At 39.8% G+C, this 72,089-nt stretch overlaps 3 protein-coding genes and 2 long non-coding RNA genes across 5 annotated transcripts; all 5 read left to right on the forward strand.

Moving 5' to 3' along the window:
• Nucleotides 1-2,431: 2,431 nt before the first annotated feature.
• filip1a (filamin A interacting protein 1a) lies at nt 2,432-20,166 on the forward strand. Its single transcript, XM_077238572.1, has 6 exons — nt 2,432-2,804; nt 10,321-10,594; nt 12,319-12,495; nt 12,929-13,107; nt 13,672-16,354; nt 18,256-20,166. The coding sequence occupies exons 2-6, from the start codon at nt 10,328-10,330 to the stop codon at nt 18,463-18,465; spliced, it is 3,516 nt and encodes a 1,171-aa protein (XP_077094687.1). The 5' UTR covers nt 2,432-2,804; nt 10,321-10,327; the 3' UTR covers nt 18,466-20,166.
• Nucleotides 20,167-20,418: 252 nt separating this feature from the next.
• tmem30aa (transmembrane protein 30Aa) lies at nt 20,419-27,938 on the forward strand. The gene is made up of 7 exons (XM_077238596.1): nt 20,419-20,879; nt 21,400-21,519; nt 22,287-22,394; nt 23,114-23,201; nt 23,538-23,684; nt 24,138-24,350; nt 26,691-27,938. The coding sequence occupies exons 1-7, from the start codon at nt 20,631-20,633 to the stop codon at nt 26,882-26,884; spliced, it is 1,119 nt and encodes a 372-aa protein (XP_077094711.1). The 5' UTR covers nt 20,419-20,630; the 3' UTR covers nt 26,885-27,938.
• Nucleotides 27,939-30,877: 2,939 nt separating this feature from the next.
• Nucleotides 30,878-37,336, forward strand: LOC143746336 (uncharacterized). Its single transcript, XR_013206501.1, has 4 exons — nt 30,878-31,064; nt 36,831-36,857; nt 37,130-37,198; nt 37,301-37,336. It is a non-coding gene; the product is annotated as an uncharacterized LOC143746336 (long non-coding RNA).
• Nucleotides 37,337-37,432: 96 nt separating this feature from the next.
• Nucleotides 37,433-37,896, forward strand: LOC143746337 (uncharacterized). The gene is made up of 3 exons (XR_013206502.1): nt 37,433-37,468; nt 37,544-37,675; nt 37,783-37,896. It is a non-coding gene; the product is annotated as an uncharacterized LOC143746337 (long non-coding RNA).
• A 9,316-nt stretch (nt 37,897-47,212) lies between these two features.
• cox7a2a (cytochrome c oxidase subunit 7A2a) lies at nt 47,213-52,108 on the forward strand. The gene is made up of 4 exons (XM_077238595.1): nt 47,213-47,382; nt 49,358-49,447; nt 50,113-50,197; nt 51,905-52,108. The coding sequence occupies exons 1-4, from the start codon at nt 47,248-47,250 to the stop codon at nt 51,961-51,963; spliced, it is 369 nt and encodes a 122-aa protein (XP_077094710.1). The 5' UTR covers nt 47,213-47,247; the 3' UTR covers nt 51,964-52,108.
• The last annotated feature ends 19,981 nt before the right edge of the window (nt 52,109-72,089 follow it).

Raw genomic sequence — 72,089 nt, forward strand, 5'->3', positions numbered from 1 at the left:
TGGGCCATGAGTCGAACATGCCCATTGAGTTTCGTTCCGATTGGCCTCCGTTAACCTCGTCTCACAGGTGCTCAAAATTCATTGGCCGATGGCGGCCATGTTTTTTTAGATACGCCAATATCCTTTTACACATACATGGGGCCTTGGACCAAGACACTGCATACCAATTTTCAGGTCAATCGGACTAACGGTCAGGTGGCCACACCCCCTTTTATGTTTTTTTAATGTTATAGCGCCACCTAGTGTTAGATCGACGCGGTTTTTTTACTGTGACCCCAGACTGTCCTCATACACATGTGTGTCAAGTTTGGTGAAGATATCTCATTTACTTCTCGAGTTATAGCCATTATAGTAAAATAGGCTCCTCCCACAACGTTCATTTTGCGCCCCCTAGCAACCGGATATAGAAAATTCTACTTTTTTTCAATAATTATTGATAGTCAGACTCCAGAGAACATTTCTACACTGGTTTGGTTCCGATCGGGCAAAAAACCAGGGACTAGTTCGCAAAAATCGTTTTTTAACAAAATTCAAAATGGCGGAAAATCTATCATGGCGGAAATGAAATCGGAGATATACGTTTTTTAAGTTAAGAGTCCAGCTTTCCAATGATATAAGACACTTGAGTCTACGCCTTACGGTTTAGGAGTTATGAGCAGTTACGCGCAATTGATTGCTGTAGCGCCACCTATAGGCCAATCGGGGTCATACTCTCTGAACCTCTCCTCGATTTTTGTACTACCATCTGACAAAGTTTCAGAGCTCCAGCACTTACGGTTTGGTCTGCACGATGCGTTTTAGGGGAATAATAATAATAATAATAATAATAATAATAATAATAATAAAAATCAGTACAATTACAATAGGTTTTCAGCACTTCGTGCTTGAACACCTAATAAAAATCAGTACAATTACAATAGGTTTTCAGCACTTCGTGCTTGAACACCTAATTAATCAAAAAGGATTTTTGTGAAGGCCTTTTAAACTTTAAGGCTTTTCAAACCTTTTTTAACTTTCTCTGTCATTTCAACATTAAAGGGACTATAAGTAACTTTTTAGGTAATTTATAATCTAAAATCAATATTTTTATTCATAAATTATTATGTCCCCAATGGTGTACAATACCTAAGCCAATTATCTGATTTATCCTCGTAAATGAAGAATTTATTTTATTTATATACATGGGACGGGTAAGTCCATGGAGGCTTCCATGTAATTCCGCCATCTTGAAAAACTATAATAGCAGAGAGGGACAAAAAGTACGCCAACGCGTTTCCACAACGCGTTTTCGTTCAGTGCCAGTGTCACGTAACTGAAAGCAGCAGAAACGGAGGAGCAGAGCAGTGAGAGCCGCTTGTCAGTTTTATTTTTAATAGCGGACCATACCTATGCCGAGCCACTGGATAAGAAATCCTCTTCGCCAAAACAGACCAAAAATGATCGTAAAAGGAAACGTGACCAGAGGATACAAAAAACACGAGTGAATGTTGGGATTGCTTTTTCCCGGTGGAAAGAGCTAATGAGGAGAAAGAATTCAAAAGAGACGCTGAAGTCCTGCTTTCTCCTCGACAGGTAAATCAATGTTATAGTCTAAATTACAAGTTTTTTTTTAATTGCTTGGTTGTTTACTTTATTATATAGACAGAATAACATTTACAGTTAAAAGTTAAACAGACGCATTGAATAATACAGACGCATAAATTCTGTATGTAGCTTTTGTAGTTGCCGGGCATCTTTGTCATCGTTGTATTGACTCTCACTCTCCTCCTCTTCCTCGTCGTCCACCTCCTTGCCTAGATCCCACTGATCCACTGCCTCTCTGTCCTCTTCCTATACTTCTTCCTCTTCCTACTGTTGAATCATCTGATGATGATATCTAACAATGCACATACTTCAAAAAAATATAACGAGTAAACAAGGCATAACTGCTAATTACAATAGTTCATGTTTTTGACAGTCATTACTTCATACTGTAACATTCGTTTGTTCGTTGTGTCAATTTGAAGTTTCTTTGAATTAACAAACCTGTTCACCCAAAGGAAAACTCGACGAAGTGCTATTAGAAGACATCCTGTCATAGCTTTTTGGTAAATAACAGCTACCATAGATGCAACACGCATTTGAAAACGCTAGGCGCTGCAGAGCACAATTCGTTTGAATGCGAAATACTATTTCACCGCTAGATGGGAGTAATTCTTACTTAATGTCCCTTTAAAGGTAAACTTTGATGTACTTTTCTTTACTAGTTATATATAATAATAATTATGTGATACTGCAAAGCTACAGGATAGTTGCTGCTCTCAGCTGAATCCATTAGGACAAATTCTACATTTGTTCAGAGCTCATGTCTTGTCGCAGCAGTTCCTGGACTGCATGTGGGTGGAGTAAAATGCCTGATCGTTCTCTGATGTGAGAATCTGAGGGCTCAGCTGTCACTTCTGAGAGCCTAAAGTCACTCTCACACCCTAATGGCTACAACTGAGTAAGCGGAGAGGTTATATATAGCTTAGCAGCACGGTGGAGCTGCACACAATCACTGATAGAGGAAGCATGTGCACCTCTTGTCCCTGGAATAGAATAACAGCTTCATTGTTTGTGACTCATTGATTTTACAGCCCTACTAACGACTTGCATTCAGTCATGCTTTCTTTCACTTGTTGCCTCATGGTTTGAAGCACCTGATTCTCAGTATAGCACTATCTTACAGAGGAAAGATCTTTGGATAATGGGTTTCACTTTTAGAAGAATCATCTAACCTGGAGAACATACTGTAGGAATGTACTTTGGCTTTGGGACTATTGTGGGTAAGTGTTTAATCCATGTTTTATTCAAAGAGCAGCGTGTTCTTGTTCTATTGGATGTTCTATGCACCAATTTCTATCCACCACTTTATTAATAATTTACTAAAGATTGCCACATGAGAGTGGCATATTGTGCAGTGTGTACTTTATCTTAGGCTTTCACACATTTCAGGCAAATGCAATATTTGCACGTTTGTTTTAAATTTGGAAAGTTGTAAAATGCAAGTTACGTCACCCACCTTTTTGAGAATGGACATTAAAATGCGCTATTCAAACTTAAATGGTTGTAATTTAAGAATGCTTTGGAACATAGACCTAAGTTTGGTCTTGTTTTAAATAAAAAAAGGAGCCCAATAAAAAAGCATACAGTACCGTTTCTATGGTAACGCAACGTCCAATTTCAAAACGGTTTTACAGGATGAATTGTGAGTTCGTAAGCTATCAAATGATACCTAATTTATGATAACTACTAAAATATGTGATGTTATAAATATAATATAAAAAAATATGAAATAATATTATTTTATATTTTTGTATTGACATATACTAGATTATATGTTTTATTATGAACTTTTAGCATGAAAATTAAAAGTGTGTGCATCGACTTTTTGTGACAAAGGTCAGAACTGTTATGATAGATAGTTTGAGGTGCACACTTGTCATAAATTCATCTATTACTGTTCCTACATAATTTGTAACAAAAAACAGTGCTAAAATATCTATTTAGGAGTCTTTGACCTTTCCAACGATATATAGTTTGTCATGATTAGATTAGGATTTAATTGTAATATAGTGAAGTAAACTTAGGCGTCCCGGTAGCGGGATGGTGACAGTTAATGTTAAAGCTATATATCATGTGTCTGCATGGAAGAATCACATTTCCAGATGAAATAGTTTAGGTATAAATTAACATATTGTGCACATTTGAAAAGCATGTCCTGCAGCTGTATAAACTGAAAAAAACTAAAAACAAAATGATACTTTGGTCTAACTTATTATAACATTCTAATTTGTTACATCCAAATTTATTAGTTTTTCTCAAATTACATCTTTTTATGATACATCATTATTTTATTAACCAGAAATATGAAAATTATTTATTATAAAGACCAGATCAATATATTTTCTTAAATATACACAAAAGCCAAAATGTTACTTAAAGGGATACTTCACCTAAAAAATTTAAATTCTGTTATCACTTCAAGTCCAAACTTGTATGAGTTTCTTTCTTCTGTTGAACACAAAAGAAGATATTTTAAAGAATATTGGTAATCAAACAGTTGATGGTAGCCATTGATTTCCATAATTGGAAAAAAATATGAATAAAATCAATGGGTGCCGTCACCTATCTGGTTAACAACATTCTTTAAAATATCTTCTTTGTGTTCAACAGAAGAAAGAAACGCATATCTACGCATACTATCCCTTTAATGTTGGTCAATATAATATGTTTTAAATTAATTTTACCATAAAAAAATAACTTTGGGTGACAGCATAAATTATTATTTTGAGGACCATTGTGGTGTCGGTTCTTGTGTGTGGGTTGCTGAGATTCTGGATGCATGTTTGTCTCTGGTCATGTTCATGGTGACACATTCACTATTGACTATGTAGGCTACTGTTTTTTATCCCCGCCTCATCCATGTGTCGTTTACGGCTCCTATTAATACTGCGGCTTGCAGTTGAACTTCAAAATCACCCCCTTGGAATGGCTTTTTAAAGAGCTATCCGATGATGTCACGTAACCAGAGGTCTTGGTTTTGATTTACTTATGATGTTACAGTAGAATGTAACCTGTTAGAAAGGTATTAATGGGTATCATGTGTTGCAATGTAGGCACATTAGCCGATTTAAATAAAAAAATTAAAATAACTGTTTTCTATGTGAATATATTTAAAAATGTAATTTATTCCTGTGATCAACGCTGAATATTCAGCATCATTACTCCAGTCTTGGTGTCACATGATCCTTCAGAAATCATTCTAATATGATGATTTGATGCTCAAGAAACATTTCTGATTATTACCAATGTTGAAAACGTTTTTTGCAGCTCAGTATTTTTGTGGACATTGTGATGCACCACCGTTCATCGTTTATTGAAATAGCACATCACATTTTATTATGTAGAGATTTTATTACTGACAAACACATTTTGAATGTAATGGGTGTTGAATAATCGTTGCACAAAATAAGAAGTGAGATTTCTTATAAGAATCTTATAAAAATAAGAAATTAAGATCAGTTCAGTAGCTGCATGACACAACCCTCATCAAAACTGCTGTGCACTTTTAAACGCTTTGCCTGTAGTCCGAGTATTTGTGAGTAACATACTACAAGCTGAAATCCAATAAGACGACTGCCCTGACTGAACATGAGTTATGGATGGCTGATATAAATAGAAGCTGATGACTGTATACAGTAAGATGAACTGGGTAATATTTACTCATGCGTAATAGATACAGATCGCAAATTATAAAAATATATCAAAGAGAATCATAAAACGTACATGGGATTGTGTGCTCGTAATGTTAAGCCAATGATAAAACTGCCTCTGAATACTGTTACAGACTTTGACCTTCTTTCCTCCTCTCTAAACAAGTGTCCATCAAACAGGTCATGTGTTTTGTTACCTGCAAAGTTCTTTTTCTTTTCTATTTAAATGGGTATTAGTTTGTTTATAGTGCTTACATGGACACCTTTCAAAGTGACCTGGAACTTCAGTGTGTGGCAGAGTTCTGCCTTTAGTGTGCAGACTTCATGTCTTGGCAAAGCCACAACTGCAAATGCCATGACTCTCCTAGCCCTTATTTAGAGACATTGGACCCATCATGTCCGCTAAAACCTTTCATTTCTTCATTGGCAGCACAGGAATGTGGATTTTGGACAGCTGCTGGTACCAGCTGTGTCTCTTGGTTATCTTCAAAAGCAGACCAAATTAGGAGCCAAGAACACGACCAGCTCAGCAAAACAACAGGGATGTTCCCGTGGGCACATTTGTCCCTTTAAAATCTGTAAACATCTGCAAACTATGTGGTTCCTCCCTAATGCTTGAAATTTTCCCCCCCACAAAATCTCACTTGATTCGCATCTACATGTCTGCGCATAAAACATAATAAGCATAATGCATAATATAAAGACATATCATCTTTATATTTTTTGTGTTACTTTTGATCAATTCATGCATTAATTATTACAGCCTCAGTCAGGATTGTTTTTGTGTGTTTTTATTGCTCTTTTCTTAGAGATTTTTCAGATGTCCACTTGAGAGGACAGTATGCAATTATGGTTTTAACGGAAGAGATACTGTATTAAACACAATACAGTAATAACACAGTAATACTGTGTGTATTTAACAAACCAATTAATAAAATTATATAAAATCACGTGGAAACCAAAAATATTATATGCTTCAATTATTGCAACCGCAATTGAGTTTATTCCAATTCAACCAGCAGACAAAAAACTTCATACAAGTTTAACATTGCATGTCTTTGATGTCAGAACATGAGGATGTGATTCCATCAAAGATTTGGTGGAGGTACAACTCTGTGGAAACCCAGCTCAGACTATGTAGAAAACACTCATGCTCCCTCCAGTCAACCAGAGTATGTCGATTTACCCTTATTAGCGGATAATTCTGATTATGTTCAAAATGGACACATGTAGCTCTCCTCTCTGAGAAAACCTCAGACTGAAATCTACATTGATCTATTGATGTTTTCAGATTGTGGAAAAGATAGCGATCACATGTTTTCAATCTCATCTGAAATGAGCAGTGTTGGGAGTAACATATTACAAGTACAGTAACATGCATAGAGTAATCAGATTACTTTTTGATGTTGAAACAAGAGAAGTAACGCATTACAAGTAACATATGCATAATGTAATTAGATTACTTTTTGATGTAATGAGTAAAGTAAGATTAATAAAGTAACACATTGCAAGTAACGTGTATTACGTAATCAGATTACTTTTTTGATGTAACTGCAAATTAAATTCTAATTACACAAAAAAAGTTACTGTAGATGAAGTATTTTCAAGAACAACAGTCACAGTAAATGATCAATCAGATTTTCCTCCCAATCTAAAATCAATACTTGGAAAATGTAACAACAATATGAATCTTTAGAGATGCTATTTGAAGCTACAACATTTTTTTAACCAGCAAGAGTCTCCTAGGATAGAAGGAATGGATGGATATTCCAGAGCAACTTGGCATTTCTGACTGACTTGGTTTGGAGAAAAGAAATCCACATACAACGGCTTGACACTTGGTGACAGTGTATGGGATGATGATCTAGAGTCCACTGTAGAGGTCGGTCTGCAACTTTGCCATCAAAACCCGAGCATACGCATGAAAATGCTTTTTGAATAGCTGTCCACTGCGTGACCTCTATGCATTAAAGTGTTAATGCATCCTTACTGAAAGCATTTATTAAAATATTTAAAAAAATCCTTCTTACCCCAAAGTCTGGAAATCTTATGAATGATCTATAAAAAAAAATATATTTTTTTAGAAATAATATATTTTTTTAGTACAGACTCAGAGTCCGAATGCTTTGCTTTTCATTATAGACCTACAAGGTTTAAACCATTTTGTTTTACATGGTGGGTTGCAATTACTTGTAAGAGTTTCTTAAAATGTATTATTAAATCATGTATAAATAATCCATCCTTTTTAAGGATTACATTATGTGTGTTATAACCCTCCCTTGTTTTAAACCCTGTCCGGTCTTGTGTATTAGAAGAAAACGCCCAACTACAAGTGTCTAAAGCAACTGTCAGACATGCTTTATAAATAGCACTTTACTATGAGTGCTGACACCTCACAAAGACATAAAATCATCTTTTCACATGCTAGTGACAGCTGAATATGATATTTTCCAGCTTATTGACCTCCATATTCTGGATAAATATGCAATTCCACATAAAGCCAGTACAAACACAGTATGCTGGCTTGAGCCTGATTTACCTTTTAGTGTCAGAAACATATCTGATGAGACTTTGTTATCTGAGCTGCATTAAACTGCAGGAGTCACGACAATCAACAAACTGCACTCCCTTTATAATCACTGGAGCTGTCAATCACTGCAATTCTGCGTTCTCGCCAAAAAAATATTATAATCAATGGTGCTGTCTACACTGCACTCAGTCTCTCATCTACAGCACTGTATTTGTTATGATAAAATGTGCAGAATTCAGTAGCCGCATTTCCATTACCCTTTAAATTGCGAAAATTGAAATTGCGAATTGAAAATACGCCCAATGGAAACAATTTTGTAAAACCCCCAATATATCGTAAAAAGGTTTTTATGCTCGCATGAGGTGCTTTTTCTGGCAATGTCAAAAAGGAACTGCAATGGAACAGTTTTTGCGCATTAAAGAAAACCTGACGTAAGTAAAAGTTGATCATTCATTAAAGATGGTACGGTATGTATGGACAGATGACGAGACAGAGTTCTTCTTTATACTCGTAAAAGACAAAAGTATTAAGGGAATACTGGATTCTAAACAACAAAAAAATGGCACAATTTATCAAGACCTTGAAGCAGATATGAGGAAGAAACACCTCATTTGTGCTGATCAGGAGTATAAAGATTTGTATGTGATCCCATGTAGGATTGTCCGCGGGTTCCATAATGGCCCCATGTCAATTGCCCCCAAGTGGGCAACATGCACAATACCCATCTCGGTCCCAGCTTAGGTTTTCTTTGCCATTAATGCTAGAATAACATGTCCACGTCTCCTTCGATTGATAATAATGGCTGAAAAATACGTAAACTTACCAACATCCGTTACCATGATTTTTGGAATGACGTTAACATGACGTTAACACTTAACATCGGTTAATGGAAACATCGAAAAAGTTTTGCGCAAATCTGTAATGCTTTAACCAACACCTTTCACGATTAGTTAATTGTGGCAGCTGTAGTCGTAAAAACATCATAAATTGTTCAAAAGAGTTCCACATATAATGCCATTTGATTATGCAAAACTGTTAGCCAATCACAGCAGTGGGCGTTTACACTGAAGTCTTAAAGGAGGCACGCCCCATTATACAGTGTGTGTTTAAAACAGAGGGCTGAATATCAGGGTAGAAATCAGAGGTGTAAAGTCCAGGTTCAGAAAATAAAAGTCCTCCTCAGTATTGTGTTCCAATCACCTGGATTTGCTAATTAAAACAGTTTTTCAGCCAGAAGATAGAACTAATTAGTGAAATCAGCAGGCTGAGTTCATGAGTGGAATAAATGGGTGGTTCTTTTCACTTAGACTTTTAGAAACACGAGCAGAGTGAATTTCTGAACCAATTGTTCATAAATCCATTATTTTTACATAATTTGTTCCACTGGATTGAATGCAACAACTTTCACAAGAGACGTTTTACAAGCCATTTAGACAGACATTCGTTCTGCTTGTGCTTTGTGAATACGCCACATTGTGGATTAAAAACTATGGAAATCAAAAACAGCTTGAATCGTTGCATTTAAGACATTCTTTAAATACATTTCCACACTCAAAATGACATGAACACTGGTTTGAAAACTATTTTGCTAGTCCTCTCATGACTTTGGAGGTTGATCCAGATATTTAATACACCAGCCTTGTCTATATTTCTCAAATGGATCTAAACAAATTCATGGACAAGAGCACCAAATCAGCATTTCTTACAACACCATTAAATTATCTTTTTTGTTGTTGTTGTTGCTGGTATGTTCCTCTTGGATAGAATTTTAGTGTTCAGCTTAGATTGTTTTTTTCACTTACAATTCAGAACATTTATCAACAGGGGAGATATATGGACTATAATTGTCACATGGTTTCTCACAAGGATTATATATCCACTATAAGTATTTAAGTCAAAAGTTCAATTGCACCCATGTTGACATTTTGAACAGTTCAAAATACAGCCAACTTACAGTATACATTCAAGGCAAGAGTCAACTAAAAATAAAACAGGAATTTTTTTGGTTTTCATATTATGTTTGTCACGGTGTGGTGCAGGCACACAAACAAACATTTATATGCATTTTATGTAAGTTTTGTATATCAGTTATACTGTTATAAAGATCTCATTGATTTACTCTACAAGCATCAGAATTTCATCTTACATTTTGACCTATATATATCAGCATCTGCACCAAATTGCATAGCCTATTTTTGCTCAGTTTATTTTCCTATATATTCTTACTATATCAGACTATATATGAGCCATAAAAGCATTGTATCAAATGTATGATACTCAACAAAAAACACACAAGTAACTGTTTGGGGGAATTTTTTGAAAAATATATATATTTTGTCTAAAGGTTCAATAAACTGGTCCATTAAAAAAAACTTTTTCTGATTATTTCATATGTCAGACTTTAAAGGGTTTAAATATAATATAGGCTGCTAAACAATTCTTTTCTTTTTTCATATTTTGATATTTCAAAATGATCTTCATGCACTAGAGTTGCTTTGGAACGTTGTATATACAGAATCTAAACTGGCAAGTAATAAAATCGGTTTCTTCCCTCAGGAGGAAAATGAGGTCCAAAGACAATACAGAGGATGGCACAGTTAATGAAGGTCAGTTTGTCACGAAAACTTCACATGATGTCCAAGAAGAAGACAAGGGGAAAATACTGGAGACAGAAAAGACTATCAAGGTTAAACACGTGGATGATGACGAGAAAATTGGGCCTGATAATGATGATAAATCAGAACAGAATGACGACCAAATGTTTGGGCTGAGAGATCTGTCCAAAGACAACCTACTGAAACTGCTCGGGGTCATGGAAGGAGAGATTCAGGTGAAACGTTCATTCATGAAATGTGAAAATTAAAGATGATCATATCATCACAACCTGTCTGTGCAACTTTGGTCTCTGAACTTTGGTTCAAATGAGGGTAGATGTTTTTTATGTAAATGTTTTAATGTGTTAATACATGTAACATTGTTGCATAAATGTTCTTCCTCATCCCACAATACCCCTGCCAATGATCAAGTCATGTGTAACATCATTTTCATAGATATACAGTTTTTCCCGTTGTTTCTACTCTAAACAGAGAAGGGGATTATATTGGTCATTTGGTTTTTTTCAGGTTGCAGTTTAGCAAACTTCCTGAATTTCATGTGCTTTTTCAAAATACAACATAGAATCGTTTAACAGCAAGCCATTTATACCTCAATGAAAATGTTTAATACGTGTTTAATATAACGTAACGTAAGCGAAACATTCTTAGAACATTTTTGTTAGCCGTGTTAGAGGTAAAAGGAGAAGTTAGAGTGAAATAACTTTGTTTTTAGTAAAAGAGAATCACCTAAGATTTAGCCGCATTCTTATTTCAGCATTGTTGTAAATGTTGTAAATATTTCAGTGAACAGTTATTCCTACATTGTGTTTAACATTAAAGCTCTAGTTCGTAACTTTTTTGGGTTAAAAATTATCCAAAATAATTTTTTTTAGCAAGTACATTATCAGGCAGTGTTCAAAACTATCTGCTTGCCTTAGGAGAGCTAAACGGTAAATTTGTAATAATGTTTAATTCCAGTGGTACTGTTGGATTTCCGCAGGAAATTCGAGCATGTCTTTGCATCATTACGTCACATCTGTGCACATAAAGAAGGATTCTCATCTATTAGGCTATATTGCGTGTGAGGATGTTGGAGGTGGAGATTTATAGCCTTTTCTCACAGCACTTGATATGATTAAACTTATCAAAATTTGACCCAGAAAGGTTCAAACGACAATCACCAGTGACAACTGGAGATTCACCCGTTGTAAAATGCAAAAGACTTCGGACTTCAGAGTGGCTACATAAAAAAAAAAAAAACATTGGATTCATCCACGCTGTGCTGAGGCACAACCCACGTTAAGTTGATAATTCCGGCAATAACTGCAATTGCAGATTTCGAACAGAGATGGCGACAAAGATGAAAAACTACGGACTACAGCTTTAAGTCAAAGAGGAAACTTTATCATTCAGCTGAACTGAATAAAAAATATTTAGGCCTAAATTTTATTTAGTCCCCTCCCTGAAGGACGTCAAAACAAGATGTATGTGGGTCGAGAAAGTAATGTAGTAAACTACTCGTAAAATGAAAAGTATAGCGTTTTAACAAACAAACTAAACTTAATATTAAAATTATGCATATTTGTCAGTCACACAGTACATAAATTAAACGATTTATGTAATGGTCCTTATAAAATGAATGTTTTTTTTAATGCACAATAACTAGGTTTATGTATATTTATTTTTAAACAAAATTACCGTAAGTTTGTTTCAATCTCATACATCAAGTCAATATTGCTTGTTCCACAGCTAGCCATATGTTAATTATGTTCATACTTTTTTAAAACTAAATACATGTAATTGTTTTCACAGTGATCAGATTTATGCTGATTCGCAACCATTTGAATAAATGCATTTTGAGAATATGATAAATAAAGGAATTTTAGGCAGGTCAGACCCTCCTGTAATTTGCACCCTGAGTAATATCCTAACACATTTATGATTTTTACTTGCTACACAGGCACGAGAAGATGTGATCCATCTCCTGAGGTCTGCGCTGTTGAGTCGACCAGAGGAGCTGGAGTCCCGTTATGGCTCTTCGGGTCCGACCAGACCCCTGCAAGCCCTGCAGAGAGACCGGACACTCAGCTACAACCACGCACAACACGAGAATGTGTATGATAAGACAATTGCAGAGGTATACACACAGACAAAAGAATAACAGTGACTAGTTTACCCAATAAGGAAAATTCTGTCATGGTTTGGAACAAGGGTATGAAGCTGGTTTCTGCCACAGAATAACAAATACAAGTGGTAATTGCGACTTTTTAAGTCACAATTCTGACTTTTTATTCTCACAATTGCGAGTTTACATCTCACAATTTTGACTTTTTTTTTTAATCTCAGAATTGCGTGATATAAAGTCGCAATTGCGAGTTATAGGCTAAAGTCAGAATTGAGTGATATAAACTCGCAATTGCAAGCTTCCAATATGGTGAGTAAATGATGACAGAATATTCTTTTTTGGATGATCTATCTCTTTAAATGCATCAAATTAGAAGGGTTTACATGCTTTTAACTCTGTGTTGGCCAGTCTTAAAGTAATTGTGTTTTTACTCTCTGTGTCTCAGCTGGACAGATTGCGGGATAAGCACAAGGACTCATACCGCCGTATGCTGGAACAGCTCTTGCTGGCAGAGAAAAGCCACCGGCACACTGTCTACGAGCTGGATAGTGAGAAACGCAAACATGTGGATTATATGAACAAGAGCGATGACTTCACCAACCTCCTGGAGCAGGAACGAGAGAGGTGAGAGAGGAGAGATATATGGCAGGGAACAAAACTGATGGTTGAATTGCACATGTAAAATAATAATGCAAAATAAAATAAAAAATGATCAACCTACTTCGATGTGTGTACTATGAAGTTCAAAGTAATTAATTTGCAGAATAATTATTTGTAGAATAAAATTTCAACAAAAAAGTTGCAATGAAGTGGTAACCCTTTACAATAAGGTTCGTTAGTTAACATTAGTTAACTACCGGTACATTAGTTAGCATGAAATAATAATGAACTGCACTTATACAGCATTTATTAATCTTTGTTGATGTTAATTTCAACATTTATTAATACTTTATTAAAATCTTGTTAACATATCCACTGTGAACTAACATGAACAAACAATGAACAGTTGTATTTTTATTATACTAACGTTAACAAAAACAGTAACAAATGTATTGCTAATGGTTAGTTCATGTTAGTTAATACATTACAATACTAATGTTAACTAATGAACCTTATTGTAAAGTGTTACCAATGAAGTAATTGATATTGCAATGAAGTCAGTCATACTTATTGTTTATTTATCACTAGGTTAAAGCGGTTGCTGAAACAAGAAAAAGCATACCAAATACGGAAGGAAAAAGAATTTTCTAAACGTATGCAAAGAATATCTGGAGAGCTGGTAAAGCTGAAGTCCTTTGCACTGATGATGGTTGATGAGCGAGAACTTCATTTGGAGAAAATTGACAAACAGAGCCACAAAATACAAGATCTTCTTCGAAAACTCCTTGAAAAGGAGAAGAATCTAAATGAGGCAGAGAGAAAAGCAAAGGAAGACAACCAAAAGATCATGGATCTTGAGGTTGAGCTGGAGCTAAGAACTTCTAAGTTCACAAAAGAGCAAGAAGAGATGTCTGTGAAACTGTCCGATCAAGAATCTCAACATCAGCAGCTTTCCCAGAAACAAATGGAATTGTTACACAAACTCAAGGAGCTTGAAGAGATGAATGAAGGTCTTCAGAAATCAGCAGAGGAGCTCCAGGCATTGAGGGACAAGATCAGAAAGGGAGAGTGTGGCAACTCGAATTTGATTGCAGAACTTGAGACTCTACGCAGAAGAATTCTAGAAATGGAGGGTAAAGATGAAGAGATCACGAGAACTGAGAACAAGTGCAATGAGTTGAAGAAGATGCTTCTGGCTGAGGAGACTCACAATAAAGACTTGAGTCTAGAGGTGGAAAAACTGCAACAGAGAATGACACAGTTAGAAAAACTAGAGATGACCTTCAATATGGGCAGGACAGAATGTGGCCAGTTGCAGGCAGCTTTGGAAAAAGAGAAAAGCCTGACGAAAGAGCTAACAGATGAACTAGTGAGCGTTAAAATCCGTATGAAGGAGCTTGAGTCGTCTGAGCTGAAACTGGAAAAGGATGAATTGGATTTAAAAGAGGATCTTTTGAAACTCAAATCAGTTACTGTAATAATGGTTAATGAGCACAAGAGCATGGCAGACAGAATTAGGTCAGAGGAAAAGCTGAAAGATGAATTGAACCAACTCTATAAGGCAGAGCAGGAGAAAGTCATGGAGGTTACTGAGAGGTTAATAGAAGAGAGCAAGAAGCGTCTGAAACTAAAATCAGAGATGGAGTTGAAAATAGCAGCTCTTGTAAAGGAGAGAGATGAAATAAAGGGAAAACTTTCCAAAGCAGAAGAAAAATGTAAAGGTCTGCATGGTATTATGAAGCACGGTACCATGAACGAAGAAGAAATGGAATCTGCTCAAAAGTTGAAAGAACTGCAGAGTGTCTCAAACGCACAGGGAAAAGATGAGAATAAAGTTAAGGAGCTGACTTTGGAGATTGACCGGTTGAAGAACCGTCTTCAGCAGCTTGAAGCTATTGAGGGAGACCTGATCAAACCAGAGTACGATTTGTTAGCAACTGAGAAAGAAAGAGTGCAATTTCTCCCACAGCAGTTACATGAAATAAGAAGTCAAACTGCGTTGAGTAAGGCAATAGAGCGAGGAGAGGTTTGCTGTCAAGAGGCTGAACTGAGACATCGGTTCATGATGGAGGAGGCCAAATCCAGAGACCTTCAAGTAGATGTGCAAGCCCTGAAGGAGAAAATTCATGAGCTCATGAACAAAGAAGATGAGCTTTCCCGACTACAAGTCGATTACTCTGTTCTGCAACAGAGGTTTCTGGAAGAGGAGGACAAGAAAAAGAGCATAAGCACTGAAGTTTTAAACCTCACCAAAGAATTAGAAGTCACCAAGCGCTTCAGCCGAACTCTGCGGCCCATTACCAAAGGAAGCCGAATGATGGATGTTCCAATGACATCGACTGGAATACAAACCGATTCGGTGGAAAATAGGACAGCTGACATTGATACTCCTGCTGCATTCATCAAGAAGTCTGTCCAAGAAGAAAACCGGATCATGAGTAGTCTTCAGCAGAGGAGCTTAAAGAAGCCGGCGCAGAGACCGACCGTGCGTGAACTCTACCCTCCAACAGTCAGTGACTTTACTGTGAAGAAGTCCTGGATTCCTTGGATGAGGAAGAAGGACAGCAGTGCTTCCGAAATATCTTCGGATACCAGTGGGGAGGTTGCATCTTCTGAAGTCAACATGTCCCAAAAGCATAACCATTCATTGCAAGCTCAGGTGATCCCGGATATTCACAACAACGAGGCAACTTTACAGATTTGCATTGCCAACTCAGAGGACTTGACCAAACAAGCTTCTGCCAAACCACAAGAAAATCAGACAACCATCATTCCTACAAATGAACGAACCAAAGAGACAAAGAACCAAGAAAGAGTTCGATCTCCAATGACCTTTGCAACCATCTCAAGAGTAAAGAGTGCAGAGATCATGAGGTCTCCTTCTATGGACAAATCACCTGTATCCACTGCACCCAACAGCAGCTCCCAGGAGCATGTGGACATGATAACAGGCCGAGCTGTGTTTAAGGAGACTCCTGAGAAACGGATGGTCCCCACACCAATCAAGAAGTCAAATGCTAATGTCATTTCCACAGAAGACAGTAAGATTCACATTCACTCAGGAGCACAGTTTAAGAAGACCAACGATCATGGCTCAGCTGTCATGGTCAAATCTATTTCCGTATCATCTGAGAGTAAGGAGGTTTCTACTGGAACTGTGCTACGCTCGCCACACAATGTGACTGCCAGTAAATCGTCATCCAACAAAGCGATAAGTAGCATCACCATCACACAGGTCACTAAAGCACCAGCCAGACCTACACTCTCAGTGGTAAGGGTCTAATATAATATATGCAGGTATATGGCAAAACAATAAGCCTAGAAAGACCCTATTCAAGGTTGACATATATGTTGTACGTGCTAAAAGAAAAATCGGTCTGTGCGATGAAAATATTTACCACTGTAGCACGCGTGCAATATAGTTTAACATGCAAGACAGAGCTTGTTTGTGTGAAGAGATAATTCGTTTTGTGCATTTGTGAGGTTAAAGCTGCAGTAGGGAGTTTTGAGAAAATGTTGACTTAGCCTGAAAATTTGAACAAGCACAACTTACAGGTCCAACCCACTCTCTCTCTGCTGCGCTACAGCCCTCCCTCCACAGCTCCTCCCCCACAGCGGAGCCTGCCGTGAACGCGCAGGCTAGTAAGCAGGACCACCGATGACGGCGGATTATAAACAGTTATGGAACATTCACTAATAGGGATGAAACATCAACAATATGCTTTACATTGACTATGGCCTGCCCATACTTTGACTACAAACTTGGTCCTCAAATTATGTATTTTGCAATACATGTAACTTTATAACGTTGCACTCTTTCTATAAGTTATAAGTAGCTAGTAAGATAACGTTAAAGGATTAGTTCACTTTTAAAAAAACTTTTGCTGATAATTTACTCACCCCCATGTCATCCAAGATGTCCATGTCTTTCTTTCTTCAGTCGAAAAGAAATTAAGGTTTTTGATGAAACATTACAGGCTTTTTCTCCATATAATGGACTTCAATAGGACACAAACGTTTCAAGGACCAAATGACAGTTTCAGTGCAGCTTCAAATGGCTTTAAACGGTACCAGACGATGAATAAGGGTCTTATCTAGCGAAACGATCGGTCATTCCAAAAATAAATAAAAAACTTTAAGTTTTATAAGCACAAATGCTCGCCTTGCTCTGTTCTGTGATGCACGTTCGTGATCCTGTTCGAACTCGTTCATCCAAATGAACAAATCTTTTTTCGAGTCATTTCGTTCGTTGAATGAACGAAATGACTCGAAAAAAGATTTGTTCATTTGGATGAACGAGTTCGAACAGGAGAGTCACGAACGACGGTCGCGCTGCGCAAGAGAGGGGTGATCAGCGCGTACACGAGCGTGATTGACACTGCTAAGACATTCCTCCTGGCTCTGATTGGTTGTTTCTGACCGGGAGCGGTGTATTTCTGCAAATGGCAATAGGACCACAGGGAGGAGCCAGAGGAGCTTGATTTTTTCACAGATTATCTGTCTCATATTCTACTGTCAGGACATAATGACAGTTTTAACAAATATTTGGTTACAAAAGTTACCTACTGGAGCTTTAAGTTAGGACTGCATGATTGACTGAAATTAAACCAAAATCGCAATTTGGCTTAGTGAGATTATGAAATTGCAGAGTCTTTTTAAATAAATAGATATATGTGCAGATGAAGCACAGCACTGTTCATAGTTCACAGAATGAGGCAGAAATTATATTACTTTATAATATTCTGTATAGTGATAAAGGCTATGTCGATTAGAATTGCATTATAAATATACTTTAATGTTTCATAAGTCAAAACGTCTCTATTAGTTACAGCACAAGCTGGATGCTTTAGTTTGTCCACATAAGAGATTTCCTGGAACATCATAAGATTTATTACTCCTATGAGGCTCACTTGTGGACTTTCTGCACGAGGGCGCCCTCTGGCTACGAGTGTGAATGAAACAGACATTACATAATGTGTTTACTCACTAATGCTCTGAAAACCCTATTTTGGATTGAAAAATTGTAAAGAAAAGATTTTTTCTCCAGTGTAGAGAAGTGTATAGTAGTTTTTGTCTCTCTCAGTGGATGCATCTGATTTCCTGACAAAAATTAAGAAATTAAGTCACAGATATTTTCATTAAATCATTTTTTTCTGTCTCTATACTCAACAGCAGCCTGTCATGGATGCCCCATCAGTGCGGTCAGGGTTCAGTCGTATCCCAATGTCCCGGGGGATGAAAACGGGAAAAGCTGTGCTTGGAGCTTTGGGAATCACCACAGGAGTTAAAGTGGAAGCAAATACAGAGAACCAGTCCATGAACATTGACCTTAAAAAATCCATTGTCAGTAATGGAGCGTTACAGGGTGGAGGGAAAGGCTGAGGGCACTGAACAAATAATAAACATGTTTAATTTTTAAGTCTATTGCCAAAAAAAGGGAATTATTTTCAATTACCACTTTCTGCAATTGGTACATGTTGCAGAGATGCAAAGGAGGACACTGATTTTCTTGCCTTCCATCTGGGGAAGGAGCCATGTTTGCCAAAATGTTAGCCTTTACTGCAGGACAATGGAGTACTGCAGTGATGATACATAGGCCAACCTGGAAGTTAGTATCAGCACCCTACAAAAAACACAATAGGACTCAAATGGCTTTTGGATTACTACAGAAAATAAGCTCTGTGACCAACAAAAGTTTATGATAACTGCATGTTTTTTGTAGTGACCAGATGAGTTCACCTGTTTGGCGTGATATTATTTAATGTGCCTGACAACCTCCATAGTCCCATTTAGCCACTTTTTAGCAACCGCCTATTAAAGTAAAAGTACAAGCTTGAAAGAAAAAAATCACAAGGAGGTATTACTGATGTATTTTATATTGTAGATCATATCTTGAGCTTGTGTTCACCACAGACCTTATTTCAGGCATTTAACAAAAAACCCATTGACTTTAGGACGATGGATTCGGAAGTGCTATAATGCTAACTTGTTTTTGGGTTGTGCCCACAAAAATGTATCATCCCTGCAGCACTCTATATCCTGTAGGGGAAGTCAGTGGGTCAGTGTTTGGTATGTTGATTAAAATCATCTTTTGCAAGCTACTAACTTGTTAAAAAATGCAAATGCAATATTATAATACTAGTTTTACTAGTGTCTTTTTTTTTTTTGGAGGCTCATAAATGCATTGACAGGACAGTCACTAGTGAATTTTTTGGGACTTTACACAGTCAGCCAATAAGTGCGGGAAGTTCATATTTTCGAGTTTGGAAGCCGTGTTTATGAAATCAGATGCGTTCAAGTAACTTTCATCAGAGCAATGTGGCAGTGTACTTTCTTTTAATTGACTACACAAAATTACAGCAAGGTTTTTTTTTTTACCTCTACTTCAGGAAATGAAGAACAAATGTGCATCAGGTGTGTTTTGCTTTTTGGTGTTTTTAATTAATTGATTTATGCCACTGTAGATTTTATTGTTTCATATAATGTTGTTATATTACAATGCTATCATATTTTGTGCAGGCAATTATCTTATTTTGCTGTAAATAAAAAAAGCCTGACAATATCCCTGCTAAATAAGTATTGTGATATTCTGCCATCGTAAACTCAGGGTTTAAAGATAATCCTGAGTTTTCCACTGGTATTTATGACTTTGTGGTGGCGATCTTACCGACATGACTTGATCAAACCATGAGTGCCCATCATCATGAGCAAAGATGGCAGCATGGAGGTCATGTATGCTAACACACAAGCTATCGGTTCTCTTCAGGCATTAGACCTCTTTGCTCGCAACAGATTGAACGAATATTTATCCAATGAAAAATACATGTAAAATGAAATAAAACTGTTATCAAATGAAAATGTGTGATATCTGCTAAACCATGTATTTTAATAGTGTTGTTTATGATTTTAATAGTGTATACTTTTAGCATTCTCTGGAATGTTTATATCAAACCAAGCACTTTCTGCCTGTAATGTTGTTGTGAATTGAAATGCATTGATAAGAGTTTCACCAAAAAGCTCATCTGTAATGGAAGAGATTTTTTATTATTGTTTCTAAGTAAAAATGTTTTGATATGATTTCAATATGGTATTTCTTTCTTTCCACTTACTAGAAGTGAATAAAACACTTTGAATAAGAAAAAAAAGCATAGGCTATATTAAAAAAAAAATCAATTCTTATTATTAGAATGTTAATGCTGATTAAAATGTTGTATCTGGATAAGACGACTGTTATTACTGTATGTCAGTAATGAGAAAGATAATATTTTGATTCAGAAACGATAAACTGAGGGGAGGGGTGTGGTTTGATGACGTAAAGACGAAACTATCCGTCTATTGGCTGCTGCACTTCCTTATTTACCGTCTTGTACGTGTTCAATAAGCGCTAACGGAAATAATCATCATTGTTGTGTAATGGCGCGTTCACTGTGCGATCAACACAAGTGACAGCAGCGATATAATACACACAACTGTCCATCAAGGCAACATATTTGAGGTTGTCGTGTAGTGTGCACGTTATCCGCTCGTCTTTATCGGATTATAGAGCGATGATGGCGTCCAGCTATAACGCAAAAGATGAGGATGGTCTCCATCCGGGATCGGTGGGCTCCGAGGGGCCGGGATCCGTCAAGAGCAAGAAGCCCGATAACACAGCCTTTAAACAGCAGCGTTTGCCCGCCTGGCAGCCCATCCTGACCGCGGGCACCGTCCTGCCAGCCTTCTTCATGATCGGACTCATCTTCATCCCCATCGGCATCGGACTCTTCGTCACATCTAACAACATCAAAGAGTTCGAGGTGCGTAACGTCACCATAGCAACATATTGATTAAAGAGGTTTATTAATGATTTTACGAGTTGAATGCCACCACAATGTCGTAAATAGGAGTGGGGGCGGTGAAATAGGCTACTACAATACTATATTGCCAGGCTTTTCTATTTACAGCAAAGTAAGGTAATTGCTTGCACAAAATATGATGCCATTATAACATAACAATGTATTATGTAACGATGAAGTTTGCAGTGGCTTCATAAATTAATCAAACACATAAAAAAAAAACACACCTGATGCACATTTCTTTGTTCTTCATTTTATAGAACTAGAGTTTAAGAACCTTACTATTTTTGTTTAATTAATTGAGAGAAAGTACACCGCCATCTTACTCGCGTGAAAGTGACTGCACAGATCTGTCGTCGTAAACACGACTTCCCACCTAGTCAGTACGAACTTCCCAGGAGGCCTTGAACGTACCATTTTAAGGCTCTGTATATTTGATGTTGTCAGGTATAACAGTTGTTTTGTGTTGGTTCTGTTGTAGATCGACTACACTGGTGTCGACATGTCCAGTCCGTGTTATAACTGCGCTCAGAACTACAGCTGGAACAGCACTAGTGTGTGTACCTGCTCGGTGCCCTTCACCCTGGACCAGCACTTCGACGTAAATACCTTCTCCATCTCTCATCCTAACACTTAGTAGAAAGTTAGCAAAGCCTTAAAAGGGATAGTTCACCCCAAAAGGAAAATGATCCCGTGATTTACTCACCCTCAAGCCATCCCAGGTGTATATGACTTTCTTTCAGCTGAACACAATCAGAGTTATCTTAAAAAATATCTGGGCTCTTCCAAGCTTTAGAATGGGAGTGAATGGTACCTTGTTTTTTATAGCCCAAAAAAGCGCTTCCATCCATCATAAAAGCAATCCATACTATACCAGGGGGTCAACGCAGCCTTTATATTTCCACCACTGTGCTTTACAGTTCATGTGAGGTTCTCTTATGCTCACCAAGGCTGCATTTATTTAAAAGTATTATTAGAAAATATTTTATATATATCAAACCAAATTTGCTGCATACCTAAAATCCATACTATTGGAACAGAGGCAGTTCATTTATAGTTGGATATATTTATCTGTAGCTAGGTCCATTAAGTACAATATTTACTCAGTGAGTGTCTGTGAACTGTATAGTGGTGAAATAAATCACCTAAAGTACCATTAGTTCTCATGTATTATGCATTTTAGATGACATTTTATTGATCGTACCTTTGAATAGTTTAAAATAGAATAGTTTCCCGCTCCTAAAACAACAAGTTTCAGATCAATTACGTATAAAATGCCTGTGAATAACATTAAAATAACCCTCGGACAAAAGATTTTGTGGTTTGCCACTGGACGTTTTATATTCTCTGACATCTTTTCTTTTGTAGAGTAATGTTTTCATGTACTATGGACTCTCCAACTTCTATCAAAACCATAGACGTTATGTGAAGTCAAGAGACGACAGTCAGCTGAACGGAGATAAAAGCTCTTTACTGGTAAGTGATTCGACAATCTTTTTGATGACTGATAAAACAGGAGAAAAGTATTTTCCTGGCATTTAGACTAGTTTTAAATGCACTTAATTTTGTTGTTTGTAAAGTAGTGCTGGGCAACGATTAATCTCATCCAAAATAAAAGTGTGTGTTTACACAATATATGTGTGTACTGTGCATAATTATTTTGTATATATAAATACATACATATGTATGTATATTTAAGAAATATTTGCATTTATATACTGTATATAATATTTATACATCATTTATATTATATATAAATATAGGCTAAATATTTTAATTTTTCTCAATTATATACATGCATATGTGTGTATTTGTACAAAATAATTATTCATTAATAATTAGGTCATGGGTTCGATTCCCAGGGAAAGCAAGAACTGATAAGAATGTAAATGTGTACCCTGAAATGCAATGTAAGTCGCTTTGGATGAAAGTGTAAAGTGTAAGCCAAATGCATAAGTAAATTATACGCAGCACACACTCATATATAAACTTTTATTTTGGATGCGATTAATCTCAATTAATCGTTGCCCAGCACTATTATAAAGATACAGTTCTGGTAAACGTCATGAATGTGCTTTTTATGAAAGGTCCAATAAGTTATGTCTTTATATGAAAGCACAGTATGTTAGATAGGTTTATGCTATACTTCACATTTCAAGACATTGTTTTTAAGTGTTCAAGTCTTTGTTCTGCAGAACCCAAGTAAAGAGTGTGAACCGTATCGAACAAGCGAGAAGAAGCCCATTGCTCCCTGCGGTGCCGTTGCTAACAGTCTCTTCAATGGTAAGACAAATATGTGTGAGGTCAGTGACCAGTGATAAGCTTATGGCTCAAACAAATACACTTGTGTTTATTTTAAAACATGTACTTATAACACACATGATGCACTGTGTACAAATGTGCAAGTTGTTGATATTAAAAAGATATTTAGCCAGAGATTTGATATGTATTGCATTCATTTTGGCTCTTTTTGCCCATGATGCTGATTTCTGTTTAAAATATTTGATCTCTGCAGCCTTGCAGTATGTGAATATGAGCCTTAAAATAAATATTCACTGCTTACAGAAGCTGCGTGAAAGTCTTTCTGACTGCTTTCTGTAATTCGTTTGATATTTGTAGATACTTTGGAGCTGTTTTACATCCATCCAAACGGAAGCCGAATAGCTATTCATCTGGTGAAGACAGGCATTGCTTGGTGGACTGACAAACATGTGAAGTTCAGAAACCCAGGAGGAAGCAACAGCAACCTCTCCGTTGTGTTCCAAGGTACATAAAGCCCAACCCTATAAAGCCTACAACATTATCAAAACTTTGCTGAAAAACCTGTCGCACACAATCTACTACAGTCCTTCTGTTATCTGAAGGATAGTTTAGACTTTTTCAGCAAGTAAAAGGTCTTTTAGTATAATTGTACAAACTTCAGCTCATGCTTCACGTGTCTTTATGCAGTGAAATCTGCACTGATTTCTTCATAAAGTAAACATAACTTTTATATTGTTAGTAATCAAGACGAACACTTACTGGACTATTTCAATATATACTACAGCAGCAGGGAAAAAACACATTACAGGGATCAGAGCAATATGACTGACTATAATTCTATATCAGTGCATGTTTTTAATGTTGGTTTAAGTGGTACAAAGTTATTGCATTGTAAAATGGCCTCTGTTTTTAAAGTTTGGCTGTACTATTGCTAACCAGTGTTATTTGTCCTCACAGATACAAGCAAACCCGTAAACTGGCGCAAACACGTTTATGAGCTGGACCCGACTGACATTGAGAACAACGGTTTCATCAATGAGGATTTCATCGTGTGGATGAGAACCGCTGCTCTCCCCACCTTCAGAAAACTGTACCGCATCATTCAGAAGAAGAAGGACAACATGACCCCGACATTACCGCCTGGAAACTACAGCCTGGAAGTCACCTACAGTATCCTTCAGAACTGGACAAGAAAATACTATTTCAGTCTTTCAATGTCCAATTTGTTTTCATTGTACAAGGTGTAAACAGGGTGTGTGAGATTTGCATTCACCTCTAAATCAGCATTCATAATTTGAAGGGAGCGAAGGCAATTTCAGAGAGCTTAGCAATAGCTATTTAGCTTTGAAAGCATGAGATCCCGCCCCCCCTTCAGAGCAGAGCCCGTCTCCTCCGAAACACATGAGCACACACAGCAGATTCTGCAAAGCATCACGAGAGAGAGCGTTAAATTACCTCATGTCTCAAAGCACATAACATTACATTAATAATGGACATAAACAACTTACAAAGCTCTTACTTGTACCACCTGACTGCTGCAGATTCATTTCGGCGTTGATAGTGAAACGCATATATCCGAGGCCTCGTTTACACTGTCAGTGAAATGTGACCCAATTCTGATTTTTTGCACATATGTGACACAGATTGGATGTGTTCTTTGACAGTGTAAACAGGAAAAATGTATTCGGATATTTCGAAATCAGTTTCAGGCCTCGTTCATATGTGGAAATAAATCAGATATGTGCCAATGCGACTGTCATGTAAACAGGCAGATCGGATTTTCTGAGGCATTAGGCTACGTCTGCGCGGTTTAATGACGAGAGCAACCTCGACGCGCATCTGCAAAGGGACGGATGGTGTCGTCGTAGGAGAAGAATGTGGACACACGTTTACACAACATATCAAAGGTTGGATTGCTCATTATGCCATCGCTTATCTATAAAACAAATTTAATTTCTCGTGCCATTTACGCCAAAACTAGTTTTTGTGTGCATATGATACGCAGTTTTCGCATGATACGCACTTTATGCTGTGTAATACACACGCACTCCACACCCCTAATCCTACCCCAGGGGTTTACAGTGCGTATCATATGCACTCAAAAACTATTTTTTCCGTATAAATGTCATGAGAAATGAAATGGTATAGATGCACTTAATGAGATCGTGTTGTATGTTCCCACCAGTCCTGAGATCTCTCTCGCACACAATAACCGAAGCACATGCTTAACTGCAATGATGGCCCTTTTCGTCCTCCTCCGCCTCAAAATCATTGTGATAGACGGGAAGTTCGCCAAACATCACAAAGCTAGCACCAAGCATATTTTGCGTTCATCAATCTGTGCAAGAACCCCCATTAAGCATGCGCGATGTTTCAGATAGTATTTCAAGTGTAAACGCATGAATTGGATACGGGTCACAATTGAAAGAACGTGTAAACGGACAGTCAAAAAAATCGGATATAGGCAACAAATCAGATTTGGGCATCAAGACCTGCAGTGTAAACGAAGCCAGAGTCTGAGGACATTAACGGCACCGGGTGGAACATCACGGGTTTCGTAACGGTTGCTACAAGGCATGAACGAAGCATCAGTAAAAAGGTGGCTGTTTGTTTTAGACCGAATGCAATGATTGGACGAATATATTTTGGTCCTGAGACGTCCACAGAAGAGATATGTTTTAATATTTAGACCACTTCCATTATTGATTGCTATCAGGATGTGAAGAGAGTTACATACTGCATAACAAAGTGTTTATAAAACAAATTTCCTACCTTTAAGTCATTTATAACTTCATCATAAGAAATGTAAAAATGCAGTAACTGTTGAGGCTAATGTTGATATACCTAAAGAGAAATCGAAGAATGAACTGGTGTGATGTCATTCAGAACTAAATCAGGCCAAAACACAGTTCTTTTGGAGTGTGTTTCACTTCGAATTCAGTTTGAGTTCAAAAACAGCTTGCCAAAGTGAACTTTTCTGGTAAACAGGCTGGTGAACAGCTTCGAACTACCATTGGTCCATGGCGATGATGTAATAGGTGGGTGTGGCTCTGTGGCTCCTCCATCTTTGACGTAGAAATCTTCTCCAGTTCATTTCTTCTGTTCAGTCCGTCGAGGTCATGAACTAGTAGAAACTGAGTTTGAAATTTTTATTCTTAAGCACATATTTAAGGGTGTGTTCACACTTTTAGTTCGGTTTGCTTGGTTCATTTGGTCCGTACCAAAAAAAAAAAACATCTAACACCGGCATTTTTAACACCAAACTCTCAAGATACAGAACCTAAAGGCATTGGGATATGTTCACAACCTGATTGGTCGGCTTTTATTACGTATATTTACCGTCTGAACTTACGGAACATCCAAACAATCTTACATATTGTAGCCACATATGATTTGTATTTTTTATTTTGACCAGCTGAGAACTCGGCTTAAGAAGAGCTTATAAAATGTGTAAAGGAGTCAAAACTGTATGATGAAATACGGTAACATTCTTTAATAACGTGAACCCAGATTACCCAGTGCGCAGCTTTGACGGCCGCAAGCGTATGATCCTCAGCACCATTTCCTGGATGGGTGGGAAAAACCCTTTCCTAGGAATCGCCTACATCACAGTGGGATCCGTGTGTTTCTTCCTGGGAGTGGTCCTGCTGATCATCCACCATAAATATGGCAACCGCAACAACAGCGCTGACATTCCCAATTAATCGCGGATCAGCACACTGACGTGAGGCGCGTGAGGTATGGGTCATATCTCATGCAGGAAGATGCTCCTGTACACACAGGTGCCAGAAGGACTGCTTACAATGTTATTGTGTATGCACTGGCAGTTTTTAATGATCTGTTTAAGCCTTTCTTTCATCCACACCAAAGCTTTATATTGGAAATCTTGATTCTGCCACAGTTGATCTTTCTGCATTAAGTATTTTGTGGTGAGGACAGTATGAAGGCACTATGGAGTAACTGAATGATGGGTAGTCGTACAGTAGGACTGTATTTGAGCGAATCCCACACAAACATGTCCAGGTCATATTTTGCCCAAAAATTCACCATGACATTTTACTTTTTAGTTTGTTTGTAATTGTTGTGTCATGATTTTAATTATTAATCTTTACAATAATACAGTGATTTTATTAAGATCAGCATAACTACAGGCAAATACAACAAATTCTACCATGGTGCAGTATTTTATTTATTTATATTTTTTGTATGACTTTTTGCTTTACAATAATGAGAATTTGGGGAATTGTGCTTATTTGTCATGAATATACTAAATTGTCACAATGTACAAAAAAACAACAACAAAAACAAAAAACAAATCTATCGGCCTAAAAGTATATATTTCCTTTTTTTTTCTTTCGATTTTGAGGTTAAATATGACCAATCTTGACTGGCTTTGTGAGATTCATCCATTTGGATAGTAATATAATATACTACAATGATAATAAGGTACAATCAAAACAGTAATGGATTTTAATCAGTTATTTTTTACAAATTCAATATTCATATTAAGATAGTTTGTCATGGAAATCAGCAAGAATTGTTGCACTGTGTTATTTGAAATGCTAAACTGTAATGCTCAAAGCTAATGTGTTCTTCTCTGAAAAGCTTGTTCTGTACAATCTGTATTTAAAAAGGAAATGTGTGTTTAGCAGCTGCTATGAAATCCTGTATCCAGCTCAGTTCTGTGTCTGTTGTTGGGCCAAAGTCATTTCATTTACTGAAAAGAGTTGTGTGATAATAAACGACAAATGCATGAGAGATGTGCTGTGTTGCTTTTCTTGCCTTGGTCCTGAAAGTGAAGTATACTGAGTAACTGATTACATGTAATCTGGATTACGTAATCAGATTCAAAAAATGAAGTAGATTATTTTAGTAGATATTTTTTTTAAATACTCACCAGACTACAGTTCCTTTTTTATTGATTCAATGAATACATATTCACACAATGGCAGTACATCATTCATAATTGATTGATTCTCCCTAATTATTCTTTTTCATGTTTCATATTGCTTATATGCATTCAGAAAGTCTTCTAGTTTTACACACACCCACACACCAGCCACTAGTCAGGTGGCTATAATTACATGGAAAACTGAGAGGCCACACAGCATTTGACCACTGGATTTACAGAAATCATTTCACTTAAGGAGTGTTTTCTCACTGCATATCAAATAAACTCTTGACAAACCCATTCATTTGTATTACTCAGTAAGCCATTTAACCATGTGTTGCTATGTCTTGGAAACAGTTATTATAATTTTTATTTTAAAATGATTTATTTAACATTAGTTTTGGAAATCCTGACATAATGCAATGTTTAATACACTTCATGTTGCTGATGACATAGCATTTAATATATTTTCTTTCCCTTTCTATTTGTGTAATATGGTACAGTACTATCCTGATTCAATTCAATGTGATAAAGAAGTTAGATCAAAACAAGTAATCTAAAAGTGGTCAGATTACATTACCTAAAATGTGCAATGTAATGTAATACGTTACTAACTACAATTTTTTGTCATTTAATTTGGAATCAGTAACTGACTACGATTAGTAAGTTATTTACCTAGCACTGTAAATGGGTTGTCAAATGTTTGGTGTCTGGCCAGATTTCAGTTAGCTGGATAATTGTTTTCTTTTTTTCCTCCTGGAACAGTCTGGCAGTGAAATGTAGGCCTACTTTACACCTGTGACTACTACTATACACTCAATTATTATTATTTTTTTTAAATGCTGGGTTGTTTCAAACTAAATTTGGGTCAAATATGGACAAACCCAACCGTTGGGTTAAATTTTAATAACATGTTGAACCCAACGGTTGGGTTCGTCCGTATTTAACCCCCTTTTGAGTTTAAACAGCCAAGCATTATTCTCCTAAACTTGTATAAGTATACTGACTGAAGTGGACGGAATAATGACAAAAAACGGCTTTTATTCAAGCCAAAGTGTAACAAACATACTTATGAATAATGGCAATAACTGTATTTAAAGGGTTAGTTCACCCAAAAATGAAAATTAAGTCATTAATTACTCACCCCCATGCTGTACCAACCCCGTAAGACCTTCGTTCATCTTCGGAACACAAATGAAGATATTTTTGATTAAATCTGAGAGGTGGATCACTGCTACATAGGCTGCCAGAGGGAATGAAACTTGACGGCCCAGAAAGTCATTAAAGAACATGTTTAAATATTCCATGTGCCTACAGTGGCTCAACTATAAGTTTATCAAGCGACGAGACTACTTTTTTCCCGAAAAAAACCCCATAAATAACGACTTTATTCGACTATTCCTTTTCTTCCTTGTGGGCCTGAGACGAGAGTTCAAGAGATTTCCACGACGCATGCGCGAGAACTGAGAAGAGGACGTTCTTCTTCTAATACTTCTTGTTCAGTTCTCGCGCATGCGTCGTGGAAATCTCTTGAACTCTCGTCTAAGGCCCACAAGGAAGAAAAGGAGTAGTCGAATAAAGTCGTTATTTATGTTTTTTTTTTTCGGAAAAAAAGTATTCTCGTCGCTTGATAAACTTATAGTTGAGCCACTGTAGGCACATGGAATATTTAAACATGTTCTTTAATGACTTTCTGGGCCGTCAAGTTTCATTCCCTCTGGCAGCCTATGTAGCAGTGATCCACCTCTCAGATTTAATAAAAAATATCTTCATTTATGTTTCGAAGATGAACGAAGGTCTTACGGGGTTGGTACAGCATGGGGGTGAGTAATTAATGACTTAATTTTCATTTTTGGGTGAACTAACCCTTTAACCAGAGCCCGTTTACGTAGAGCCTGTTCACTCCCTATTACCGAATTTGGGTTATAGTTCCACCAGAGTTCCACTGGGGGGCGATCGCCCTGAGTGCAAAATGAATTGCTGCGTCCCAATTCGCATACTATCCGTCCTAAATAGTATTCGAAATTAGAATTAGTACGTCCCAAATCGTAGTATGTTGAAATTAGTGTTCCAAAGATACCCGGATGGTCTACTTTTTCCGGTCAGAATCCGAAGTGCAGATCGATGCGCACTCTAACGGCTGATATTGCCCTCAACCCATCGCGCGTTGGACGAGGATTCGATTAGAACTATAAACACGAGTGAAATGTGTTAAAAAAAACTACAGACATGGAGGACGCGCGAGTCCGGTGGTTATGTAGAAAGGTTTAGATAAAGGGGGTTGAGTGGGTAATTATCAGTATCTAACATGACGAAAAATTATTTATTCAATGTTGTCTACATTATATTGCATCTGCAGCAGCATTGTGAACTTTTGTAAAGATACGTTTAGCCATTAACTTTTAAATGCATCATTACATTCAAATTGCAAACACATGAGGAAAGTCACCGCATTAATGACCCACGGGTGCAGACCAAGGTGCCACAACATTTCTCTCCGAAACGGTAGGAAATTAAATTAGATTGAATGGAGGATTTTAACTGTGACAAGATGATTGACAGGGCAGTTTACGGTGGCTGGACGCACGCGACAGAGCTGTCCGTTAAAGATGACGAAGTAGTATGTCCCAAAGCTTGCCTACTCTTTTGCTACACACTCAAAATTATGTACTTTTTCTTCACAAAAAGAGTACATACTTTTAGGTCGTAGTATAAGTAGGCGAATTGGGACGCAGCCCATGAGTTGGGTATAAAAGAGGGTGAGCCAGCTGCAAATGGGTGGGTTAGCAGCAAGTGGGTGGAGCTTTAGCCGCAAGTGGGCTGTATAAACTTCCAGAGGATTTTGATTGGTTTATTTAGTATCACCTGTGTTGTAGTAGCTATTGGTTTATGCTCCACAGTTGGTGGCGGTAATGTGTAAGTTTTGTTGCGATCCATCAGAAAACAAAGAAGAAAACCGTTTTCACATGTCAGCGTGCCGTTGAGATGAAGGGGTAAGGTTGTGGGAGGTGGCGCAAGATGGCGACCTGAACGGTTGTGTTGGTTCGAGCTCTGAGGCGCTTTTGAGGAGTCGTATCTTCTGGCCGAAATTGTAAAGCTTCATTACACGTCATGTAACTCTTTTAATGGAAGAATGCAATAATTAGACTTTATAAAAATTTCACCTGACTGTGACGCAGCCTATATTGACTGAGCACACTGCAAGACCACGTGCGAATTATCCATCATGCCAAAGAACAAGGACAGAAAGTTACTTTCTTCGCTTTTCGAAGCATCAGCTGGAGCTGATTCATCCCCAAATACTCCAACAGGTAGCCCTCTTTCAAAAAAAGCATGTCAGGAAGAAGACCTCAATGTATCTAATGCTGACATACTTCGTGCTGTCAATGCTCTTAATGAGCGCTTTTCGTCGGTGGAACAACAGATTGCCCAGAACTCGGTCGCTATAGTTAATCTTTCAAAGACTACTGATTTTGTGGCCGAGGGGATGAAGTCTCTATCTGCAAGAGTCAAGACTAACGAGAACAAGGTATTGCAAATTGAGCAGGTGGTCCGGATGGTTCAAGGCAAGTGCGATCAGGCCGAGATCTACAGTAGGAGATGGAATTTGAGGCTAAATAATTTGAGAGAAACAGATGGAGAAAATATAAGAAGGAAAGTGCTTGAAATCCTAAAAATGCTGACTCCGGACGATGTAGATGACATCCTTTTTTCTGTCGACACAATCCACAGGATTGGACGTCTTGAATCTGGAAGTAACCGTCCTAGGCCGGTCATCATTCAGTTCGCGCTCAGATCCTACAGAGAGAAAGTCTGGAAAGCTGCACGGGACCATCCTGCTCTCAAGGAAAGAGGGGTTCGCCTGGCAGAGGACCTGACATTTGCTGAAAGACAACGGAGGAAGCTGCTATGGCCAAGGGTAAATGCGGCGAGAGAAGAGGGGAAAAGAGCCTACTTTCGTGGAGCAGATGCATTTATCGATGGAAAAAAACTGTCTGTTGACGACTTTCAAGATGAGTATTGACTGAGTTTTTAACTTCGCTGGGTAAACAGTCGAACTGAAATCTTGTGCTCTGTCTTCAGGCCATTTGTGTTCGTCCAGGTGATGCGATTCCTTGAATTTTTGGAGTGGATCAATACCGACTGGTTTGTGAATTTTCGTTGTTTCAGGGTTCTTTGTTTGACATTGTTCTGACATCCAAATAAGATTATTCCATGTCTGATTTTGTTTTTAGTTGTTTAAAGGTTGTTTCTCTGAATGTTAGGGGTTTACGAGACTCCACTAAAAGGAAGTCTATGTTCATTTTTGTTAGGCGTACAAATGCAAATATAATTTTTTTACAAGAGACTCATTCGTGTGATTCTGACGTTAAATGGTGGCGTTCTCAGTGGGGCGATCAAATTTTCTTTTGCCATGGTTCTCATCATTTGGCTGGTGTCGTTATTCTTCTAAATAAATTTAAAGGCAACGTATTGGAATCGGTTAGCTCCAAAGAAGGTAGATGGTTACTGGTAGTTGTTAAATTGGATAACACTTTATTTGTTTTAGGGAATTTTTATGGTCATAATTCTTCAGCTCAAGCCAAAAATATGTCTACGGAGGTCATTCATTCTATATCAGTACTGATGGGGAAATATCAAGGTGCCTTTTTGATATTGGGTGGTGATTTTAACGATGCCCCAGATGATTTTTTAGATCGTTTCCCACCCCACACGTTTTCTAACGCGAAATTTAAATTTACTACTGCTTTAAGTGTCCATCTTTCCTTAGTGGATATTTGGAGATTCTTGAATTTTAACGAAAAATGTTATTCTTGGAGTAACTCCTCTAGGTCTTTACAATCAAGGATTGATTTATGGTTAATTAACCCAGGGTCTGTCCAATATGTCATGGATGTTACATACAGTCATGCACCTCTTTCGGATCATAAAATTGCTGTTTTGACACGTTCTGGAACTGAAGTTAAAAATAATAGTATACGAGGTTATTGGAAATTAAACAACAATTTGCTTAGTAATGAAGGGTTTGTATCCCAGGTTCGAGAAGTAGCTCAATACATTTTTGGAAATAAGCAAATGTCATATGTTAAGAAATGGGAATTGTTTAAGTTTAAAGTTAGGCAGTCGGCTGTTTATTTTAGTAAGCAAGTAAAATAAAATAATTTGAATAAGGAAAAGGCACTTATGACAGAGTTAGACTTTCTTTTGAAAAAAGTCAATCTTACAGAAGATGAAAAAGTCAGATTGGAGACAATAAAAACACAAATTGATCAGATTTATATTAATATAGCAAAAGGTGCATTTATCCGTTCTAGAGCCAAATGGTTAGAAAAAGGGGAAAAGAATACAAGTTATTTTTTTTCACTAGAAAAACGAAATTATAAAAGACAAACGATCTCCTCTCTTAAAATCAATGATGTTATCACCTCAAATCCAAAATTGATTGCAAATTATGTGGAATCATTCTACTCTAAGTTATATGAATCTATATTTGAAAGTGATAAATGTTCTGACTTTTTTGAGTCAGTTAAACAATCTGTCACATCTGTTTCTAATCAATTTCGAGATCTTTGTGATGAAGAACTAAGGAAACAAGAGATGGTTACAGCTATTCGTTCAATGAAAAAAAAAAAAATCGCCAGGAACAGATGGTCTTTCAGTTGAATTTTATCTCTGCTTCTGGGATATTATTGAAAACCCATTATTTGAAATGTATAAGGAGTGTATTGAATTGAATGAATTATCGACTTCGATGAAACAGGGTTTAATAACCCTCCTTCCAAAACCCGATAAAGATCATTTGATCTTGGATAACTGGCGTCCTATAACATTATTAAATGTAGATTATAAATTGCTATCTCTTGTTTATGCAGTTCGATTGAAAAAAGGTCTAGACGAAATTATTAATGAGTGTCAAACTGGATTTATGGCTGGCCGACACATAAGTTGGAACATTAGACTAATTTTGGACTTGTTAGACTATTCAAATTTAGTAGAATCAGAGGCCTTAATTGTTTTCTTAGACTTCCACAAAGCGTTTGATACGATTGAGCATAAGTTTGTGTATAGGGCTTTTAAATCCTTTGGTTTTGGGGAAAGATTTATTTCTATAATTGAAATGTTTCATAAAGGTATTAATAGCTCTATTAATTTATATCCAAACACTTCTAAACGATTTCCCATCTGTAGAGGAGTGCGCCAAGGTTGTCCTATAGCCCCTTTCGTATTCCTCGTTGTAGTTGAGTTTCTTTCCATTAAAGTCTTGAATTCTCCATATATTCAAGGACTTACCATCTTCAACAAACAGCTTAGATTAACTCAGCTTGCGGATGATACTGTTCTTTTTTTGGAAAATAAGGAACAGTTGCCCGCAGCACTGCAGTTAGTAAGTACATTTTCTGATGCCTCGGGGTTAATGCTGAATGTAAATAAATGTGAGATAATGTGCCTTTATGATTCGAAGGAAAAACGTTTATGTAATATTCCTGTAAAAAATAAGATTAAGTATCTAGGATTAACTGTAACAAAAGATATAGCGGAGAGACAAGAGTTAAATTTTCCCCCCAAACTTAAAAAAACTCAAAACATCTTTAATAACTGGCTTCAAAGAGACTTGACTATGATAGGCAGAGTCCTATTAACCAAAGCAGAAGGGGTATCTAGATTTGTTTATCCGGCTTTATCTCTTTCTGTTCAAGACTCGATTTGTAAGAAAATAAATGACTTATTTACTAGATTTTTTTGGAAGAATAAACATCATCATTTAAGAAAGGAGATTCTTCATGGTCCAAGAAATGAGGGTGGTTTTGAACTTTTGGATTTCTTTGATTTAAATTATACCTTTAAAGTCAAATGGCTCAGAAACTGTCTTCTGAAATCAGACTCGATATGGTTTTTTATTCCATATAATATTTTTAAAAAGATTGGAGGTTTAAATTTTTTGTTATTATGTGATTACTCCATTAGTAAACTGCCTGTGACATTATCCAATTTCTACCAGCAAGCTCTCAAGGCCTGGAAGTTATGTTATGTACATAAGTTTTCCCCACATAAAGCAATCTTGTGGAATAATGCTTATATTACAGTAAATCGGAAATCCCTTTATTTACAGAGTTGGAAAGACAAAGGAATTTACCTTTTATCTGACCTTTTAGATCAGTCAGCTCAGTTTCTTTCTTATGAAAGTTTTATGAATAAGTGGGCATTTCCTATTAAATATAGAGAATATTATTCTGTGATAAAAGCCATTCCCACAGGTCTAATGATGTTAATGAGGAGCCATATGTTGTCCCTTAACATATGTGTGACAATCGGCGGCTGGAGTGCCCGCATGAGCCACTGGAGGGCACTCTCTTCCTGCGTTATGTTCCACCATGGACTCATTATGTTTGATTATGGTTTCATCAGTTTCACCTGTGCACCCTCAGCAACCCTTTATCTGGACTGTTCTGTTCTGTGCCCATTTGTGAAGTATTGTTTTACCCAAACTCTGTCTTAGTTTGTACCTCTTGTTTCTCCGTGCTTGGACTCGATCTTTTGTGTTCCTTTAATAAATATCTGCGAATGGATCCGACCGCCTCAGCCTCTACGTGACAATATGTAGAAGTGATCCTGTACTTTATTTAAATGGTGTGGACCTTAATAGTAAAAAGTGCTCCAATAAATTTATTAGAAATATATTTTATAAAAATAGGTCTTTTCAGCCTAGAGGGAAATTTTTCTGGAATATTTGCTTCCCAGAGATTATCTGGAAAAAAGCTTGGTTGCTTCCATTTCGGTTTTGCATACCTAACAAATATAGAGAAATACATTTAAAAATACTTCATAACATTTATGTTAGTAATTACACTTTATCGAAATTTATGGAGATTGATGAGAATTGTTCATTTTGTCTGAATCAGCCAGAAAAAACTCTACATCTTTTTTTTGAATGTCATCATTCTAAAAAATTTTGGGAAAATTTAACTATATATTTTCAACGGAAATCAGGTCATAATTTTGTATTAACACCCAAAGATGTTATCATATATTTTGAGTCAAAAACTAGGTCTGTAAATTTTATGATTAATCTTATGATTTTATTAGGTAAATTTCACATTCATAAGAGTAAATTCAATAATTCTAAGCCTTGTTTGAAGGTTTTTTTGATTGATTTTATGTTGTATATTGAGTCTCTTAAATGTATAGATAATAAGAAATGCACTGATACAATTGTATTTGCCAAAGAATTGAAGATAATTGAACAGTGAAGATTTATATGATGTTTCTCTTTTTCTTCAATACTGATTACTGGTTTGTAACTTTCTCGTAGCTATTATATTATACAAATAGTTAAACCTAGCCCCTTTATTTAAATTTTATTTTTTATATATTTCTTTTCATTGTTTCTTTATATTTTAGTTTAGTTTCTTACTTATGTTAAACTAACTTTGGAAATTCTTGGATTGTTGTCTTTTTGGATGTCATGTTATTGTTTGTATGTTATGTCTAATAAAAAAAAAGAAAATAAAAAAAGAAAAAAAAAAGGGGTAAGGTTGTTGTACAGTTTTTATTTTTGTAAAAAAGCATTATAAGTTCTGAAAAATACCATTTCATAATAGCGTTTGACACTGTTTTTACTCTTAATGTATTAAAAAAGAATAAGGGTAAAGTGTATCCAAATACATTTCTGTAGTTTTTTAGTAGCACACAAATTACAAAATCTGTAACGTGCATGACAAGATCTTTTCTGCATTCCATTTCTACAATTTGCTCTCCAGATTATGGATTCTGAAGACCATAATAAGGTATTGTGGCAGTGTAATTTTTGTACGTTTTAGGACTGCATTGATTTTCAAATTGTAAATGTCTTAAACGTTTTGTAAATGGATTTGATATTAGAATACAACTCCTAACTAAATTGTACAATGCATGCAATTCTTTTAAAACTTGTTTTCATTGTAGTTGTTTTTTTTCTGCGTAATCCACAATGTAATGTAATTGAAATATTTGTTAAAATTAATTAAATTAAAAATTAATGGATAATTTATCACTTTTTTAAATTCTAATCCTCTTTCAGAAGAAGAAGAATGCTCTGCACTCCCTGAAACCTATGGGAAGAAAAAAAAAACTGAACTTGGATATGAAAGTAAGAACTTTGATATGAAACAAAATACATATACTATGCTGGGTTTCAAATTAACTAACTATAATATTGGTCAGGTAATTTTAAATTACTTAATTTTTGCAGACCAAACCCCAGTTTTGCCCTCTGTTTTTAGCATGGTATGCATAATCAATTTTAATGATGATTTAAAATGTGTATCATGGAGCAATTTTAATCCACTTATATTTTTCTTTAAGGATGAGCAATGGATGTTAAAAAAACGATGACGCTCCATCATGCTTCATCTTCAAGGTAGTTGAATAATGTCATATAATGTGCTTTTTAAAAAATTTTAAGGGCCTGTGCTAACTGTTGCTATCTTTTCAGTTATCAGGAGCTTTGCTGAAGAACATACTTCTTGAAGTTGTTCTTCAAGAAGGAGATGCTGCCTACATGCCCCTGTCATTGGCTTGCTCAAGGTTCAGGGACATAGTTGGGGATGACAATTTCAAGAATCTGGTACACTTCTTATGGCTAGAAAGTAAATATTGACATTAAAAAATAAAATGCATAACAAGAACATCATTGATAATGTTAAATGTTATGTTCATTTTTTTTCACCTCAGGTGTTGCATGCTAGAAAAATAAGTCGTCTCACTACAAACAGCTCTTCTGGAGGATGTACTCAATCTCCACTTGTTTGGAGTGTGGGTTTGAGTACAAATGCTGCACACCTGGTATGTTTTGTGTAAATTGGTGATGAATAAACTAGTTGTTAGTCTAAAGGAAAACTAAAAATCTCATTTACTTATGTCATCCCTTGGAGTTTAAAAGTTCTGGACACCATTCACTTGGCATGGACCTACAGAGCTGAGAAATTATTCTTAATGTTTGTAAATGTTCAATGTCAACTATAAACCCTAATTCTTATTGTGCTTCTTGTGTATCCACCAGGTTATGCTGGAAAGAGAAAACGTGGCGAGCTCCAGGGCATTTAATCAGAAACCTTCCACCCTGGATTTTGCCGTTTTCACTGCATGCAGATCATTTCTAATGAGCTGATAGTGTCCTTACAAATAACAAAAAAAGACTAAAAATAATAAAATAAAATAAACACTTTTGCAATCAATTCTGAGTAACTTGTACATGATTTTATTCATTGAAAAAATAATTTATCCACCCTGAGATTTAAATGTAATATGTGTAACACATATATTTGTAAATAACACATTTAATTAGAAAATGAGTCTACTATATAAAAAAATTGTTTTTCATGTATTTACACTTCCGCCACTTACACTTACACTTACACTTCACTTACACTTTACACTTACACTTACACTTCACTGAGTCCAATTGTATCATTAATATGTTCATTTACTTGATATTGTAGAATATTCTTGAATAAGGCCTACAGCCTGATGAATTTAAAACGCCATCACCTTAAGTATGGTAAAAGGTGTTAAAGACGTGACGTCATCATTGGCAGTGAGTGCTATTGCACACACAATAAAAACAAAGCTGTAAGAAATCAGACCATGATGAGGAACGTAATATTTGATCGTTTATTTTCATTACTGTCGCTACTTCCTGCCATACTCTTTCACCGCCGTCGGCAATGAATGACAGCTTGGGGATTTCCGCATAAGCTCCTCCCACTTGCGGCATAAACTCCTCCTACTTGCACATATGTGAAATTCCTACTACTTGCGGCATAAGCTCCTCCCACTTGCGGGGTAAGCTCCTCCCATCTGCAGGTCTCCGGGCTGCAGCGATACATACATGAAATGAATGGGAGTCTATGGAGCTAGACGGCTAAATTTGTCTCTTTCACCCGATTGCCATTGAGAAACCTCAGATTTGATTGTAGATTTTGCAAGTTCAACATGGGTTATAGGTCGAAAGTTGAATGAACGAGTAGGCTACTTACGTCCTTTCGATTTCTTACAGGTTGAGTTGTTGTTGCCCATTACACGCTAGCATTCTACTAATTAACGCTGATTGGTCATTGAAGGACTGATTACGAGCAGAGATACTAGGCTTGTTTGAGATGAGCAAAATCTGCGCAGAACCGATCACCGGTGATCAGCGCGTAATGCATGCCGGTTAGAAATGTGTCCGAGTGCGGTCCGCCTTGCTCTGATGTCATGCTGATGTGTGTCAAAAAGCTCTCGCGAGCGCAAGGCGCACTCGTCGGATTCTGCAGTCGCGCGCAGTTGCTCTCCACCGACTGGGCTGATCAAAAGCCTGATGGGAAACGACTTGCTGACGACACAGCTTAATGTTGATTGGTTTAAACAACCGTGATGTATTGTTCTCTTTTAAAATGTTTGATTTTAAAACTCGGATATCTTGTTTTATGTGTAGGCTGTTATATGTGAATATTCCCAAACTCTCAGACAGTGCGATCTCTATGGGTTATGCAATGTCATTTTATTATATATATAAAAAACACATAGCCTATGTCTGTATTAAAGATAAAATAATTGATAAACACTTATTTGGAATGGAATTAAATAACAAGTACTTTGGGTGTCTTGCTCATTATATTTATTTTCATATAAAAGCAACAGAACTTAAATTACATCCAGTTTATTAGCAACACTGGGCACGAGCGTGAATCCCGGGAATCCCGCGATATCCATCATTGATCTCGCAGGTGTCAGATCCACTGCGAGAAGCGAGAACTGTCCGGCTTGCCTGCGCTTTTCTCACTCCTCCTCTCACTGCAGCCGCCTACTCTCGCCTTCATTCAAGGCGAGGCAAGGCGCATCTCAAACAAGCCTAATGCTTGATGAGATCGTGGCATCCGAAGCGGGACCAGAATGTGTGTGTGTGTATTTTCGGCGTGTTTTTTTAAAACAATAAAACTAAAACTCTTCTAGCATGTGTATTTACCATAGACTGTAAAAAAGGTACCCGTGTCAGCTGTGTTGTCCATATCTCGAGAGAAAAGAAAGTGCAGAGCGCGAAAGCACCAAGGTGACTGAAGGATTGCCGTAAAGCAGTTTTTATTTTTATTAATAACAAGTAATACAAGAACCGGAACAAACACCAGAGGAGGAAAAAAATGAAAAAGAAACATACCAAAATACAAAATGTACAATAATAATACATGAAAAAAGAAAAGAAAAAAGGCGATACTGTGGAAATTGTAGTAAATCGCAAGAGACAACTTCTCACATTGAGCACACGAATGCGTGTGTCGTTTATTATTGAAAACAAAAACACTCAACTCCAAAATGGCGCTGACTAGCGTCTCACGTCATCACGCATACAGAACATTTAAAGGGACCACGATCCCTGAACAACAGTGAGGAACAATGCCAAGAACAAAGGTGAATTATGTATGTCAAAGTCACTACACACGTCCCCCCAGAATTCACCATATCAGGAGAACCAAACAGTCAACGGGGAGGTGGGCGTATCAACCTGCCACAACGGCTGCGCTGCACGGAAGGAGGAGGAGACCGCACTGCAGCCGGCAACCCGCCCTGGCACGGGTGTGGGACATGGAGTGTGGGAGGCTTGGGAGGGAGGGGAGCAAGGGGTGGGGGCAGAGCAGGAGGCCGTCCGCGCCGTGGGACCTGGGCCAGGTCAATAGGCCTGGCCACGTCCAAGTGAGCCAGTTTGAGGCGGTCAATAGAGAGTCGCTCCGGTTTCCCGCCCCTGTCCACCACAAAATGTTTGTCCCCCTTCTCCAAAACCTGAAATGGGCCCTCGTAGGCCGGACGTAGAGGTCCCCTGTGGGCATCGTGGCGAGTGAAAACGTAGTCAGCCGTCTGAAGTCCAGGGGGTATGTGTGACTGAGGAAGGCCGTGATGGGAAGTAGGGACAGGTGCAAAAAGCCTCGCATTGTCCAGTAGAGTGGACCGCTGAAAAGTAGCAGACCACGGAACCGTGGTGCTAGGGACAAAATCCCCTGGTACCCGCAGTGGCTGTCCATAAACCAACTCCGCGGATGAGGACTGAAGGTCCTCCTTTGGCGCGGTCCTGATGCCCAGCATCACCCACGGGAGCTTGTCGACCCAGTTGCTGTCTTTGAGGCCAGCGCGCAGGGCAGCCTTCATTGACCTATGAAAACGTTCACAGAGTCCGTTAGCTTGCGGGTGATATGCGGTCGTACGTGGAGTTTCACTCCGAGGCTCTGTGCGACAGCGGCCCACAGCTTAGAAGTAAACTGTGCGCCTCGGTCAGAGGAAATGTCCGAAGGAGTGCCCGAAACGTGCAACCCAGGTGCCAATAAATGCCCGTTTCATTTCGGAAGACGTCACTGACGTCAAAGGCACAGCCTCGGGCCAGCGGGTGGTCCTGTCAACCATGGTGAACAAATATGTGAAACCGTGAGAGGAGGGCAGAGGACCAACCAGGTCCACGTTTACATGGTCAAAACGTCTTTCCGGAACCGAGAAAGACCCTAACGGGGCTTTAGTGTGGCGATGGACTTTGGCCCGTTGGCATTCAACACAGGTGTTAGACCAATCCCTAACGTCCTTCTTGAGGCCGTGCCAAACAAACTTCCCTGCCACCAGTCTCTGTGACGCTTTCGTACCCGGGTGGGAGAGACCATGGACGGCATCAAAAACTTGTCGCCTCCATCCCGAGGGAACTACCGGCCGAGGACTACCAGTGGAGATGTCACACAGGAGCTTGGTGCCGGCATCGCCAAAAACCACGTCCTCGAGCTGCAACCCTGTAGCAGACATCTGGGTCTGTGGCCTGAGTCGCTGCCATGCGGTCGTAATCCAAACCCAGGTGGACTGCCCCAGCCACAGCCTGTGATAGGCAGTCCGCCACCCGGTTGGTATTACCGGCGACGTGCTGCAAGTCCGTGGTGAACTCAGAAATGTAGGACAGATGACGTTGCTGGCGGGCAGACCACGGTTCAGCCACCTTGGCCATGGCAAAAGTCAACGGCTTGTGATCCACAAAAGCGGTGAAATGTCGGCCCTCCAGCAGGGAACGAAAGTGTCGGATAGCGAGGTAGAGACCCAGCAACTCCCGGTCGAATGTGCTGTACTTCCGCTCACAGGGGCGCAGCTGACGGCTAAAGAAAGCCAGCGGCTGCCAGGCCCCGTCTACCCACTGCTCATATACAGCACCAACAGCATAGTCCGAGGCATCCGAGGAGATGGAGATGGGGGCTGTTGGAGAAGGATGTGCCAACATGGCGGCGTTAGCTAGGGCTGTCTTAGTGGCAGCAAAAGCCCTGTCTCTACTCTCATTCCAGGATACAGCGTGCTTGGGTTTACCCTTCAAGGCCTCATGCAAAGGCTGCATGAGCTGAGCGGCTCGAGGGATGAAACGGTGGTAAAAATTTACCATGCCGAGGAACTCCTGCAGGGATTTGACAGTGAGAGGGCGCGGGAACTGTGCAACCGCCTCCACCTTTGACGGGAGGGGGACTGCCCCGTCCTTAGTGACTCTGTGTCCTAGGAAGTCGATGGTGGTCAAGTCGGACTGGCATTTGGCGGGGTTGATAATCAGTCCATGCTGGCTAAGCCGCTCAAAAAGGGTTTGGAGGTGCGCGAGGTGCTGAGACTTGGACGTGCTCGCTACTAGGATGTCATCCAAATACACAAAAAGGAAAGGCAGGTCCCGCAACACAGAGTCCATGAGTCGTTGAAAAGATTGGGCGGCGTTTTTAAGGCCGAACGGCATGCGCAGGAACTCAAACAAACCAAACGGTGTGATCACTGCCGTTTTGGGAATGTCCAGTGGATGTACCGGAACCTGATGATAACCTCTAACAAGGTCCACCTTCGAAAAGATCACTTTGCCAGACAGGTGTGCTGAAAAATCCTGTATGTTCGGGACTGGGTATCGGTCAGGTGCCGTTGCCTCATTAAGCCGCCGGTAGTCGCCACACGGACGCCAGCCGCCACCAGGTTTGGGGACGATATGAAGAGGCGATGCCCATGGGCTGTCGGATCTGCGGACTATTCCCAGGCGCTCCATGTTCGCAAACTCAGCCTTTGCAACGGCAAGCTTGGTCGGGTCGAGGCGCCGAGCACGGGCATACACGGGCGGACCAGTAGTGGCGAGATGATGCTCCACACCATGCTTCAAGGCAGATGCAGAGAAAGTGGGCTGAGTGAGAGCTGGGAACCTGGCAAGCAGACGGTGGAAATCATCAGAAACTGAAAGCATGCTAGACAGTCGTATGGAGTCGGGCCCGCTGAGCGTGCATGTATAAGAGCAAAACGTGACGGCGTCAATCAGGCGGCGGTTCTTTACATCTACCAACAGTCCATGTGCACACAAAAAATCAGCACCGAGGAGGGGAACGGCCACCTTTGCTGTAACAAAGTTCCAGCCGAAGCGCTGTCCTCCGAAACACAATTCGACGTACCTTTGTCCATAAGTGCGGATGGGGCTTCCATTGGCAGCTTCCATAGGGGGGCCGTGGCTGTCAGTCACCATGTCCAAACGGGATGCAGGCAGGACGCTCCTCTGTGCTCCTGTGTCGCACAGAAAACGCCGTCCGGAGATTCTGTCATGGATGAAAAGCAGCCTGCCTACGCGGCCGACACTCATGGCCACTACTGAGCGCCGGCCCCTGCGTTTCCCGACCCGCCAAAACTGCATGGTAGGCGACATTTGTTAGCCTTAGTTCCAAACTTCGCATGGTAAAAACACAAGCCTGAAGGTTGTTGGGGGCCAGAAGACTGCTGCCGCCGAGAAGTGGTAGCCTCGATAAAGGTGGAGCCGTCCCGTGTCACCGAAGCGATGTGCGCGGAAAAAAGCGCGGCCGCGCAATGTCCCTGACTCGCCAGGAAAAATTTATCAGCCTCCTCGGCCAGTCTCCGACAGTCAGTGATTGTGGTGTTGGCTAATGCAGCTCTCACTTGTGAAGGCAGCTGACGCAGGAAAAGCTGTATAAAAAGAAAATCGGGTCTGTGCTCACCCAAAAGATCCAGCATATGATCCATGAGCTCGGACGGTTTGCTGTCACCCAATCCTTGAAGGGAGAAAAGCCTACCGGCTCTCTCAGCGTCCGTCAGTCCGAACGTTTTTAACAGGTGGGCTTTGAATGCTGCATACTTCTCAGTTTCCGGAGGGTTTGTAAGAAGGCTCACCACTCTCGATGCTGTTGCATTACCGAGAGCCGACACAACGTAGTAATACTTTGTTGTATCCGCGGTGATCTCTCGTAACGCAAACTGCGCTTCAGTCTGGGCAAACCAAGCCGATGCCGACGATTCCCAGAATTCGGGGAGTTTGAGGGTGACAGCGTTCGTGGCCATGGTCGTGTTGGGTCACTGGATACGTCCAGCAGACTAATGTCGGGGTCACCAGTGTGGAAATTGTAGTAAATCGCAAGAGACAACTTCTCACATTGAGCACACGAATGCGTGTGTCGTTTATTATTGAAAACAAAAACACTCAACTCCAAAATTGCGCTGACTAGCGTCTCACGTCATCACGCATACAGAACATTTAAAGGGACCACGATCCCTGAACAACAGTGAGGAACAATGCCAAGAACAAAGGTGAATTATGTATGTCAAAGTCACTACAATACAATCAATTAGAGAGTGTTAGAATAAAAAAAATGCGACAGTTTTGAAGAGAGCACAACAAGACAATGTTTTCCTTGCTTTGGCCTTCTCTGAAACAGAAAGCTTATGAAGGTATTAGTGAAATTCGTTGAGAAAATGTTTGAATAATGGCTTATGATTGGAAAATTTACATATATGAAATTTCGCTAGGAGAAGAAATAGATTTATAAAGTAAAAATCGTTCTCAAAGTTTTTCTTCGTATTAGTAAAACAAAATAAAACATGTTCCCAAAATAAAGAAAAATGAGGGTACACAAAATCAGTAATATACCTGCAAAAGCTCTTCCAAAAAATGTTGGTATTTACAGTCCCAAAACAAGTGTACAGTAGTTTCATTTTGTTCATTAGCCTACAGAAATCACATTTTATGCAATAACACCTGTGGGGATAGCATCAAAAACGATGGCAAACTCTGTAGGCGAGAAAGGAAAATTTAATTTTTCCAGGAATTCACCATACGTATCACTGGCGTAGCCACGTAAAATAGATGCAGAATTCTTTTTTAACGTTTTAATAAAAACGTTTCCTAAACTTGGACTATTGTTGTTTACTTAAAATATTTGTACATCCAAAATGTATTTTAATTTTTAAATTATTATCGTTAACAAAATATCTGCCGACATTCGGACTGCCAACCAATCCGCAAACAACCGCTGACTGGTAATACGGTTGTGCTGTTCCCGCAGCCTCGTGAGGAGAAATGGATACAAATGAGCGCAGATCACACAAAGAAACTTAATGAACATAGAGCGGTTAAAAATTAATGTGGAGTATTTATATTTATAACATATGATATGATACAGTTAAGCAACATCACAGTGACCGCGAGTGCTGAATACAATCACGACTGAAAACATGACACTGATTTCATATGACAGTTCAATAAACAAGTCATTAATATCAAGTCACTTACATTTTAGACACAATATTGACTGTTTTTGTTCTATTTGAGCAGCGAAAATAGTTCCAAACAAACATCCCAAGAACCACAGCGCCGCTCACCTGAACACATAACCGCATTAATGCATGATTCAGCGCTTTGAATGCATCGATTCATTCGAGTCAAAGATTCAATGACCCATTAAACAACTGCCTCATTCCTTAACGATTCAGCCGTTTGAACGAATCATTTGAATGAATGACTCAATAACTCACTCATTAAGACGGTCACCTGCCGCCCCCTACTGGTGGTTTAGTTTCGTTTTTAAAAGTAGGCTATCATTCTTTCCGATATGTCATATTTGTATCTTCAAAACATATTTAAAACAATCTCATAACATTATTTAATGCAGTTGTAATTTTTCATTGTAAATTTATTAATTTGATTGGTAACAGCATAGTGTCTTATTATTTCAATTGAATTTATTGATCAAATCTAAGAATTTAAAATGAAAGATGAAGCATACATTTAAACCGATTTCTGGATTTTTACTTGGACAAGAGAATGGCCGATTTACTTTTTCGAAGGACAAGCATATGTAAAGCCTTATAGTGTTTAGCCCTGAGTTATATTTTATATACTGTAGGCCTAGTATTATGTTTATGTGGCAAGCCAGTTTTACACATCAGCCCAGTCCATTCTGTAAAGTTAGTGATACGCCGGGTCAAGGTTTTTTGCACATTAATTTGACAATAAATGTGGCACACCCAATTTTTCTTATGCACACCCAGAGACGCTTTTCTGGTTACGCTAGTGATACGTTTATAGACCGCAGACGATATAGACACCCATTCTCTTAAAAAGATCACGTACTAAGGTAATATTGCCGTAAAGCAGTATCTCTGGTGAAAAGATGTGTATGACGTCATTGACATTTTAAAATACTTTTTAAAGCAAATGAGTGACTCTAAAAAATCTAACACCCAGCAATGAGTAATTTCTTTGCATCTCATTTCGAATACAACATTCAAATTACTAGACAAAAATTATATCCTGAGAAAAGTGGATTTTGAGGGTAGCTCCATAGACCTCCATTCATTCTGCACTCGTCCTGTGAGCGGCCTCATATGGAACCAGAGTGGAACTGCAACCAGTTCAGAAGCCGGAAGTGTACTGAGTAAAAGTCCTCCCCATATTAGACATTCTCAAACGCTTTTTAATTGAACAACCCAAAGGTAAAGCGTGATTTTTTTTCCCAAACCACTTCAGCGGAAATCCCGCCCTGCAGCCGATTTCATTGGTTTAGGTTACAGTGACGGGTAGGTTTAGGGATCAGTGTTTGGTGTAGGCAATCAGTACAGTGATTGACATGACCAATGAAAACTTTAGAATCGGCTGCAGGGCGGGATTTCCGCTGAAGTGGTTTGGGAAAAAAAATCACGCAAAGGTAAAAGGTCACTCGGCTACTCGAATCGTTTTTGAGTCATTTTATTGGAACGGACAGTCCGGACGAACCGATTTGCTAGAAAGAATCTGGCGAATTCGCTTACTCGAATCGTTTTTGAGTCATTTGGAACGCATAGTCCGAACGAACCGTTTCGCTGTAAAGAACCGGATCTCGCAGCTCTCCTGTCCAGCAGGAGGCAGTGATGCGGTGTTTATTCTGCGTCAAACTCGAGCTGAAGAAGGAAGTGACATTTTCAAGTGTCCTTGTACTGGTGCGGCTTCCTGAACATCACGATCTGAAGGAGAAATCATTCATCACCATGTTTAGGCATTTAAGGGTGAGATTTAAGATCTTTATCATTGCATTTATCTGGCGAAAACGATTGAACATCTTCTCATAACACAGCCTGATTAGATTTGGCCAGAATTAGAAGCACTGTTAGCCTAATAGCAGCTCTCATGACCTCCTGCCCATTAACTGTTACTTAAGATTATCAAGCATTTGTGTATATGTTAGTTTATAAACAAAAATTCCGTGTAAGAAAAAAAATACTAATACTGTTTTAGTATATTGAAATGTAAATCCATGTAATTACTTTAACCAATCTCTCTCAAACTCGATACATGAATCATCACATTATGAAATAAATGTTTTTCTCCAAAACACGTTGGCCACAATTATTGGCACCCGTAGAATTTAAGGATAAAATGAAGTAAAATAAGGATATTTTGAAGTATATTCCCATTAATATTTACCTTTTTGTAGCACACCAGGGTGACTAGGAACATGACATTGTCTAGCTATGAATTATTGTTTCACAGTAGTTTAAATATGAGGAAACCTAAAGGCCAAATTCCCTTAATCATCCATCACAATTAGTAAAACCAAAAAATATAGTTCTGATATGCATCAAAAGATTGTTGAGCATTAAAAAAGAGAAAGTGGCTGTAATAAAATAGCTGAAGAATTGAAAATCCCCATTTTGACCATCAGGGCAATAATTAAGAAGTTCCAATCAACTAAAGATCTTACAAATCTGCCAGGAGGAGGACGTGTGTCTATATTGTCTTAATGGACGGTGAGGATAAAAGTTTGAGTGGCCAAAGACTCTCCAAGGATCACAGATGGAGAATTGCAGTTCTCCAAACTCATCAGGCATTATAGGAGAAAACTCAGAGCTGTTATCTTGGAAAAAGGAGGTTGCAAAAAGTATTTAATAAAAGGTGTTTTCGTAGAAAAGTATTTAATAAAAGGTGTTTTCGTAGAAAAGCATTTATTTCATAATGTGATTTACCCCCACTTTCAATTCTTTTACTGCAACGAAAGGTTAGATTTGTGCAAATTTTTTGAATGAAAGATCAAAAGGATCAATGCAGATTTATTTTCTTACAGCCATTTTTGATCATATTTACCAGAGGTGCCATTAAAGGGTTAGTTCACCCAAAAATGAAAATTCTGTCAGTATTTACTCACCCTCATGTTGTTCTAACACCATAAGACCTTCGTTCATCTTCGGAACACATATTAAGATATTTTTGATGAAATCTGAGAGCTGGATCACTCCTCCATAGGCTTCTTCAGGGATTGAAACTTCCCGGACTCGAAAAGTTATTAAAGACATCGTTAAAATAGTCCAAGTGACTACTGTGGCTCAATCTTAAGTTTATCAAGCGACGAGAATACTTTTTGTGTGCGCAAAAACAACGACTTTATTTCAACTATTCATTTCCTTCTCTGTAGGCCTATAGTCAGTTAACTTAGTATGATTGCGTAGAGCTACGTCACACGTAGGCTCACTATTGGCCGACGCTGGTCATCTGGGTGATGCGTGTGACGTACAACAACAGAAGCTTACGCCATTACACTAGTGAACTGACTCAAGGCCCACAGAGAAGGAAATGAATAGTTGAAATTAAGTCGTTATTTTTGTTTGTTTTTGCTCACAAAAAGTATTCTCGTCGTTTGATAAACTTAAGATTGAGCCACTGTAGTCACTTGGACTATTTTAACGATATCTTTAATGACTTTTCAGGGCTGGCAACTTTCAATCCCTGAAGAAGCCTATGGACTAGTATGGAGGAGGGATCCAGCTCTCAGATTTCATCAAAAATATCATAATTCGTGTTCCGAAATCGAACGAAGGTCTTACGAGGTTGGAAGAACATGAGGGTGAGTAAATACTGACAGAATTTTCATTTTTGGGTGAACTATCCCTTTAATTCTGACCACAACTGTATTTCGCGTACTTTTCGTGTTTCTGTCTGTCCCGTCCCCCGTCAAAAAATGAGCGTTTTTTTGTTGTTGTCCGCCAGACCCTGCAGCAGTTCTCCAGGAGGACCGTGTCCAGTAGCGCACCCAGACAGCTGGAGAATAAAGTCCCGGGAAAGCAGAAGATATTTCAAGTTAGTTCTGATCTAATCCAACTGGACATTTAGTCAAATCCTACGATTTCACAGGTTTAGTTACTACATCTTTGTATTCCTCTTTGGCACTCGCTAATGGTAATGTAAAAGTTAAGAATGTAATTTGTTCCCAGGTTCTGGACTGATATTGTGGATGAACAGATAAGTACGAAATGATTCGCTAGTAGGGTTCACTTGTACAGTAGGCTGTATATTACTAATCACTGCATGTGTAATAATACTGAAATATTATGAAGTGTCAAATTAAACAAGTAGTTTAAAGCTTCACTTATTCTATAACTGCGATTTCATTGCCTTTGATGCTGGAACATTTTGCTTATGGCAGTCTGGCGCTAAGTTGAGGATGGCTGTTATATTATACTGATATATTAGAATTCTTAAGAAAACAATATTTTCTTTAAATTGTTGCTATGTGACTCAGATCAATCTTGAATGTTCAGTTTGTGTTGGTGGTCTCGCTTACAGATGTAAAATTGAGCAAAATAAGTTATTAAATTAGATCTGTAGCATTATTCTTACTTCCTAAAGTGGAAAATCAGAATTAGGATTTTCTTCTTTGTACTTTTTTTGCTTTACACTTGTGTCCCCCTTAAAAGTAAGTGTTAAAGTATCAAATACTAATATGTCATTTCTGCTTCTTTCAGGAAGACAATGGCATACCGGTTCATTTGAAGGGAGGCGTTACAGATGCTCTCTTGTACAGGGCGACTATGGCCCTTACTGTCTTTGGTAAGCTTTATATATTTGGCTTGCTATTTTGGCATTCATTTGTTATTCGTGCTTTATCAGTCTTTTATCTGGAAATCCATTGACATTGGATGTAGTCATAATACAACATTTAACAGTCAAATTAATTTAACATTTCATTTTTTTTGGCAAACAAAGTGCTACACAACTGAGGTTTATCGGTAAAATTTAAAAAATGGAACAAAAGTTGTATAATATAAAAAAAAGTTTTAATAATTGTATTTTTGGAGAATGTTTTTGTGGGTCCCTTCCATACGTCTACAATGATCATGACGGCTGTCATGGTCCAAAACAAAACCACGTAAAAGTAGTTCTTGCATATTGTGCTTTACTCCAGGTTATATTATCTGAAGAAATGTGAGAGTGATATAATCCACGGCTAGCTGTGCGTTAAACGATTTAATCACGACGTGGAGGCAAAGAACCACCTGACGTGAGGCGGAGTGCATTAAAGCACAGCTAGCCGTGGATTATCCCGCTTATACCAGGGTCATTTGCCAGCATTGACAACTTAAAGCGGTTATTGATGTTTGCAGCGCAATATTTGACCGGAAGGATAACTGATGATTATATTCGTCAGTCACGGCTCGTTAGAGCCAGCATTCTGCCCTCTTTGAATGAAACACAAAGATAAAGTAGTGCGTAAGATTACATTTATTTAAATGAGTGAATTATAGCATTTATTTTAATTCATTATCACGAGAGTGAGATGAGAGATGTGTGTGAATTACCTGCATCTGTTCAGCATCTCTCTCTATTAACATAACTGTCAGTTTAAATTACTTCAAAACCAGCGATGTTGCCCTCTCAATGCTGAGAAATAAAATAGCGATTCAGTAGCTGAGCTTTTTTTTAAATAAATGTTGTGGGGAAGTGTTAAGTTTCTGTGCTCCTGAATGTTTCTGTGCAGTACGATCTCTGAGTGACGTATGTGTGCTTCAATGAAAGCAGTGCATTAATATAGAACGGTGATCAAACTTGACTTCGAACTACCTGTGCATTAAAAAGATTTATTGCACACCTTCCAAGTTCCAGCCAATCAGAATCGAGTATTCAGACAGTCCATGGTATATATGCCGAATACACCCATGTTCGCATCCAGATTCCAAACTGGCAAGCCAATGGCATAGTTATCATTGATTGGTTCTTATGATTATTTATTGAATTCTAGAATGCTAATGCAGCTAGACATGATACATAAGGGAAGATTATCAGCGAATTACATTTTAATTTTCGTCTCTTCCTCACTCAAAGACATTATATAACTTCATAAAACTTAGATTGTAGCACACACACAACGTTGAAAGGGCTGCTTTTATGGTTCTTTTTTTGTCCTTTGTGGACCAGGACAGGTGTTTTGTTTGTTGTTGTTTTTTAAGTTGAAAAATGACAGCATATTGGTTTGGAGAAATACAAATGACACTTTAAAAAAAAATTGTTTTAAATATATTTCTTTATTTATTAAAGATGGTCTGTTCCGAGGGTACATATAGTTAGCATTCTGATTTGTGTATATGATCGAGAAACATGTGATCAAAGGTAACCCCCGCAGTACAGTTGCTTATATTCATTGACTGTCTTTACGGGTTGTTGGTCATGATGTTTTGTACTTTGTGCTCTTTCCAGTGTACAAAATGAACTGAATATGTATTTATTTTCCTCTATAAACAACAACTATTCTCTCCTCAGGGTGCGGTTATGTGGTGTATTCATTGCTTGACGCAGCACTGCCCAAGAAGAAGAATTGAACATGCCTCTCTATTCATGTGTCTGAGTTGTAAAGATCTCTAATCCTCAGAATTATGTCTTGTCATTTATTTTGAGTACATTGGATTCATATTTATTGATTGTAATATAAAGCGCAATCATTATGTAATAAAACGTTCCACTGTACGGAGTCTTTGTGTTTTAAGTTCTGCTCTCAACTATATTTTTACTACATTTCATTACATTTAAAGTAAGATAAAGCAGAAGCTTTTCTTCCGTATCGTGACATTCCCGAGTGTAACGGATTATCGAATAAGAAAGAATGTTGGATGGAGACTAGGTTAAATGAATATGTTGTTGATTGGATTTTGAGATGTGGGCTTGTCCCAGTGGAGTCAGATGGAGGTGAGCTTGCAGGGGCGGAGCTTAACAGGACTAAATGATTGGAGAAGTCCTGCATACATCACCAGAAAGAAATCTGTAATTTTCAACGGAAGATCCAATGATATTTTGAGGTAAAAAATGAAACCTATACATGGAGAATTTTGTTTACAATAAGATCTATGGCATATATTTAGATGTTAGTGTGATTTAATTTTTTTATATATATGCGTGTTAAAAACACTATGCACTTCATAATATGTCTGATAATTGTAAGCTATACACAAAGAAAAATTCACACAAAAAAAAAAATCTCATGATTTGTTGTCACAACTTTTTATCTTTTGTCAAATCAAATTTGACAATGTGGTTCAGATAACAATATTGAGTTTCTATTTATTAAACAAATCTCCTTTGTTGTATTAACTCAGATTTTTCTTTTAAATGAAATAAAGATTTTAAGGCAACCAGGTAACCTACTTTAAGTTAAACCAACAATAATTTTTACAGTATACAGTGTAGTATATGACAATTCTGCTATGTAGAAATATAGCATGCTAATAGTTGGTTTGCAATAGTTCTCTATGGACTTTCTGCTGAAAATAGTAGCCAACAAATAAGTCAAAGCTTGGTCAGTAGTGTTTAAATGAACAGGGTGAGGTACATTCCTACATTTTGGTGGATTTTGGACTGCTGGTTTGTTTTAAAAAAGAAGCTAAAATTATATTATTTTTAAAAACAAACTGGTCAAGCTTAGGCTAGCAGATGATTTACATTTAGGAAGAATTTTAATAGATATATTAAATCTTTTTTTTTTTTTTAAACAAATTTCATTTCCAGTGCAAATTGACAACAGGGTGAATGTTATGTTTCTAACAGATATGACTAAAAAAGCAAGAAAAGTAAAGTTTATATTTGTTTTTGGAGTTACCTTCCCTCCAAGGAATGCCACTTCTAGCAAGTCATGCAATTTAATACTGATTGAAACTTTTCAGATCCTGATAGCAATCAATAAAAAAGTGGTCTAACATATATATATATATATATATAGACCATTCCATGAGACTATGCAGACAAACAGCAGACACTGTTTACAGTTCCTCCTGAACAAAATCAACGTGTCTTATCACACCATGTCATAATTACCGTAATTAAGAGTTGGCAACATGCAACATTTTACTCGGAGCTCATCGCGTTCTCGGACTTGGAATTATGCAGTTCTCTGGCAACACTATCAATGTCGAAATGAATCTGCTGCACTCAGTTGGTACAAGAAAGAGCTTGTAAGTTGTTTACGTTTACTATTATTGTAATGGTATGTGCTTTGATACATTAGGTAATTCAACGCAGTCTCGTCTCATGACACTTTGCAGAACCTGCACAAGCCGTGTGTGTTCACTTGTTTAGGAGAAAGCGTAGCTTTGGAGACACTCTAAAGCAGAGGTCTTCAATCCTGGTCCTGGAGGGCCGCTGTCCTGCAGAGTTTAGTTCCAACCCTAATCAAACACACCTGAATCAGCTCATCAAGCTCTTCAGGATCGCTTGAATATACAAAGGCAGGTGTGCTGAAGCAGGTTGCAGGCCCGGTTCTAGAACCAAATCACTGAGGGTGCTTCTGAAAATAGTGAGGGTGCTTACATAAACATAGGAAATGGCTCCCAAAGTTGTTATCAGTCTGAAAATAGTAGCCTACCTCAAAATAGGGCTGAGCGACATCTATTGTCTACGACAATATTGTAATTGCTTTTATGTTACAGTAAACGATATACGATCTGGCATGATCGAGTAGCCTATGTCCCTCACTTTGCAGAAAACAAACAAAAACATGCCACGCAAAGCCTATACTGTGATGGTACCCTATAGTTCAGACCATGGCACGTGCATTTAGTGATTTACTGCTGGTTTAAATGCAGCTAGAATGGCCAAAATTCAAAATATGGGGGGAAATGCCCTGTACGAGTTTTTGTCCTTTACATTTATATCTTGCTTGAGCCAATTTCGTATGTCCATGATTAACAATGGACTATTAATATTTTTAGGCTACCTAAAGCCCCGTCTCAGAAAGTCAGCTAACGAATTTCCTGAGCGGGACGCACACACGCAAGCAAATTGGGCAATTAAAGAGACAGCTTCACCTATGCGAATCACGATCGCGAAAGGACACACAACCAATCAAATGCATTAAACATAATGCATAAAGCATTATGAAATAATTTCTGATTTGATAATCGTGTTAATGGATTTATTTTATGTATATGTATGAGTGTGAAATCCGTCTGTGTTTCTATTGTCGGTAAAATCTCGTTTACATGTGGGCTATTAAAAATTTCATCTGAGGGTGCTTTCACTTTTGTTTGAGCACCCCCGGGCCTGGCAGGTTGGAACTAAACTCTGCAGGACAGTGGCCCTCCAGGAGCAGGATTGAAGACCTCTGCTCTAAAGGGAGGGTGGGATCTCATGCTTTCAAAGCTACATAGCTAGCTTCTCCAAAATTGCCTACTTTAAAGGGTTTGTTCAACCAAAAATTAAAATTCTGTCATCTACTCACCCTCATGTCGTTTCTCAACCGTAAGACTTTTGTTAATCTTTGGAACACAAATGAAGATCTTTTTAATGAAATCTAAATCAGGGGTGTCAAACTCAGTTCCTGGAGGGCCACTGTCCTGCAGAGTTTCTCCAACCAGCTCCAAAAACACCTGCCTGGAAGTTTCTAGTAATCCTGAAGACCTTGATTAGCTGGATCAGGTGTGTTTAATTAGGGTTGAAGCTAAACTCTGCAGGGTTGTGGCCGTCCAGGAACTGAGTTTGACACCCCTGCTTTAAATAGTTCATAAAGAAATCATAAAACTAATTCCTATGAATTGAGCGGTGTAGTGTAGTTTAGTTTATATTCTTAAGAGATGATAATTTTATATGATGAACAAATTGAATTTAGGCTTTACATATAAACATTTATCAGCAGACATAAACGTATCTCAAGCTGTCTGGCGGACATCTCGGCATGGATGAAGGAACATAACCTGCAGCTCAACCTGGCAAAGACTGAGCTTCTCATTCTCCCTGCCAATCCGTCTCTACAGCACGACTTCACTATCCAGCTAGATTCTTCCTCAATCACCCCATCAAGGTCGGTCAGAAATCTTGGAGTAATCTTTGATGACCAGCTAACCTTCACAGACCACATTACAAAGACAGCTCGATCATGCAGGTTTGCAATGCACAACATCAGGAAGATCAGGGGCCTCATGTACAAAGACTTGCGTTGAATTCATACTAAAACATTGCGTACGGACAAAGCTGTAAATGTGCGTACGCACAAAAAAAAAAAATCTATGTATGAATCTCTGCGTACGAAGGATCCCACGCATATTCTCTTTGTACATCCCAATTAACGTAACAATGAGCGCACATGCACGAGCACAACGCCCCAACCAGTCTCCTCCCTTAATTAAATACATTTAAATATGGTAATGAGTCAACTTTGGCAAAAGAAAGGAGTAAGAAAATGGCTAAAGCAAGCGGCAAGAAGCGAAACTTTACAGAAAGTGAATCGGAGGTGCTACTATCGGAGGTAGAAACGAGAAAAAAATATTTGGAACTTTGTCCTCCGGAATTAATAACAAAAGGAAAAAATATGAGTGGGAGAGTTTGGCTGATGCCGTCAATGCGTGGGATCTAAAAGTCGCACTGTAAATGACCTTAAAAAGAAATGGTCTGATATAAAGGTGGACGTTAAATGGAGAACTGCTGCGCACCGACAAAGTGTGGGCAGAACAGGCAATGGTAAAGGGGTCGATGAACGTACACCCTTTGAGCAGAGAGTTGCCTCAATTATGGGTGACACTTTACTCTCTGGAGTAGTATCTGCTGCTGTGGGAGACTCGGATTTACTACAGGACTGCCACGAAGGTAACCGATATTATCTGCACATTTATTGAATGGAAATGTTTCCTATTCACGTATGCAAATTCTTCTTCAGATGGCGCCTTTATAGCAATGTGTTGTGGAGTCGATCGCTCCGATTACATTAGGAAAACCGGCTATCGCTGCAAAACGTCTCGGTTACGTATGTAACCCTAGTTCCCTGATAGGGAACGAGACGCTGCGTCAAACGCTGCGGGAACGCCCCTGCGTTGTGCGTCATGAAGCACGTATGGAATCAGCCCAATGGAGAGATGAAACGTCATAGGCGGGTGACGTCATCGACCAGGAAACTATAAAGCACCCCAAAAACACAAGCGCATTAGCTTCTGATAGGCTTGAAGGAAGCGCTAACGGGAGTGCCGGGAGTATGGCGGAGCGACGCAGCGTCTCGTTCCCTATCAGGGAACTAGGGTTACATACGTAACCGAGACGTTCCCTTTCAAGGGAACTTCGAGCTGCGTCAAACGCTGCGGGAACGCGAATACCCACGTCGCCATAGGACCAAATGACCGTCATGTGAGACTAGCGCACAGAGGACGAGAGCACCTGTGCCCCAGGGGTAGAGCTTAAGTCTAGGTCATAGAACTTAATAAAAGTATGCGGTGAAGACCATCCAGCCGCATCACAAACATCACTCAGGGAAACCCCCGACAAAAGAGCTTTAGAAGCAGCCATACTCCTGGTAGAGTGAGCTCGGACAACCAAAGGTGAAGGCTGGCCAGCCGACTCATAAGCAAGTGAGATAGCCTCAACCACCCACTTGCTCATTCTCTGTTTAGACGCCGGACACCCTTTCCTGGGTGGCCCGAAACATACAAAAAGTTGTTCTGATTTCCTCCACAGGGCAGCTCTGTGGACATAAGCGTCTAATGCCCTAACAGGGCAGAGTGAATTAAGTTTCTCCTGGTCCGATGACATAAATGGAGGAGGACAGAAAGCCTGCAGAACCGTAGGTCTAACAATATTAGTAGGAACCTTAGGAACGTAACCTGGTCTAGGATGCAGAAAAGCTTTAACCATGCCAGGTGCAAATTCCAGGCACGAGGGTGAAACCGACAGAGCCTGCAAATCTCCGATTCTTTTTAGTGAAGAGATAGCAAGCAAAAAGATAGTCTTAAAAGTGAGAAACTTCTCGGGAACTTCTTCGATAGGTTCAAAAGGAGCTAGGGAAAGACCTTCTAATACAATGGCCAGATCCCAAGTCGGCACCCTCGTACGAACTGCTGGCCTCAGCCTCAAAGTGCCACGGAGGAAACGAGTTATAAGCGGGTGTCTCCCAAGAGAAACTCCACTGAAAGGGACGTGGTAAGCAGCTAGTGCCGCCACATACACCTTTAGTGTGGAGGGGGATAACCCTGTGGAGAAGCGCTCCTGCAGGAATTCCAGCACTGCACCCACTGGGCAGTTAACTGGGTCCTGCAGGTGTTCTCCACACCAAGAAGTGAAAAGTTTCCACTTCAAGGCATAAAGCTTCCTCGTGGATGGAGCTCTGGAGTTAAGAATGGTCTCAACAACCTCGGTTGAGAGACCGGAGTCTATGAGCTGGGCCCCCTCAGAGGCCAAGCCCACAGTTTCCACAATTCTGGGCGGGGGTGAAGTATCGTGCCCCCCCGCCTGGGAGAGTAGATCCCTCCTGACCGGGAGCTCCAAAGGAGAACCGTCCAGGAGAGAAATCAGGTCCGCAAACCATACTCGGGCCGGCCAGAACGGGGCTACTAGTAGTAGACTGACCCCGTCCCGGCGGACCCTCTCCAGAACTCCTGGTAACAGAGCAATCGGGGGAAAGGCGTACAGACGTGACCTCGGCCACGGCTGCACCATAGCATCCAACCCCAGGGGGGCTGGAAGAATGATGGAGAACCACCGATGACAGTGAGTGGTCTCCTTGGAAGCGAATAGGTCCACCTCGGCGCGACCGAAACTCAACCAAAGGAGCTCCACCACCTCGGGGTGGAGTCTCCATTCCCCTGGCCTCGGCCCCTGCCTCGACAGGGAGTCTGCTACCACATTCAAATACCCAGGGAGATACATTGCTCTCAGAGATAGTAGCTTCCCTTGGGACCACAGGAGGATCTGACGGGCCAACTTGTAAAGCCGGCGAGACCGCAGGCCCCCCTGATGATTTATATAAGAGACCACCGACGTGTTGTCTGATTGAACTAACACATGATGGCCTCTCAGGTCTGTTAGGAAGTGTTTCAGAGCCTGAAACACAGCCAACATCTCTAGACAATTTATGTGCCACGAAAGATGATGATCCTGCCACAGACCTTGGGCTGGGCGACCACTCATGACCGCCCCCCACCCTGTGAGGGAAGCATCCGACGTTAGCGTTATGCGACGACAAAGAGCCCCCAGCACAGGACCTTTGGATAGGAACCAAGTTTCTCTCCACATGACCAGAGCACGAAGGCAGCGCCGCGTGACTTTGAACGTGCGGAGCGGATTTCCCCTCGGGGAGAATCCCTTGGTCCTGAGCCACCACTGTAGCGGTCTCATGTACAACAGGCCGCAAGGTATAACGTTGGACGCTGCTGCCATCAGACCCAACAGTCTCTGAAACTGCTTGACAGTGAGTAGCTGGCCTAGCTTCACTTGTTTCACAGCTGAGAGAATCGAAGCGATGCGGGTCGGAGAGAGTCGCGCCCGCATCGATACCGAATCCCAAACGACACCCAGAAAAGTGGTCTTCTGGGAAGGAGATAATACACTTTTCTTTGCGTTCAGCCTCAACCCCAACTTTCTGATATGAGCGAGGACGACATCTCGATGCCGAACCGCCATCTGCTCGGTCTGAGCTAAAATCAACCAATCGTCGATGTAATTGAGAACACGAATGCCCTGAAGCCTCAGAGGCACTAGTGCTGCATCCATGCATTTCGTGAAAGTGCGGGGAGATAAAGCTAGGCCAAACGGAAGAACCCTGTACTGGTACGCCTCGCCCCCGAAGGCGAACCTCAGGAACTTCCTGTGTTGTGGAAGGATGGACACATGGAAGTATGCGTCCTTCAGATCTATCGTGACAAACCAGTCCTCGGACCTGATTTGAGACACGATCTGCTTGATAGTGAGCATCTTGAATTTTAGCTTCCCTACCGAGCGATTCAATATGCGCAGGTCTAAAATTGGACGCAACCCCCCATCCTTCTTTGGAACGATGAAATATCGGCTGTAATAACCTGACTCCAAACTGGGAGGAGGAACCCGTTCTATAGCCTCTTTTTGAAGGAGCGTTTTCACCTCTTGTTCCAATACCAGAGCCTGCTCGGGGCCCACCACTGTGTGCAGAACCCCTCTGAATTTTGGTGGACGACACCTGAACTGGATAGCATAACCCTTTTCTACTGTCTGCAGGACCCAATGAGATATTTTTGGAAGGCTTTTCCACTCTGCCAGAAATTCTACTAAGGGTACCAGCCTCTCGAGACTGGCCTCTGGTGTAACTTGAGCAGCAGACGCAGCGCCCTGTAACGGCGCACCGGCAGGGAACAACTGGTCTGACCGCTCTGAGACCCTCCTCAGAGGGAGCGAGCGTCCCTCGGGAAAGCGCTCGCTGGGATCGTCTGTGCCCCGGCATAAAGGCGGGGTTGGCAGAACGAGCCCCTGAGGGCACCGAGGAGGAATGGGCACCGTAAAAAGAGGTGAACACCTTTCCGCCTCGGTGGGGACCACCCTCAGCATCCTGAACGGCTTGGCGTCAGGACTTCTTCTTAGCCGAAGCCTTCTTAGCCAATATAACTGTCCTCAGATCAGTTCTACTGGGAGAAGGCTTCGGCTGAGAGTGTCGCGGCTGAGCCCACTGTCCAGCAGGGGGAGCACGAGACGCGACACTCTGCCTCTGCTGCGCTCTATGTGATGAGCTCGAAGACGGCCGGGGCTGCTCCCGCCCAGCAGCCCCAGGGACATGAACTTTAAGGGGAAGAAACTTTTTAAAAGCTGCAGTTTGTTTCTTTTCTTCTTGGAATTTATCGATAACTGAATTCACAGCATCACCAAACAACCCCATGGGAGAAAGAGGAGCATCTAAAAGAAAAGCTTTTTCTCTCTCTTTAATATTAGTCTGATTTAACCACAAATGTCTTTCTGCGGCCACCAGAGCTGCCATAGAACGACCCATTAATTTGGTCGATTCTCTGGTGGCACGCAGGGATAAATCAGCAGCCTGACGCAGTTCGCGAACTACGTCAGTACTGACCTCCTCACTCTCACTCATGTCCCTTAGCAGATCAGCCTGGTATGCCTGCAAGATTGACATAGTATGCAGACATGACGCAGCCTGACCTGCTGCCGAATATGCTTTACCCACCAAAGCCGAAGTGTTTCTTAAAGGCTTGGTGGGTAATGCCGGTGCCTTAAAAGATGATGCTGCTTCGGGGGAGAGATGGCTCGCAAGCGTCTCTTCCACACGAGGCAAAGCACCATAACCATGAGCCTTGGCTCCCATAATATTAGCGTATGTTGAAGTCTGGGGACTAAACACTCTATATGACACCGGTTTTCTCCATGATTTCGACACCTCGGTGTGGAGATCATGGAAAAACGGCAGGCACCGGCGTGGAGGCTGCACACGTGACGGCAAAAATCTCTCATCCAACTTTGACTTAGAAACAGACTCCTGTCTAGTCACTGGCCATTCAATATTAAGTTTTTCAACAGCTCTTGTTAACACCTCCATAAGCTCATCACTCTCAGGAGTGTGGGGTGGCGAATCCTCCACATCTCCCTCAACACTAACAACATCAAGTTCCTCAGAACTGGATAGCTGCAGCATTGATGCCTCAGCCCGAGCGGAAGAAACCGCAGCGCGTGCTTCCGAACCCGGGACTGAGGCACTGGATCTCACAGGTGAAGGGAGAGATAAGGCAGAGCCCGTCTCAAACCCCGCTGTGAGATCCATCTGCGATCCCCACGATAAGCGCCGCCGCTCTGCCTCGGCAGAAGCGGGACCCGAACCGCGGGGAGCGCGCACCGAACCGCTCTCCTCAAAGAGCGATCGGCGGGAGCGGAGCGTCCTTAACGGCAAACGCTCGCAATGCTCACAGTCTGCTCCCTCGAGAGCAAACTGGGCATGCTGAACTCCCAAACAAACAACACAAAGATCATGTGTATCCCCGCTCGTTAAATAACGCGAGCAGGGAGGAACACACTTTCTAAACTGCTGTTCGTCCGCCATAATCTCTCAATATATATATATATAGGGATAAATTGTTTGTGTGGTGCAGGGTATGTAAGACAGACAATATCACACAGGGACAGATTCACATGTAGCGCGACTGAAAGCACAGAAGCTAATGCGCTTGTGTTTTTGGGGTGCTTTATAGTTTCCTGGTCGATGACGTCACCCGCCTATGACGTTTCATCTCTCCATTGGGCTGATTCCATACGTGCTTCATGACGCACAACGCAGGGGCGTTCCCGCAGCGTTTGACGCAGCTCGAAGTTCCCTTGAAAGGGAATGCGTTTTAATGTTTGGCTGGTCAACTGCATCATATGGGAACCTTATATACCTGGTAGACATGCGGATGATCCCGACCCATACCGCTGGCATTGCGCGGCTCAAAGACGACTGGCTTATTCCTGAGTGGTCTGCCAGTTCCCTTTGGAAAGAAGCAGTTGCCAGGAAACCAAGTGTTTTCAGCACCTGCAAGGGAACGGGTATTGCGTGGCTCCTCGCTGTCTCTCTCTCTCTAGATTCGGACCCAACTCAGCACAGAGCTCCAAGAGGATAGCCCTTGGAAATCTGAAACGGCTGATAAGCCAGTCATCATCCTGGGCCAGAAAATCATTGTGGTCCCTAAAAACTCATTCTCTTCGGATTCTGCCATTAGCAATGTCCTCTAATAAGGCCAAAGCTGCCATTGCCATAGACTAAGGGTTGTATCAATTTGCATATGCTTTTATATGTTCTTACTTAATTGCATAATTGATAGAATATTCCCATAAGGCTCGTGTGACAATATATGTAAATTATTTTATAAATTGCAAATTAATAGCAATGCTTCCCACAGGTGGTAGTGCGATAGACTTGTAGAACAATTCGTTGTGTAATGTTTGCAACTTAACTTCATTGCCTGTAAGAGTCGCCAGCGGACAAAAACTATGTGAAATGTACGTACGCCAGACATGAAATTGGCGTGGAGGAACGCACATTCTCACGTTAATTTCACTGTTAGTACATCCGACCGTGAGCGTGAAAGCTGGCGTAAGCAAAGTTTTTGTGCGTACGCAAGATTGATACATGAGGCCCCAGGCCTTTCCTAACTGAGCGTGCAGCACAACTTCTTGTCCAGGCCCTGGTTATTTCTAGGCTTGATTACTGCAATGCTCTTCTAGCTGGACTTCCATCATGTGCAACTAAACCCTTACAAATGATCCAGAATGCTGCTGCTCATCTTGTCTTCAACGAGCCCAAAAGGGCCCACGTCACTCCGCTGTTCATCTCCTTGCATTGGTTACGACTCGGTGCTCGAATCAAGTTCAAGGCGCTGACACTTGCTTACAGATTGACCACTGGCTCAGCTCCCTCCTACGGGTCTACATCCCTACCAGAAGCCTACGATCGATCAATGAGCGACGGCTCGTTGTACCATCACAGCGAGGCACAAAATCACTCTCCAGAACATTCTCATTCACGGTTCCATGCTGGTGAAATGATCTACCCACCCTCGTCCGGAATGCAGAATCCCTGACAGCATTCAAAAGACAACTGAAAACACATCTCTTCCGTGAGCACTTAATATAGAAAAAAAAAAAAGATTTCTTGAAATCTTCGCTTGTCTGGTTTATGCTACTCTGAGCAATGTTTGAACTTTGTATTCTGAGCACTTCTTGCGTTGTATTCGCCTCTCCACGATGACCCGCTTGGTTTAATCCTCAAATGTAAGTCGCTTTCGATAAAAGCGTCTGCTAAATGACTAAATGTAAATCTAATGTAAATAAACAGAAGCTCAACCGAACCTGCTTGATGCACTTATTGGTTCTTGCTGAAGTTCAAACATGCTGCGTAACACGAGAATGAACCTCATTGGTTCTTGCTGAAGCTCAAACGTGCTGCGTAACACGAGAATTAACCTAATTGGTTCTTGCTGAAGCTCAAATGTGCTGCGTCTTTCAAGACTTCATCCTCTCTTGATCTCTATAGGACCGGAGTAGTCTACTCCTACATCTGTAAATGGAGGCTTTTACAGGTTCCTGCACCTCCTTGTCGTTGTTTTCCAGTCTAAGATATGAAACCGTACTGTATCCACTCTCGCTGGCATCTGAAAAGTGATGCAACTGTGCATTTCTGATTTGACCAAAGCTTGTGGGCTTCATGCAAGGGTCCACTTTAAACTCTGTCATCTTGTTCAGATCTGCCAGCCATCCTGTCCACTGCTGAGAAACAGTTTTTGTCCCATCCAAGTTTTTTTTTTTTTTTTTTACAGAGTTCCAGCATAATCTGTTTGGCTGGCAGAATAAACGGTGCTAGAAATCCTAAAGGGTCGTATACAGAGCCAACCACGGACAAGATGCCGCGTCTGGTGTATGCTCGTGGCTGTGCAGTAATTTTGAACATGAACACATCTGTTTCAACGCACCAGTGCAATCCTAGTGCCCTTTCCATCGGGAGGTTGTCCAAATCCAACTCCAAATCCTCTTTTGTCTCTTTGGTTCTGTTTTCTTGTGGAATGGATGCCAATACTTTACGGCGGTTGCTGATCCACTTTGACAATATGCAGAGAGCACACAGGTCTCTTACCAAAAGAACAGCGTCCTATGTTCTATGGACTTGGATTTCAAACAATCATCAACGTAAAAGTAGTTCTTTACTGGGTCTATAACCCCTGCTAGAAAGTGAGTTTTGTTATCTTCAGCTGTCTTTCTTAGTGCAAAGTTTGCACAACTTGGTGATGACACTGCTCCAAAGAGGTGTACTTTCATCCGGTATTCGACGAGATCCTACTGCACATCACCATCAGGCCACCATAGGAAATCGCAGATAGTCAATATGTTTTTACTTTGACCTGGTGAAACATTGCTTTGATGTCAGCCATCAAGGCAACCGGCTCTTGTCTGAATCCGATGAGTGAGTTGATGAGATCTGAACCCTGTAGCAGTTGTTCATTGAGCGATGTTCCCTTGAAGCCAGCATCGCAGTCATAGACCACTCTTAAGGTTACTTTCCTCAAGTGATACACCCCGTGATGTGGAATGTACCAGAGTTCCCCATCATTCCGATTCAGTTGATCTACTGGTATCATTTCAGCATAGCCGTTGTCAATTATTTCTTTGAGGAAAAGTTGTATATTCATTGTGAAACATCTCATTTTTATGAAACTTGCATTTCAGACTTTGGATGCGCTGCTCTGCTATGCAACGGATATTTGCCATGCTGGGATTTTTTGCTTGAAAGGTAAGTCTAGGCAGTAGTGACCATCTGTAATTTTAGTTGAGTGATTCACAATATCCAAGAATGTTATCTCTTCTCTGGACATTTCCTCGGTTTCCTTGCTGGTTACTTCATTGAAGTCATAATTGTTTAACCAGTAGATCCTCTAGATTCACAATAGACATTCGATTGACAGCAGCAACAGGGCAGCCATTCTCATCCCTGATGTCGTTGTCTCCTCTCAAGGGACCATAATGACCCACCCCAGTAGGGTCCTGACAGCGTATGGTCCATCCCCTTGGCTATTGACCACCTCCCAAGGTTCCAATACCTTAGAAGCATTTGTGCCGATGAGCAGGTCAATGCCAGCGTCTATTTCAAGAATCCTGACATCCTTCAAGTAAGGCCATTGAATCAGGTCTTCTTGTCAGGGAATGTTGAGCTTGGAAACAGGCATGGTCTTATGTGTAAATACATTGGACAGTTGTATGAAATCATTTTTGTCCAGACTTGATATCTCCAAACCTGAGATATGATGACTGGTCACAGGTTTCACTTGGTTCATTGTACGCAGAAGAATACTGGCTTTTTGTCCTGTTACATTCAGTCTTCTCATCAAGCTTTCTGTGCAGAAGGTAGATGAGCTTCCATGATCCAAAAATCCATCAGTTTGCAACACTGTGTCTCCCTTGTGGGTCTTTACTTGTACTGGAACAATAGAGAAGAGACAGGCTTCTTCACCGGCCCCAATATGCCCACATGTATGAGGTGAGAGAACAGCATTGCTCCCAATTGATTTCTCATTCATATCTGTCCTTTTGTTCAATGTGAAGTATTTCAGGATGATTTTTGTTGCACACGTCACAAGTCAAAGGACTATTGCAGTCCTACCTTCAAACATCCAAAACAGACTCCCTTTTTCTTTAAGAAGTCTATTTTTCCCTGTGCATCTTTTTCCTGATTTGTGGACACCCCACCAATGTGTGACCATCTCTATCACAGAACAAACAGGAATTTTGAGAATTAGTGGCAGATACATTTTTCATTCAATTTGTTGTCATTTTTTTCTTGTTTTGGTGTTTCTACAGGTGTTACAATAGTTGCAAAACTGCTTCCTCTTGGTCTCCGCTTTTCTCTTGCTTTGACAAAGGTGGAGCTTCTGACAGATGTAGTTGTCTTAGCATCCTGGATGTTTAAAAAAGTGGATTCGACAATATCTTCACTTGTCTCTCCATGAAGTCTACCAAGTCAGAGAAACTAGCTCGACATCCATGTTGTTCCTGGAGCTGACATGCCCTATTCCTCCACTTGTCTCTGAGCTTGTAAGGCAGTTTCAGAAGAATGGTCTTCATACTGGAAGCAACATTCAACACCTCCATATAGGGGAGCTGTTCCATTGCATTGCAACAACCTCTCAGGAATAATGAAAACGCTTGCAATGCTTTCACATCCTCTGGCTTGATCGCTGGCCAGGCAAATACTTTATCCATGTATACTGTGGCAATCTTATGTTCATTACCAAAATGTTCTTTAAGTAGATATTTTGCTCTTTTATAGCCCTCAGCTGGAGACAAATGTTGGCAGCTGTGGACTAAATCTTTTGGATGCCCTCTGGTGTATTGCTCTAGGAAATGCAGGCAGTCACTGGAGTCATCTGTCTTTCTTTCCACTCCTCTCTCAATTTCCCTGATGAAAACTCCATATTCCAATGGATCATCATCATAAACAGGAATGTCTCTTGGTGGTAAAGTAGTAGAGAGATTTTGTTGAGCGAGAAGAGCTGTGATGCCACTTCAGCTCTGAATTATGTGATAGATATCACCTTGATTACCATCATTAAATACAGGTTGTTGTGTTAGATGAGTCATATCCTGAGCTCTAACATATGGTTCATCAGCTCTTTCCTTTGGTCGAACAACCTGTTGCTGGGAAGGAGATTCAGTTCCCATCAACATATTCTGTCTTTGTTGCACTTGATCAGGTAAATAGGTGTTTACATGTGGGTGTTTGCATAATTTGACTGACGTTTTCTTTTGAGCAGTTCCTTTTCTCAAAGTTCATCCCATGAGATACTCTTGAGCTGTTTCTTGATTCCATTGATTCCAGTACATTGCTTTTTGCTGCCAGTTCAGTCTCTCGTCCCAGTTGTTCTTTCTTCCTTTTCAGTTGTTCTTCCTTTGCCTCAAGGTCATGCTTTTTCTGCAGGGCGGCAACCCATTCCATGCCTTTTCTGCTTGAGCTTTAATGTGAGCAGAGTATGCTGAAGATACACGTGATGAAGAACTTGATTTGTGGTTTGATTTAAGTTTTGACAATGTCATCCGGTCCAATATCATCTGTGTTTACACTTTCAGCAATGTGTTTCAGGTGTGTGTTTTATGCCATCCAACCTCTGAAAACCACTCTTTTACATCCTGTATAAAACCATCAAAAGTTTCCATTCTTTGTTGAAAACATTACTTTTCAAGTTTATTTTCAGGCAGTGGTAACTTCACCAATGACTCATGATTTATTTTGGCTTCATCACAGATGTTGATTAATTTAACCAAGTTAGATTGCACTTCATTTGCATTCTCCTTTGATTTCATGAACTCTTTCAGCAATACTATTGACTTCATAGCTTGTTTACATTTCAAGTGTCTTGTTTTCTGACAGTTTTCAATTAACATTTCCAAACCTTTATCAGTGCATTTAATAACCCTTTTTTTGTTTTCAGAATCCAGTGCAACATCGCCATCTTGTGACCGAACGTCAGACTTGACAATAAAACATATTTGTTTCACTTTTAGCGTGATCCAGTAAACCACACTCCGATGGCCGATGTTTTAAACAGCTGGTATTGTTGTGACAGTATAGGTTTCAGGCAACGAAATCCATTAGTGTAGCAGTTACTGGTCACTGTTTCATAGCTTTTCTAATAAAGCTTAAAGTCCCTGTAAAGGCAATTTAAAAAAAATTCTAAACACATTATAAATGTTAGAAATGTATTGCTAAAACATATTACAAAGACTGTGAACTGTGAAGTACTGAATTGATCTATGGCTAAGCCACGCCCACTCCACTCACTCGGACAAACAGTCAACGTTCGGTGACAGGCGCTATATTTATTTATGTTGAAGAGGAGTGAAAAGGCTACATGTTTTGCTAAAAAAACAACAACACAAAGTTCCCCAGTTGTTTTGGTAGAAAGTTGTCTAAAATGCTGTGCTTTAATATGTAATTAATGGTTCAAGATCAAATTAAATATGTACAGGTCTAAGTTGCATACGTTTCCAGGACAAGCCTTTTTACCATCTAAACCAAGAGTAACTCTACATTAGTGTGGTGCTACAGTATTTACATGAATCATTCAGCACAACACTGCTAACATTTGTTATCTTATTTACATATACGTTAATGAAGCTAAGTGACATGATGTACAACGCAGCTTGAAGCTAACATTAACGTTTTCTAATGCTAGGCTAACGTTAGCCTAACGTTACGTTAGAGATGTTAAAAATAACGTTCAAATACGTTGTTGACTTAACGTTACCTTAGAACAGATGTAGACATCCTTGTTTAATTTATCCACGTTTAGTTGGTGTTGTGTTCTACCGCATAACTTAATCCAGAGCAGACACTTATCTCGGTTGAGATGTGGCTTAATTTGGAAAGGGTAAAAAATACACACTGTCGCCCAGCCACTCACCTAGTGTTGGAGTAGCATGTTCTCCATGCACACCGTTTGAAAATTTTAAACTTTAAATGACAAGAAAAAACATATGAAAACTGATTAACTGCAATGCATTTCAATGGACGTGGAAGCAGAGAATGTCCGAGTGTATTAGAAGCTATGCGCACTGTGATTGGCTCATCGCGTTTGGGTGCGTGGCTTAGCCATAGGTCAATTGTGGAGTTAGACCGTTAAACAGTTTTTCACCATTGCTATTTTCCGGATTTTTTGGGCGGGTCTAAAACGGGGCTTGATGACGCACTGGAGCCACGAGGCTCCTGGACACGCCCCTACTTGATGACGCACTAGAACCACTGAGGCTGGCCGCTCCACTAACAATATAAATAGAGCAGATTCGCATCAGTTTGGCGCTCAATCGTGAGTTACTGTCAGTACTATTATTTGTTACTAAAGTGTACAGTTCGCTAGTTAGCTATGTCTTCATCACGGAAATGCGTACTATGCGCACTGTGATTGGCTCATCGCGTTTGGGTGCGTGGCTTAGCCATAGGTCAATTGTGGAGTTAGACCGTTAAACAGTTTTTCACCATTGCTATTTTCGGGATTTTTTGGGCGGGTCTAAAACGGGGCTCGATGACGCACTGGAGCCCCTGAGCACCTGGACACGCCCCTACTTGATGACGCACTAGAACCACTGAGGCTGGCCGCTCCACTAACAATATAAATAGAGCAGATTCACATCAGTTTGGCGCTCAATCGTGAGTTACTGTCAGTACTATTATTTGTTACTAAAGCGTACAGTTCGCTAGTTAGCTATGTCTTCATCACGGAAATGCGTACTACCTGTATGCGATCATGTACAAAACAGATCGGTGTCCATATTTAAATTTCCTAAAAACGATCACATCAAGAAGAGGTGGATTAATTTTGTGAAGAGCCACCTTGATGGAGAGCTGAGGATCACCACCAAAACCTGCCTCTGTAGTGATCATTTTACACAGGATAGTTTTATAAACTTTCATCGAAGACAACTGGGATTCACTGATCCGCTGTTACTGGTGAATGAGGCCGAACCGACTATCTCCCACCTCGGCCTTCATCCTCCCGTCGCGCTGACAACTGTTGCCATCATCGGCAGTGAGTGTCCACCAATGAGTGTAAGTTGCCTTTTATGAAGTGTGCTTATGTTATAATCAATCTAATAAGCTGCTAGGAGCATCCATTCCGGCTGTAGCGGGTGACAGTTGAGTGTGGCAACGGCAGCTTTACTGCGAGTGGATGTGGTTTCAGCGCAGCCAGCGGACACGCCCCTAGCGTTTGAGAGCAGTAGTCTACTGCTCATTTTTTCAAGATTTTGATAGCTTATTTTATGTATTTACCGGCTTTTTTTATCATTCAAATTTGGCTGGGTGGCTAATAACACATTACCCCTCCACCTGCGAGTTGTTGTTCGGAGTTTCCAATCTCCGTCAATCAGCTCCGCACAGGTGACATCAATGTTCCGTTGTTCCCTTGATTGGGAATGGCGGCGTCCAGTTTTATGAAAGAAATCAATCGGTTCTTCCGTGGAAAGAATCTTTATCCAGTTCAAATACTTTTACAGGCCCAATTTTCACATAGAGCCAAGTTCTCACTTAATGTTATGGCAATCTTTGCCTTACTGTACCTCTAGCCTTATTTCCAGTATACTTATCTTTGCCATCATGCACAGGTAGGGATGACGTTTTTACGCAGACACACACGATTTTCCAGATATCTTTGCAATTGAGGTTTGTGGTTTATTGCAGTAAATAGTGTAAACAGATGAACATACCGGTTGATTTCTTCTTTCCAGTTGTTTGCGTGTATTCTGATCTGTGGACTCTAAAGGCCCGTACACACTGGGACGCATATCGGCGCGTGTTATTCGCCCGCGTTTTTCAACGCGTTTTTTGTGTTCACACTCAAGCGATTTTCGCTGACGATGAGCCGAGTGAACATGCAAATTCATTCCCTGACATTAGATGGCGCTTAATGTAAAACAGAAATACCCCAGAAATAACAGAAAATGTTGGAAAAAGTTACAAGCCTATGTACATGAAAGACAATTAAACTCACCATCAAGGCCCATTTGCTCTGTAATACCACTCCATAAAAGTTCTCTTTTATCAATATTTTTGTAGTCTCTGTAGCGTTTGTCATACAGTTCCTTATGTTCCGACACCAACGAGACCAGCAGCTCTACATTTATCTTGGCTTGCATCTTCCTCGTCCTCTTCCCGGCAGTTTGTAGACGCTACTTGGCGTATATCTTCTTCGCCGTTATGTATGTGTGCTCGGCAAGACCGTTTTGTGTTTGAGCGCCACCAAGTTGTGTTTTACTGTAACTTCAGAAGCTCCAGACACGTGAGCAAAAGTGGCAATCTCATTGGTCGGATAGTTTTTGACGCGGTGCGTCATACCCAAAAAACGAACCCGAGGCGTTTTTTTAAAAAATGACGCTTTTACGCAGGGTGTTTTTCGCGTCGGTGTGCACACTCACATTGGCGCCCTTTTTTTTAAATCACGAGGCTTTAAACGTCTGCGAATATCGCGCGCAAAATTCGTCCCGGTGTGAACATGCCTTAATCCGTGGTCTGGTGAGAACTGTGTGTGCTGTGCCTACCACTTCCTGTCACATAATACAACAACTGTATGTGCATCTAATCACTGCCACCCAGTGTCCAAAATACTAATATCCAAAAAATAAAATATCATGCCAACAATAAACATAAATGGCTCCTACAATGAGAATGAACCTCATTGGTTTTTGAAGAAGCTTAAGCGTTCTGCCAGTGCCATAGAGAGAAAGAGTTGCGACACTCCCATAGACCGCCATAGGAACTTTGGAATGCGGAAGTAACGCGTGTCGTGGAGCAGCCAATACATGGATTTCTCGGCGACGTCATCACTGCTTGCGCACGCAGCCATGGGGCAAAAGACCTGCGGTCTTCGTACCGGAGTAAAGGGTTTCTGATGGCAGATACATTTTTATAGACGTACCCTGCCATGCATTTGCAGTTAGCAGTAAGGATGTAACCAAGGCCCTTATGGACATACACCCAGGCATCATGCCTTTGACTAGGGAGCACATCTGACCTCAACACGCAAAAATCCGGTGCAGCATCAAAGTATTTGACGAGCTGCACATGACCACATTGCACGTAGTTGTATGCATCAAGGGATTTGTACGCTCTAATCATTTCTCTTGTATACACACTTGGTGTCTGAATTAGACAATTATATATATATATATATATATATATATATATATATATATATATATATATATATATATATATTAGGCCATACAATTGCTGGCCACTTCTTGTCATCCACAATCCAAAGATCGTCAGGTATTGCGTAGGGATCCGACAAGATCTCCTCGCCATTGCTGAGAGTATAATCGCCACGGTCGGAGGTACTACTTCCCATAGACATCTACTTCCCACATAATCCATCGTCAAATCTTTGATTTACAGTAAAGTAACGTTATTTGTGTGCAGTCATGATATGTTGCAGGTCGTAAAGTGACGTAAACAAGGTTAACTAATATAAAAGCAAATTCGGGCTCTATAGAGGCTATTACATTACTAACTTAGTCTAACATGATAATTCATACATGTATCACAGTATGTCCGGATTTTGATTCGTAAACAGTTGGACGTTTTACATAATGTTATATTAATATGAAACACAAAAAAACAGATCCAACTCTGAAATTGCAGTTATTATTGAGTCAACAAGAAATTACAAACAATGCGAAATCTACGTTAATTACAATGTTCTTTTCAGAACTCGGC

This window comes from Siphateles boraxobius, unplaced genomic scaffold, assembly GCF_051911475.1.
Source record: "Siphateles boraxobius isolate OS27281-9 unplaced genomic scaffold, OSU_SipBor_1 22, whole genome shotgun sequence".
Taxonomy (NCBI): Eukaryota; Metazoa; Chordata; class Actinopteri; order Cypriniformes; family Leuciscidae; genus Siphateles; species Siphateles boraxobius.

Excerpts from the sequence above, each read along its gene's own strand:
- filip1a (XM_077238572.1), top strand. The coding sequence starts at position 10,328 with ATGAGGTCCAAAGACAATACAGAGGATGGCACAGTTAATGAAGGTCAG. Across the intron at positions 13,108-13,671 it reads CTGGAGCAGGAACGAGAGAG|GTTAAAGCGGTTGCTGAAAC; the intron begins GTGAGAGAGGAG and ends ATTTATCACTAG. Across the intron at positions 16,355-18,255 it reads CCAGACCTACACTCTCAGTG|CAGCCTGTCATGGATGCCCC; the intron begins GTAAGGGTCTAA and ends TATACTCAACAG.
- tmem30aa (XM_077238596.1), top strand. The coding sequence starts at position 20,631 with ATGATGGCGTCCAGCTATAACGCAAAAGATGAGGATGGTCTCCATCCG. Across the intron at positions 23,685-24,137 it reads CCTCTCCGTTGTGTTCCAAG|ATACAAGCAAACCCGTAAAC; the intron begins GTACATAAAGCC and ends TTGTCCTCACAG. Across the intron at positions 24,351-26,690 it reads CAGCCTGGAAGTCACCTACA|ATTACCCAGTGCGCAGCTTT; the intron begins GTATCCTTCAGA and ends ACGTGAACCCAG.
- cox7a2a (XM_077238595.1), top strand. The coding sequence starts at position 47,248 with ATGCGGTGTTTATTCTGCGTCAAACTCGAGCTGAAGAAGGAAGTGACA. Across the intron at positions 49,448-50,112 it reads GAAAGCAGAAGATATTTCAA|GAAGACAATGGCATACCGGT; the intron begins GTTAGTTCTGAT and ends TGCTTCTTTCAG. Across the intron at positions 50,198-51,904 it reads TATGGCCCTTACTGTCTTTG|GGTGCGGTTATGTGGTGTAT; the intron begins GTAAGCTTTATA and ends TTCTCTCCTCAG.